The sequence below is a fragment of the Anas acuta genome, chromosome 5 (assembly GCF_963932015.1).
Source record: "Anas acuta chromosome 5, bAnaAcu1.1, whole genome shotgun sequence".
NCBI classification, from domain to species: Eukaryota; Metazoa; Chordata; class Aves; order Anseriformes; family Anatidae; genus Anas; species Anas acuta.
The window spans coordinates 15,534,575-15,606,663 of NC_088983.1; the positions used below are offsets into that span (position 1 = coordinate 15,534,575).

General features: G+C 37.8%; 1 protein-coding gene and 2 long non-coding RNA genes across 5 annotated transcripts; 2 read left to right on the forward strand and 1 right to left on the reverse strand.

Moving 5' to 3' along the window:
• Positions 1-4,720: 4,720 nt before the first annotated feature.
• Positions 4,721-12,831, forward strand: LOC137856943 (uncharacterized). The gene is made up of 4 exons (XR_011096896.1): positions 4,721-4,933; positions 9,902-9,965; positions 11,893-11,977; positions 12,245-12,831. It is a non-coding gene; the product is annotated as an uncharacterized lncRNA (long non-coding RNA).
• A 5,115-nt stretch (positions 12,832-17,946) lies between these two features.
• LOC137856944 (uncharacterized) lies at positions 17,947-22,688 on the reverse strand. 2 transcript variants are annotated; one of them, XR_011096897.1, is made up of 3 exons: positions 22,561-22,688; positions 21,821-21,912; positions 17,947-21,585 (listed from the first exon to the last, which is right to left on the reverse strand). It is a non-coding gene; the product is annotated as an uncharacterized lncRNA (long non-coding RNA). The 2 variants fall into 2 exon arrangements; XR_011096898.1 differs by lacking the exon at positions 22,561-22,688 and adding an exon at positions 22,064-22,546.
• Positions 22,689-22,825: 137 nt separating this feature from the next.
• GSC (goosecoid homeobox) lies at positions 22,826-24,431 on the forward strand. Of its 2 annotated transcripts, none has more exons than XM_068682864.1 (3): positions 22,826-23,293; positions 23,497-23,756; positions 24,126-24,431. In XM_068682864.1, the coding sequence occupies exons 1-3, from the start codon at positions 22,966-22,968 to the stop codon at positions 24,276-24,278; spliced, it is 741 nt and encodes a 246-aa protein (XP_068538965.1). In that variant the 5' UTR covers positions 22,826-22,965; the 3' UTR covers positions 24,279-24,431. The 2 variants fall into 2 exon arrangements, with proteins under 2 accessions (XP_068538965.1, XP_068538966.1); XM_068682865.1 differs by having other exon boundaries at positions 22,873-23,293; positions 23,497-23,835; positions 24,126-24,260.
• Positions 24,432-72,089: the final 47,658 nt, after the last annotated feature.

The following is a 72,089-nucleotide window of genomic DNA, read 5'->3' on the forward strand; positions in this document are numbered from 1 at the left end:
GACAGTGTCCCAGTCCTTTCCTTGGACGTGTCAGTTTATGTTAATGTGTCCCCATACCAACTATTTTATTTATGCCCTTGATCTTTTCCTCACAGCCACAAGAATTATAAATGTTTAACTAAGCGGTATTTAATTTTTCACCTTTCAAATGACAACTCATATGGGGACAGACTCAAATTTTCTGCTTAATGAAACAACTACGCAGAGATTTAGCTCTTCTAAACTGAAATGCAACAAGGCATATGAGGACAGCCTTTCTTATATTTTAGAATAAAGCATATGTAGAGGACGTAGCAAAGATCCCGACTAACTCCATATATTGTTGCTGGAAAGAGGGTGATACTCTTCACTTGTCTATAGAGAGATATTGTGCTGATTTTTGGTGTCCAGTAAGCAATATTTGCTTTTTTTCCCCCTGTAGTCATGAGGAATAAATAAAACACTCTAACATGTGGGCAGGACTTCAGTGTATGAATTCTTTCCAAGTTTTTTTTTTTTTTTTTTTTTCAAAATTTTTGATTCACCTTGAATAGTTTCTCCTTGGAATATGATACTCCTTTCCTTATAAAAGAATGGATAGGGAATCTGTTTGTAATAAACACTCTTCTAATGTAATAAATTTAGCAAGTAGCTTGATTCTAATTGAATGCATCATAGTTGCTTTGAAACAAAGCAAGTTGTTTGTGCTTTTTCTCTGATTTCAGAAGTAGCTGTGTCTACATAAAATGTCTCTAACTTGCAAGTAGTCAAGATATTAAAATGTGAAAAATGCAAATAGAATTTGCACCATAATGTGCTTTAATTTGATTTGACATTAGATTTCTGCTCTTCATCTTTTATGATAGCTATTGAAAAGATGTAATTTTATTTTGAAGACTTAAATTTTACCTTTGGTATGTTCCAATAGATGGAAATTGAGGAGGGAAAAGTTATAGTGCCGAGTTGTGGACACATGCAAATTAAGTTTTGACTTTGATTATATTTTTTTGCACTTGCTATTTGAGATGTGCACTCATTCTATTTTTCTTTTCGGTGAATATTTATCCTGATGGCTATCACTAAATAATTGCTTGGTGTCTAAAGCTCTTTTCATATGACGGGCAATTCAAAACCTTGATCAAGGTCAATTGTTAAGGTGTCGCAATCTGAAAATTTAATCATCACCAAGAGTAAAATGATACTCAGAATTATGCCTTTAAGAAAAGCCACTATTTACCAAGGAAAGTGTTTTTTATATCCAGTGATCATAGTAATTTCTAAAGTGGAGCATCTTAGAATTTTCTTTGACTTATTCACTTGAGAAAAGGGCTGTCTATTCATTCACTCAGGAAATTCTAGACAGCTAGTCAGAAAAAAAAAAAAAAAAAATCTGGTCTGATCAAGAGTAACTCAGGTTTTGCCTACAACTTGAACAAACTTGGTGCCCTAACCACAGCTTGGTCTGTTTCATAAACTTATAATACATTTCAAGTCCTTGCCCAAAACTGGCCCCCAGCTGAATACATGAATTCACAACCACATTTGGTAAGACTAGTGTGAAATTATGCAAGCTGGAATGTGGTCTTCCATGGAGTTAGTAACTCCTCACAGATCCAACTTCAGTTCATCTGGGATCACAATAGCATCTAGTGATGCAAGTATTTCCCATACAACAGACATTTTTATTTGGTTTGTCTGACAATTTTCTGAACCCAACTCTGCAATAGCTCAAGATTTCTGATAGTTATTTTCGTGCATGAAATAGGTAAATGGGAATTCTATTTGGCATCTGTAGCGATTAATTTAGATATACAAGTGCCTTTGACATAACAGCATGATTTGTGGGTTTGTTCATAGGGATGACAAGAGCCTCTTTCTAGCTGGGGAGCTGCACATCATTTGATAATGGTTGTGTTGCAACTGGAGCAGTGCTGTCACATTTTATGGTGCAGTCCCTCACAAAATGGTGTGGAAAGCACAGGAAGGTCAACATCCTCATACATGTGATGACATGATTGCTTACACAGGATCTCAAAAACAGTGCAGACTTCACTTGCTTCAGTTGTTGTCCCAATGTAAATCCAATGCTCCATCCAGTGGAAATCCAAGGTCTGGCATATCTAGAGGCTATGTATTATTTCAATAACAATAATAGCAATTTGTTAGGTTATCTAGTACAGAACAAGGTCCCCAAAACCTTCCTGAAATGATCTCAGGTGCTTAGTGAGTATATCTCAAGTTCCCCATATTTTTTTTATTTATTTCTTTTTATTTTTAAAGATGTGCTCCCTGATTGTCATGTCAAAAACTCAACAGCAGAATGTTCCTCAGTGGATATTGAGTCTTCACCCACAGCTCCTGGGCTTCCTAAGGCTTTTCATAGCTTTTTTGATTCTTTTTTTATTATTGTTTATTTTTTTTTGATTCCTTTTATAACTCAGAGAAGGCAGAACAGCAGAGCAACAAGACAGCAACTATTAGATAAATACCCAAGATGCCACTGCAAATAACAAGCAAAACTGAAGACTACATGGAAAGACACTTTACAAAAATAGCACTAATATACTTGTTCCTAGTTTTTAAGGGTCTGCTTCTGGATAAAGACATGGGGACCTCATCTACTAGGTACTCCGCATAAGACGTCTTTAGTCAGGCTAGTACCAATTTTATTAGCACCTTTCAGTCAGACACATGATTACAGCTTATGGATGTATATCCAAAACAACTTAGATATTACACTTGGTTGTGGTAGCGTGCAATGCAAAACATTTTCAAAATCTTGCATCAAAAATGATATCAAATATTTCAGGAAATTTGTAAATAGTTCCATGCTGTTACAACTGTTCAGCTATCAGGTCTTGAAGATGGTAGTCAAAGCTTGCTTATTGTTCCTATTTTTCTTTTTTTTAATTCATTTTTTTTTAAATTAAATTCAGCAGTAGCACTTAGAATGAAAACCATCATGCTTGTAAAGTAGAAAAAATGTAGAAATTAGATTGCTCTAATGGCATAGAATTAAGACAAAAGCCTCATCAACTCAGAGACCTCACAAACTTCTATCTTTGGCGTGAAAAGGAGACTTGACTCATCACAATCCCAGCTGATCTAACTTCCCTCTCAAAGTGGGACCTATTTTCACTTCTTTGTCAAGTTCTGAAGATCAACAGGTATGGAGAAGCTATAATCTTTCTGGTCAATACATTTCAGTGTTTTGTGATTTTTTTTCTTGTATCTAACTGAAGTTTCCTTTACTGCAACTTGTGTTTGTTGCTTCTTGTCCTTTTCTGTGCACATCTAGGAAGAGCATACAGTTATCATTCACTGCCCAAAGAGTGCTCTTTATATCAAAAGCATCATCACTTTAAATCTTTTCCTTTCTGTAACGTGCCATTAAATATGTGTGAGTGGGAGGGGGCAGAAGAAGGAGGGACAGGGAAATACAAGATTTTTTTAAAATATGGTTTCCTCTAAAGGTCAAAAAGGCTGTGCTGGGTGGACCTCTGAAAGCAGTGGATCTCTTTTCTTCACAGAAATATGGCATCTCTGTTTGTAAATATGGGCATTAAAAACCAGTGAATACTAAATCTCTTGACTTGCCCGAAGTCACAAAAGAAATTAATCAAATCAAGAGCCCCAATTACCTGCTTCAGTTTTCATTTTATGCTACAAAGTCACCCTTCATTTAAAAGCAATTGAGATCGGAGTATTTGAAATGTTTCTGCGACTGTTTTTTCTTATTGTCCCACTTCTGAAACATTGCTCCAAATACTTTTAGCTTGAAACCTAAAAACACATCAACAGCTATGAAAGACTTTCTTCTGAAAAAAAAAAAAAAAAAGTGTTTCATTTTCTTTAGGGTTATTTATTTATTTATTTCCCCCTTTGGTAGCCGTTCAACCATTTTTACTAGGCCGCTTCTTGCCACCTTAAATTAAATTCATAAAAATGTCAGAACTCAAGTGATCAAAATTTTCTTCTCATCCACGCTGTGCTTCTATAGGGATTTTTTCCCCAGATGATGTTATTTAAAGATGACTATTGACAATAAATTTATTGCTTGCAGCACTCCAAATGTGTGATGTCTTTTCCTTCACTTTCCTGACATGATTCTTGCAACTTTTTCCCTTTCTGGGAAAATATTGCCACCCACAAAGCACTTTTCTCCATTTAGAAGAAGTTCTGTGGTCCCTCCCATGAGAGGGTCATGTAAGGTAAAGCTTTGAGACAAAAAGTCAGATCATGTCCATAGTAAGTAGGAACGAGAATCATATTTGATTTAGTAGTCTGTTTCCTTTCCTTGGTCTTTGAATTATATTGTTTTTTAGCAACTGAAGTTTGTTGTCATGGCCCCGTAAATTGTTGTGGTATGAAAAAAGCAGCCATATGACCCTCAGCCTACCATTGTAAGTACAAAACGTAGAGGTATTAATATGAAAACAAAATGGTTTTGCATGCACTATTTTGTACTTTACGAGAATTGTTGTATTCTGAAAGCAAGACTATAACAGTGCTTCCAACACTTCTGATATTATTACAAGTCTCATGACGTTTGGTGTTTTTCCTTCGAACGCCGGCTCCTAGAGACATCTCATTACCTGTGATTCTCAGCTTTCATTGAAAAGGGATGCTTTTAGCTCTTGTGGTTACAGAGAAAAACATGCAAGTCTGAGCCCCAAAGACTTAAAAAATAGAAGGCAAAGGCCAAAAATTCTTAAAATTCCAGTTTTTAAATTAATGTTACAGTCTTTGGGTCTGACACAGGAATTCTGGGTTTTTGAGGCTGGCAGTAGATCTATTAAGTTCATGGGTTATTATTTTTTAAATAAATTTCATACCTATTTGTAACTATAAAAGACAGATTTTATAATCTTTATGCTTGCTATTCAAGATTGAAGGCTTGTAAGATTGACTTGAAAGGTGCTGAGCCTTCACGATGCAACCATGGATGAGCTGGGTAAGTAGGGTATTCATGTGACCAGTAGAGATTTCTGCCCTGGAGTATTTCTCTATCTATGAATACAACATATGAAAACATTACCAGGATATTTCATAAGCTTATTTTGAACATAGTATGTGTTTGTAGCACTTTCTGGTGTCATATGTTATGATAGGAGAATCCTTTAATTTTGGCCATGTATGCACAGCTGCATAGGAATAGCAAAGGAATGGGTGGGGAGAGAGTGATAAAGAGAGTGATAAGCATAACAGATCTATTTGCAAGATATTTTGAAATGTTTCAATTCCTTTTCTGTGAAAAGTGATTGGAATACTTTGTGCTAATTAGAGGGTTTACAAAAAAAACAAAACAAAAACAAAACAAAAAAAAAAAAAAAACAAAAAAAAACATTACAAACATGATGCTCAGTTCCTGAAGGCCTCCAAGAAGAGAACAAAACCAGTTCAATGTGCCTGAGGTGTTTTGTTATGAGGCATGAACAGCAACCAGCAAGAAATACAGAACAAACAGCTTGCAAATGATAAACACTTAGGAGTGTATTTGTCTTCAAATATAAAAATACTTTGGAAGTAACTTTGATCAGAAATTTCATAAGTTACAACAGTGTGTTACTATTTTAACATTTTATCATTTACTCATCTATCCATGTTTATAGTTTACCAATCAATATTTAACTCAGCTTACGCTCCCACCACATTTTATTTATACTTATGTATCTGAATCAGATAAAGCTTTTAGAGCTATGTGGTAAATTCTAGTCATGCAGTTTGTTTGTTTGTTTGTTTATTTATTGGTGTGTGTGTGTGATTTCCCTGAAGAACCAAGGAACTGAAACAGATGAACAGAAAAAAGTTTGAAAATAATTTCTTGCTAGAAAATGACACATTCAAATATCTCAATAGAATTGGCTCCAAATAAAATGCATTTCGTCTTTTCTAGGGTTTTTCTACCAATATAACCATAGCTTGTTTTTGAAAATGGACTTGTAGTTTAGGCAATGCCAAACCAAACAGAGCTGGCTACAGTGTTTTGATCATTTTCTCTGGCCCACACAAAAGCCTATCTACTGTATTTATTACAAGAGCTCCTCAGGGCTGGTCAGAAATGTTGTGTTCACCATGTAACTCATTTTGTTTCACAAACATCAATTAAGAAGCAGACCTTCACTCCCTGCTACCTCTTTACCTCTTCCCCTCGTGAGTTTTGCATCTTAAATAAGTGGTCAAGGGAAAAAATGTAGAAGAAAACTTTCTTATATATACATGCATATATATGTGTGTGTGTGCATGTGTGTATATGTATGTGTACATGTATTTCAGAGAAGTTATGTTACACTTCTGTGTAACTACTCTCTCTCTCTTTCTTGTACAGAAAGGCATTGTCAGATGTGGCAGAGTTCTCCCAGCACCGTTGCTCACTGGTGCTGATGAAGATGATGGGCTGCCACCACAGCTCTTTGTACACTGGTTAGGTCAAACATCTGTAGTGACAGCAGACAAAAAGCTTATAATATTTTCTGTACGGTGCAACCAGGAGGAAGCTTTTCCCCATGCTGTGATTTGACCATACAGCCTCATACTCCCTCCTTTTTCTCCCTCATGGGGTTACCTCTGGGCTCTGTGTGAAGCATCACTTGCAGTTACCACTCAGGGGAAATCACATTTCAGGATCAAATTCCTACACAACCACTTACACCCAGGTGCAAGAAAATCCCATTGCTTCTCTACTCTGCTTTCCATTTCCCCTTACTAACTTTGTTTTGTGCTCTTAATATATTAACATACTAGGGTTTGCTGTATTAAAATAAACTATTTGACTAAATTTCCAAGTAGTTAATCCCATTTTTTTTTATTGGATTTGAAATGGATTTGTCAAGGAAAGAGTATTGCTGCAATTTATGAATGCACTGCAGTGCATTTAGGAGACAACTGTCTCTGCATTTGGAACAGGAAATGTTAAATGGAAATTGAGAGAGAATTTGTAAGATTTATTTTCCACTACTGCAGCCTTCAAGAGCTTGATCTGAAAAATAGATTATTCCTTTTTCTCCTTGTGTCTAGGAGACAATGCTATAATTTTTTAATAAAGATCATATAGCCTTGGAAAGCCATTTAACAAGCTTCCTTGGGATATTACAGTGCAAGTAAAGTTCGTCTATGAAAAAATCTTAAATGTGGAAAATAATTTTAAATTTTGGACAAGCTGTGGTTCACTTATTTGATTTTTTTTTTTTTATGAAGTTACAAAATAGATGTTGTCCCCAAATACCCTGATCTGCAATGATTAAATTCAGTCTTGTGTGGAGGCCTGGCACAAATCCTTTGCATCATAACTTACTGATTTATTTTGCTTGGAAAGTAACTGTGGTCCTGAACTTGTCCCTGTTTAAGTCCAAATGACTTCCATGGTAGCTGGATTAGGCCTTATAGATTGTGTGATTAAAAAATGAAATCTGCTTTGAATAAACTATGCTGGGTCCAGGACATGGTTGGGCATGGCTGGGCAGGCATGGATGTAAAATATATTTTTATTTTCAGAGCAGCTGCAACATGCCTTGAGGTAGACCCCAGCCCCATGCCTGCTGTGGGAGGGCTGCAAGACCAGGCAAAAAACAGCCTGGCAGCTCCCAGGCAAAGCTTCTTGTTTCCATATGTTTGGGCAGGAATCCCGCATGGGGTGGCTGCTGGGGAGGGCAGGAGGGAGGAGAGGGGTGACCAAGTGAAAACCCTAAGGCACCTTGGCTTCAGGGCAGGACAGGGGGAGGTGAGAAGCATCAAGGCTGTGTGGCCCACGTGTGGGAGCCAGGCACTGTTTTGGAGATCTTCAGGGGTGATCCAAATTCTGAAATCTCACGATCCCCTCTGGCCTCCAACAGGGCTGCGCACTACGCACTGATTTACTGTCGGTCACACGTTTCTTCCTTCCCTGTCCTCTGGGTTGGATTATGTCATTGTGCCAGGGCATTAACCTCTGAGTTTTTTGCATCTAAATTTATTTTATTTTGGGTTTTTCTTCCCTTCTAATATTACAGCTTTGCCTCTAGTTTATAAATATTCCATTTAAGGAACTATTTAGCAGCAACAACATTCCTGAGTTCAATCCAAGGATTGAGCTAATTATGGCTCCCCTTCAAAAATCCGTCTTTAACTCCCCTACCCCCTCCCGCCCTGCCTTCTCTCTGCTGTGGTCAGAGACACTGAAGATAATAAAGAGCAAGAAACTCCTACCTAAATAAACAGATTAATTAATTGGATGCTCTGTCTCTCACAGATTAGCAAATCCCAGTCTTGCAATCCTTATTTATGTGAGTCATCCTGCTGAGTGGAAATACTTGTGTAAATAAAACCCTGGTTTTTGAGAATTATATTCAAAACCCATAAAATCCAGGAGGATTTTTTTCATCAGTTTCCATAAATGGTAAAAGGAAGAGTGGCAAGTAATATTTTAGTAATTCCTTAGCTAATTAAAGCATCTGGTGATAAATATATTAAATAACATTCCTTCTCTTGCAACCACATAACTGCTGCACTAATTCTTCACTTTTGCATCCAAGAAAAAGCATGTCAAAGTATCCTTGGAGAAAAAAAAAAAAAAAAGCCTCTTCTGTTTATAGGCAGCACAGTTCCACATTCTTGGTATATGGAACACCAAATGTCCTGGGATAGCCAGCATCCTGGCAGGGAGCCATGCATCTTATTATATAGTAGGAGAGCCAAATTTCCTCCTGCACAGTATGTCTATAAATAAAGTGCTTCTTCCACAAGCAATTAAATTGAAGCATTTTTCCAACCAGCATGCAAATACAGTTTTTGTTTCTTACTGCAAGTAATAGCCAATTTGTGATATTAGTTTAAGGTCAGAATTATTTTAATGATGATATTAAAATACCTTCTCCCCAGCTTGCGTGGGGATGATTAAAAAAAAAAAAAGTGAAAAGTTTTCTTGAAAGGACATTTCTTCACTTTTAAAGGATCTGGCATAAAGAAGGCATCCTTCAACTGTATAGGCTGTCTGCGATTAAAGTGTTATATGTAAGTCTCAGCAGGAATCTAGAGTTAATTGTTAAGGGTTGCTATTCTAGCCTTGAGACTGTTTGCAGTCAGCCTGTAACTTCTTTGGGGCATTTCTGCAGTTTATTTACACAGCTTCTTGCAAGACAACCTCATTTTTTTTTTCCAATGTCTCTAAGGAGATACTGGAAAATAAATTAATACTATATAATTCTTAATCTAAGATATGGGTATCAGTAAACTTATTGAGATGCTCTTACTTGTCACTTTTATTCATAACATGAGGTTGAATATTTATGGGGCTGAGTAATGAGGTCTTTGGTGTAATGAAGAGAACAGGTTAGGGCACCTTCATCTGATTGTTTTGGTAGCTTAAATTTAATGGCAACAGTAAGTCTTAGAAGGCACCTTTGCTTTTCAGCAAAGTATTGTGGTATTCTGCAGAATAGTGCCACATTACCCCTTTCATGGGTGAGGGCCAAAAGGAATCTGGAATGGTACTGTTTCATTCAGCTTGAAAAACTGACAAAATTAGAATATTCCAACATACAAAGTCCATCTTATTCATGAAAGACTTCATTTCATTACAAATGCTTAGAGACGATAGGAAGACAAGGGCTTGCTTTTCTCCCTTGCAAATCTCCAGTCACCATATAAAATAATTACATATTTGGAAATTCTTAGCTTAGAATCACAGAATGGCTGAGGTTGGAAGGGACCTCTGGAGGTCATCTTTTCCACCCTCTCCTAGCACAAGGAGGGCCAACTTAAGCAGGCTGTTCAGAACCATGGTGTTTGAATATTTACAGAAAAGGAGACTCCACAACCTCTCTGGGCAAGAAGTTCTCCTCACAAGAAAAATCCCTTTCTAATTTTCGTTTGTTATTGTTTTTTTTTGTTTATCCGTTTATTGAGAAAGAACCATTTCAAGCTACTTTTTTCTTGTCTCTCCCAGAACAAAATCCATGTGGCTTTTCTACTCAACATCCCTTCCTCTCCCTTATGAAAGCTCTTCACATGTAAGTAGTATCTCCCACATAGAACTAATTCCAGAAGGAAATGTTTGTAGTAGTTGCATCCCATATAATAAGAAGGATGAAGAAGTTATGATATTTAATCAGAGATGGAAATTAGATTTTTCACATTGCAGTTAGAGGTATTATTAGGAAGAGCTTTGAAAATATGCTGACTATAATATTGAACATTGGGAAAAAAGTAGTATTTTTCTCTCTGATTACTCTCTGATGAAAAAATGTTTTTTAAAGTATTTTGATCTAGTGTGTGTGGAATGGTTTCTCTGTAGCTTTGCCTTTGCCTCACACTTTGAATGGTAGCCAGAAAGGTGTCATACATAGATGTAAACGGGGCCATCTTTTCTTAAGACAAAGTATGTTCTTAAATAATAAATGATCCTGGCAAGTTGTTTATTACCAGCAGTTAATGATCTGTTTATTAGTTAAAGTCTGTGGCTGTTAACACTCTAACAAATCAGTTCACTCTGTTAAACATCAATTTTGAGTACATTATTGGTATTAACCATACAACGAACTAGAACTGTTGCAGACAGTTGATTTTATTGCTACAGCAGAATTATATAATAGGAGGCAAAGGTGTTCAATAGGATGCCAGTGTTCTTGAAAAGAAAAACAAATTAGATTACAGTTGTTTGTACTGGTTAACAACTGGCTTTTATTCATAGTGAATGTGTATTCTGTTTTCCCAAATGTGTCTCAAGTAGGAACAGTTTGAAGGCTGAAATTCTGTAATTTCCATGTTTTTAATACTGTAAGGATTACTTTTGTTTATGTGCATATACTTTAGAAAGAAATATTTGGTGGCCTTAGAAATTAGCCTCCTAGAATATGTAAGGGATGAATAGCTTGCTTTAAAAGATTGCTCAGAAACCCAATTCTGCTAACACCACTTGTTTGTCTGAACAACTGGCATGAGATCAACTGGTTTTCCAGACTAGTTGTAGCTACTGGGAGGAATAGGCAGAGACAGAGTTTGAAGACGCTGGTGTTGGATCTGCATTAAGCCGTGCTTCACTTACATCATGTTAAATTCCCACAAGTGTCTTCAACAAAATAAAGTTCCAAATGGAAGACCTCAGCTATTAGGTGATCTTGATGAGAATACTTGGTTTTGAGTGGAATGATGCTGAACATGGTTTTGGCTCTGCCTACTCCCAAACCATAAAATACACGTATTGCAATTTTGCATCTGATCAGGAAACTAAGTTGTAAAAGTAGGTTCACTCCTAGGGCTCAAATAGTGGTAATAAGTCTGGCAAGGCTGGATAAATAGGTGTGAGAATTACATTCCAACCCACAAATTCAAGAGTTCAGATCTGTTCTTGCAATTTTGGCCCACTTCTCATAAAAGGTAGCTCTGATACTTTCAGCATTTAGAAATAATCCTCTGATACATTAGCAGAAAGTAATCCCCAAAAGCTTTTCTCTAAAATGTTTCAGAAATACCTTTTTTTTTTTTTTCAATCTGCCTGACAGCTAAAACGTTCTTAGTTTTTCTCTAATTTGAATCAATAAAATTAATGCAAATCATTATATAGACCAAAACCTTTTTCTCTGTTCTAGAATATCTCGTTTTCATTTAATTTGAATCTTTCTTAAACGGGTTGAACTCAGCTAAAATGTTAAAACAGCCATCAGTGTTTCATAATGCTCAGCTAGTGTAAAAGTTATCTCAAAATAATATTTTAAAATAAATCATGCTGACTTTATATTGATAATCTGCAATTTGCTTGAGGTAGAACACAGTACTTGAAAATGTGTTCAACTGCCACAGCTTCAACTGTAGTGTAAAGGGTCAATACAGAACAAGGATTCAGTAACAAAAGTGACTCTTTGGACCCTGCACAGCAGGATGTCTAGCAGAGCTTTCTGTAATGGTATTAAAGTGTTTGGCTCTTTTTATGTTTGCCAGCCTATTTACTGCCCTGTTGAACAAGGAGGAATAGGAGGACCTGTGGTTTACCCCCAGTGTCAACAACAAGATAATTTGCCTAAGAGTAAGTACGGATTTCTTGAGAGTTTTAATTCCCCCAGAGGTCCTGTGGTTTTCATCTATTCCTGCAATTAACCTGTTATCACGCGGGAAGGTATTTGCAATGTAATCTGAATTAAAACCTGAACCAACACCTGTTAAAATCAAAGGTTCTGAAGATTTGTTGAAATTCTCTTGCTGTCAGTTCGGTGCCAGCATAGCTTTTTTGGGGGCTTGAGCTTCTCCCATGCACAGCTGACCTGTCACAGTGGGCTTGTCTGTCCTGCTCCAGAGCAGTCCCAGAAAACAAAGTGACAGCAAACTGAGAAGGGACGAGCTCAGCTCTCACCTTTGCTAGACAATGGCACAGACTTTCCCAGCTGCCTCTGGGAACACTGAATCATATCTTAATCTGGCAAAGCATGTGGAATTTATATACCAACAATATGAAAGTGATCTTAGCTGGAGACACATCGCTCGTTGTAGCCCTTGAGGATTACTGACTGCAGCTGAAAGTTCCTCTGGTTGGCATTCTGAATTACTTAATTCAAGGGGTGCATTATGGACACAGCATGCTTACACAAAGTCCAAATCATCCGAGGGAAAAAATCTGTGGCAATGGCTGTTTGAGCTGATTTTTAGTGCTATAAATTCGAATGCACTGACACTTGCGTCTTGCCTGAAATGTAATGATCTCTTCTGTATGTATATTTGTATATGTTCATGTATTACAGCCTTGTCTTGGAGGCATGAATGTTAAATGTGATTTTTTTTTTTTCTTTCTCCAACCTGAACAACTTTTACTGACCCTTACTCTACCCTATTTATATAGTGCTACATAGCAAAGAGTGCTTTTAATAGAAAAACCTCGGAGTTGTTTCTGGTAGTAAGTATTTTTTCTTTTCCATTTATGCATTGCTATACAATGCATAGCCAATTGCCAAAACAATAAGCTTTCCCTCTATTTTTATTTTCCTTCAAGCTGAAAGATCAAGGTTCCATTTAAATCACACTGAATGAACACTGCAAATAACACATCAGAGAAAAGCACATGTTTTACCAGTCAGGCCTGAGAATGTTTGAAATCAGCCCTCAGTTTCAAGTGACTGGCAGATAACATCCAGGCTGGAAGAGCAGCAGTAGAGTAAGCGGGGTGTTGTGTAGGCTGAGGGGGGTTAATATGACTTGAAAAAATGCCAAAATTATGTGACTTTATGCCATAATTGGACATAGTATTTAAATAATGACTAGCATCTTTAATATTGCAGAAACCCTCAGAGCACAATAGTGTGGTTTGCTGTAACTTTGGTCATTGAAAAAAACGGACTATTCTATCCCACAGTTCATGAACACTCAGCACAGAATCCTTCTGTATTCTATAAATAAGCAGAAAACCCAACTGCAGATTCAGAATTACTGGTGTTAAATTTGTAATTGCTAGAGTTTCTCTTCTGGATTTTCACAGAGAAATATCACCAGTTCAATCAAGGAATACGTTACTCAGTAGAATTGCTGTGTGTAGACTGACTCCTGGGTTACCTTGGAAGAGTGAATGTTTCAGTTTTCTTCTTTGGGACCTCAGAATACACAACACAGCAAAGTTTGTTTTACAGTCCAGAAACTTTTAAGACACAATCCAAAGGCTGTCTATATATCACTCTCTCTTTGAGTATAGAGCAAGCAAATGTCATGCTAAGCCAACATTTACATTAACCATAGTCAGTTTTGAAGTCGAGATACTCTGTGCACAGGATAGTCAATTTCTTTTAACATAGCTCTTTAAAGAGCCTGATGGTCATGTTGAAATTGTCTTTGTATTTAGAATCCAGTTGTTGGGGCCAGAGTATAGGCTGGGGAATATTTGTAGAAAAATATTTGGAGTTATGCTCTGGTTTCCCTAGATTCTGCTAATGTTTCAACACAGGCCAGACATCTTTTGCTGAATTAGGGCAGGCTGAGGTTAAGAGAACCTAAAATTAGTGGGATTTAAACTCTGATTGCTAGACTACAGCATTAGTTATCTGGTGACCAATGACTTTAGAAGTCTTTGTAAAGAAAATATTTTACAATCAAAAGAAACCAGAATACTTTGCTACCTGCTTTGGATGAATGGAGCATATATTTAATGGGGAAACTTTAGGGGTTGCAAATATTCTGAAAGTTTCCCTACCATTCTGCAAATATTCTGAAAGTTTTCCTTTTTATCATTTTTTCCAATGTATATTACAAAATATATACATTCTGGAACTTCACATCACATCCAACATAGGTTTTGCAATGCTTTAAGATACTCAGACAGATAAGATTTCAGATAGATATACAAAATAGCAATGAAAACAAACAGACATTGCTGCTACCAACTGCTGTTTCAAATCCACCTTCATGCCCTGTTCAAAACAGCAAATTTTGTAACCAACATCAAGTTTCAAGGTCTGGAGCAACAAAATGAAGGCACAGACAGAGACTGTGACAGCCGTCACTGAATTCTGAAGGGTCACCTCAGTAAGATCACTGCTACTAAAATGCCTTTCCTTATCTTCAGGTGATTTCTGATAGTCAAGTAATCCAGAAGGCCACAGCTTTACCTTAATGTGGGTCTTCCCACCTTCAATGGAACTGTGGACTTCCTTTAGGAGCACACAGTAAGATTTGGGTATAAGTTTGCAGCTCATTGTCTTCTTCATGCTGGCTGTGCAGGTGCTCCTGGCACACATGAAATGTGATGGCTGAAAGGTTCAAGGTATTCTCAGTAGGAGAAAACTTTTCCATGTGCATATATAGTGTAGACTGAGAGAGCTCTATAAATTCACATTCTATGTACACTAACTTTCTTGATTAGATCTGCCCCTGCATGCTTTGTGCCCCTTGGATTTTCTCAATGTGGTGGCTAGTGCATATATACTACCCTGAGGTTAAAGCTTATTAAAGAAGTAGCCTAAGAAATGTTGATATCAAACTGCCAGGGTTTTGAGCATATTTAATTCTCAAATGAGTTGCTGATGTATCCTCTGCAAGAAGCAGAGTGGGAAGGAGTCGGTATTCCCTCTCTGAAAATACTTTACCAATGGCAAAAATCATGTAACCATTCATCTTTACTCTCAAAAACATATGTTATATCATGTTGGGACATAAACAAAGAAGATGTCCTTGATAAAACTTCTGAAATATGAACTATTCTTGACTTTTGGCTGCTGTACCAAGTTCTCAGCTAAGTTCATGGTCCAGAATTATATCTAGCTACACACCACACCAACCTCCTAAAACAGGCAACAGGCCCAAACCATGTTCTTGCATATCTTACTGTAACTTTGGAACAAATCCATCAAGAAAACTCAGAGTTATGATAAAAGAACAGACTTTCCTTCCAAACCAAAAGGTTGAAGACCAGACTGCATGGAAGCTATGCATAAGAATTAGAAAGAAAGAAAGATGAAATCAAAGGACAAATTGTCTTGTCCTGAAGACAGCTACAAATGTGTAGATACTGGTATAACATTCCTGATCCATGGGAGTAGCTGACACAGTTGTTGCCCCTGATCATGATATTATTCCAAATTATAAAATGTCTTATCTCATTTGATCAGATTGGAAGTATAAGTGTTAGCTGCAAGTATTTAAATATATACTGCAGGAATAAACTCTAGTCCTGGACTGGGGATGGTTGAGTAGGAAGAGGAAAGCCATCAATTAATCTAGACTTCAAGATAATCCTATTTAATTTTAAATTTTTCTGTTAACTTTCAGAAAGGTATCAAAACTCTTATATGTACTACTATTACAAATTCAAACAGATTTAGAAATAGTACGAAACAAACCCAAGCTTCATAATGTCATATAAACATAGCTTTTTACTTCTGTCCTCTAGTGGTTTGAGTCTTGTATTCAATTCCACAAATGACCTTTGCTGTAAACAGACTGTTTTTCCCCATAGTGCATAAATTAGAACTCAAATAGTTGACTGACAGTCGTGTGATTTAATCTAGAGACATGGATTAAGGTTGGGAGCATTAGAATGTAAGTACAATAATTCTTCTACCTGAGTTGTTTCACTGGATGATCCTACTTTATCTGTCTAGTGTAACGAGTGGTCACTGAAAACAATTATAGAGGTATTATTTATTTCATTAATTCAAAATAATTCTAACCAAGGTAACAATTTTGTAATTCCTTTTGGAATATTTGCATTACTTGCCTTAAATCCATTATCCTTCATTATATATTTCTCTACTATAATTATCCAGTTTTTTTACTTTTGACCTCTGCAAGCATTCATTTTTAATATAATTTCCTGTGTTCTTTAAATATTGTAAACCTTCATGATATATATCTGGCACGATTCAGTCAAAAAAAAAAAAAAGAAGAAAGAAAGAAACAAAGCAGTCATGGAAGTCTATTTAGTTTTAGTTACATGGTGTTTGGCAATGATAATACAACATTTAGTTGGAAGATCAATCTCTCTTTAAGTTGTGGTTCAAAATCCATGACAATTAACAAGCAGACTTCCGTAGATGTGAGATTGGGCTCCAGTTTTAGTCCTACTAGAGTAAAAACTGTTAGATTATGCTAGAGTGATACTCATAAACTCTGAAGCTCCTAAAAAAGTAGAAGTTTCAAAAAGACATCATGTATACATTAAAGAAAACAATGCAATAGCTGTCTTTTGCATGGTTCACTTATTTATTTTTAAAGCTGACTTTGTTTCTCTAACTCCCTATAAAAGCCTTTTGAGTCGCTTTGCATTACAAATAAATGACTACTTTGGGTGTAATCTCCCAGGGCCTTTTTGGAGAGAGGAGACATTAAGTATGTACAGTTTATACTACAAAGAAGAGCTTTAGCCAATCTAATAATGCTTGTGCAGAATGATAAGTGCTGACCACACACAATTTCTGTTGACTTGATTTGTAGCTGTGTGTGCTCAGGATCTCTTGTGGTTTAAAATCCAGTGTGCTACATGATGATCCAAAAACTTAGTTCAGTCACTGGAAAAAGGCAAATCAACAACAGAGGTCTTAGTTTGGTTCATGTTTGTCAATCAGAAAATAAGTCTTTTGGCTTATTTTTTTTGTGTATTTTTTTTCAAACGCTATATTTATACTAGTATAAACCCTAGCATAGAAAGAGATTAAATAACATAATGATGCTTAAAATGATCACAGTTTAGGCACATTATATGTAGGGATTAGATACATGAATAAATATCTACCTATGCATGGCTATATGTGACTGTATGTACAACACAGGTAAAATTAGAATTATCCTTGCAGAGAAAACCGAGGTACTAAATACTAAAATGTTAGAGTGAAGCCACCTTTTCTTTGAAGCTTGTAACTGTACTGTTAGAGTACAGTTCAATTTTCAGTAGAAATCTTGGCTGTTGGCTGTACTATGATAGAGAGCCTCTTCCTAATTGTGGGTCAGTGATGTCTCTGCAGGAGACTTGTGCTGTGTTAGCCTCTACAGCACATGCCTAGGCATGAAACTTTCATAACGTTGTTGTCCACATCATCCCACTTTACTGATCTTATACACATTTTATCACAATATCAATGAGTAAAGTATTTGACCCAAACTGCATCTAATGGAAAGCAAAATTGAAAGGAAAAAAAAAAAAAAAAAAAAGCAAAATTACGAAATATCAGGACTTCTGCTCATTGACTCCTGTGGGTGCAGTCAAGGACCAGAAATATTTTACCACTGTCCCCTTGAAAAAATACTTTGAGTCTTCTTTGCAATGATCTGCACAGATTATATGTAGCATATTTCCTTTGTTTAGAGGGGGAAAAACTATATATTTTTTCCTGTTATATCAGTGGTGTTACACATCTTCATTTGCTAAGTTTGTTGTATGCTGGAAAAAAAAAAAGGAAAAAAAATAGAAAAAAGTCTTTTGCCTTTGTGCACATTCATGGACACCTTTTAAGAGATTCTACTTTCTTCACTAGATTACCTCACATCAGATTGAATCCATCTCAGTTTTTAAACTGCTATAGCATCCGCATTGACTACAACAGATTGTTGACTCATTACAATTCTGAAAAAAATCACCTCTGTACACTAACAAAAGGGGCAGTGTATCTTGAGAACTCTGTGTATGACAAACTGACATATACAATAAATACGAATTTTACTACAGAAACAGATTGAAATTATATAGTTCATTTGAACCTTTTTCCAACTTCAGCTTAGTCCCAGCTAAAGCACACAGGAAATAAACATGTTGAGCTGTCTAGCACCAGGCAACTATCCAGGTCCTGTGCTGTCTAGCACTGGGCTAGGCTTATCCATCCAATCAACATTAGGAAGTTTATTTATGTGAGGCAGATATATTAGTAATAAATGGATTTATTCAGTAGCTTGCTGGATTTATACATGTACAAAATCATTTAAGTTTAGGGAGACTTAAAACTGAGTGACCCACTATTTGTATGCACTGCAGGCTGAAGCCCTTATAGAAGGTCTACCCTGCTCCTCACCAAGGAAAAAAAAAAAAAAAAAAAAAGTCAGTGGGATGTTTGCTGAAGGAATACCTGCAAAAGACTTGGGAACTGGTGAAATGCAAGCGGGCATGCAGTTTGCTAAATGGCGAATCCAAGGATTATGGTGTATTAGTATCCATTGTAGGCAATGTTCCATACCTAAGGTTCCGTTTTGATTTTTACAGACCCAGATAGTTTGTAAAAGAGAAAAAAAATCATAGAAATACATTCAAAAGGGATGCTTGGGTTTCCTTTCTCACACCTATTTGTACTACAGGCAGATTTTTTTCTAAGGCATGCATTTGAATTGCATGTCAGGTCTGTGCTGCATCGAAGGCTGTTTTCACTGATTCGGCTGTTGTTTTTTGGAAAACAAGACAGAGAATTCACTTTAATGCTATAGTTCAACCAATTCAATCAGATAGTGAGTGGCACATTCTCACCTCATTTGCAGTTTTTAATTCCAATTGGACATTGCTTTTGAAATGTCCCTTCGCTTTTCCCCCCTTATGCTGCCACTTGAAAGTTGAAATGTAGCAAGAATGTAATGTTAGGTGCCAGTTTTCTGAATTACAGGGTGACTGCTTTAGCTGATCCCAAAAAGCAAGTGTCTCTTTATACCGCATAAAAGCCTGAAATGTTTACATATCAAAAGGCTATAGGCCAATTTCTGTCAAAATTATACATGAAGTTAAGCAGTACAAGCAATTTATTTAAACACTAGTCATTGTAGAAAAATTCAAAACCATATGCTCTTTTAGCAGTTTTTCACAAATGCATTTGACCCATGACTTGGCAAGACATGCATGCTTCATAATTTACTCTAAATTTCAAATCCCCTTGACGTTTAAATAAAAGATCTTCATTAATAAAGTTTATATGAATGAAAACTTTAGAAGCTGATATTGTTAGAGGGAAGCTTTAGAAAAAAACGCGTTTCTGCCTCGTTTTCAAATGACTGACTTTCCTAATCAGTTCAAGATAAGTTTATTCTGGGAACAAATTACCGTAATTTCGCATTGTATGATTTTTTTTTTTCTTTTCGGTGAAGTAATGATGCAATCAATTTGAAACAAACTCGGGGAACGCCGAAGGGCGATGGCATCTGCACGTGAGAGAGGTGCTGCGAAGTGCTCTTTCCGAGAGGTTTTTCGGGGAGGACGATGCTCCAAACCCTCCACTCGGTCTCAGCATCCCCCCGTGCAGCAGCGGCTGAGGCTCACCGGTCTCTTTCTCCGGGAGGCCCCGGTCTGTGCCGCCGCGGCTGCGCGGGGCCCCGCGGGGGATGCGCGGCTGCGGAGCCCCCGTGCCCGCGGCAGCCGCGCCGGGCAGGCGGTGCGCTTCGCATCCCCAGCATTTAGTCCTTAATGCCTTAAAATAAAAAAAGCCGGTCGATTTCTGAACGAGCGCATTTTCATAGACTTGTGCATGGTGATTGCTTTGTATGAAATCGTGTTGAGGTAATAATATTGAAAATCAGTGCAGTGTTTACTTTATTTCATACCTAACAGCTTGTTCTGCGCGGTGCTATCCTCCTCTTTAGATCTCCCTTTCAGCCCATGCTGTGACTGTCCTCCGGTAACAAACAATTGCTTAGCAACACTATGCAGCACAATTTGCTTGCGTTTCATTTGTTATTACAATTTCATCCCGACATTGTGTGACAACTGATTGTTTGTTTAACGCAATTTTACGTTTGCAAAGTTAGCGAGGAGCGGATGTGAAATGAGAAACTCCTAGAGCAGGTTTTGCGAAGTGGGTAGCAAAACCGGGGTTTGCACGGCAAGACTTCCCAGATTAAAACAAAACAAAACGAGAACTTTCCCAACGGGGGTGACAAGGTCTTTGAAAAAAAAAAAAAAATGTAAATTGGGAAGAAAGGTGAGCATTGCAGCGTGGCAGACCATCGTTCAGTAGAGCCTCATAGATCGAAAAACTGCTCGGGAAGCTCAGAAGCTGAGTTCTCGCGCAGCACAGGCGGTGTGTGCCCTGCCAACCCCCGGCTGCCCCTCGGGGGGGAGGTGGAGAGGTCCCGCGATGCCCGACCCGGCCCCGCGGAGCTGCTTCCACCAGGGCGAAGCAGGACGGGAGCGACGGGGACGCCCCGATGGGAGGGGGGCGCAGCACCCAGGGAACCCCACCGCGGGCCTGGGGTCACCGGGAGGGGCAACAATTCGGGGCGCCGGGGGGGGTCCCCGACAGCGCGGTGTTCCCGCCGCCTGGGGCTCGGCCCGGCCCGGCCCGGCCCAGTGGGGTGGCTCCGAGGAGGCCCCCAGGGCACCCGCGGAGGAGGCAGAGTCCAGGGAAGCCGCCGGTGCCCCTGCGGCTCTCCTCGGGCTGGGGTCACGGCTCGCCCGAAGCCCCCGTCTCCGCCGGGAGCTGCAGGGGCCGCCGAGGAGATGCTACCGAGCGCTGCAGCAGGGCCGCTGGGGACGTGGACGAGCATCCCGATGGAAGAATTAAGCCCCGCGTTGCTCTGTGTGCGGCGTGACCGAGACAGACCCCGAATATTACTTACCCCCAACCCCCCCCCCCAAAAAAAAAACACAACCACCAACAACCCAAAACAAGATCACAAAAAAAAAAAAAAAAAAAAAAAAAACAACCTTGAATTCACACCAAACTAACAAAAAGGAAAAAAATAATAATAATAAAAAAAGAAAACTCCACGTCAAATAGTTTCACTTTACATCAAATTTGCAAAATCCGCACGAAGGTCATCTCCTAAATACCGAAGGCGGAAAGAAATTGATCAGGAAATAAATGAAGCAAAGCAAACGACGCTAATAATTTGTCTCATCGCGGTGTATTAATAAAGTGAGAATTAAGTCCTGGGGTTCTTTTTCCTCCACGTTCATACGAGTCTTTTACTAGAAATAGGTTTTTGGTTGAGATCGTTCTCAGATGCAGTTATAAATCCCAGAATTTCGAGGAAAGGAAGGATAAAAGTGCGAGTAAGCGCTAACGAAGATATTTTTTTTTTTTGTTGAGGCAAAATAATGTGTTCCTCGTAAACGGACCTTAATGGGTTATTTTCATTTCATGCGTACAATTTCCTACCTTCTTTGATGGAGGGCTGATGGGGTAAATAGTCTAATCTTATTCAGTTCACCTCCTGTGGATTCCCAGTGACAGTCGTGACAGACGAAGTATTCTGCAAATCACAAGAGCCAGCTACCAAGAGAGCCAAACGTCTTAACAGGAAGAGTTTTAGGGACTTTTTAAACTGCTCCATTTTAAATTCTCGGAGCATGCAAAATATAAAGTTCGCCGTAACACCGCAACTCTATAAGCTTCGTTTTCTAAGCTGGGAAAGAATTTATTTTTCCTTAGAAAAAGAAAAGAAAGAAGCACCGGAATGGAGATCAAAAGCGAATCGGAACACCTACCAGACCCGGGGATTTGAGATGGCAGTGGTCATTAACATTTCCACCTTCTGGCTTGTTTAAAAATAGAAAGTGATAGCTGTCTGGATCTGAACCTGCAGAATAGAACACAATAAAATTGTTTACAACATTCACGTGTCTCAGTTCCGCCAGGTGATCTATGAAAAGAGGGAAAAAAAATAGTTCGTTTACTCAGCAGAAGACGTTGTTACATCAGTGCATAAAGCTTAAATCAGAGCAACGTACACTCCTCAATGCCGCTTCAGTTCTCCGAGCCGGGGAACGCAGGACTCAAACCCAGCTAACAGAAACACTTGGGGGGAGGGGGGATTGCATGCTTATACCGAAGTTTATTATTTTTTTTTAAACTTGCTTCTTAACCAATTCGAAGCATAAATAACGAATCTGAGCTTCAGACGGAGGAAATCGCACCCACTAATGTGAACTAACACGAGCAAAGTAGGTGCATAATAGACGAGGCTAGGAGCTGCTAACCACTTCTGCACAATGGCATTAATAAGATTAACCTGGGCAATTAGCCGGTGCAGCAGAGATCAAGCCTAAATCTGGGGCCTTTCAAAAAAGCCCACTAATGGAAAGGATTACGTTAATTTCATTAATTCTCAATACACAGACCCAGGCTCCTTTCACTCCTTTGTGTAACCCCCCACCTCTTCCCCACCGAAAGGAAGGGGGGGGGGGTGCAAAATCAAATCTGGTTTTGTTTGTCATCTGCATATTACCAGGAACTAAATCCAGGATGACGTCGCCTGGGTATAAAAAAGGGAAGAGGTTCAGATGGATTATACTCCGTGCAGCCCTCTGGGTTGAGATCAGTAAACAGGCGAGAGTTGAGGGGGGAAAGTTCCAGGGGTGGATCCAGCGCACACACACACGCGCGTTCACACGCACAGCGGCGCGCAGACACACACGCACACTCTGCCCGCCAGCTGCCCTCGGAAAAAGCTCCGCTCTTTTCTCTCCGAGCCCCCTCTTTTTTTTTTTTTTTTTTTTTTTTCTTCTTTCCAAAATTCCTCCGAAAAGTTTCGATTCCCCGTCTCCTCCGGCCTCCCCCGCCCTCCACCGCAACCACCCTCCCTCCCCCCCGCGGCCGGTCCCCGCTGCCCTGCCCCGGCACGGTTTGGGGCATGCCTGTGAGCATGTTCAGCATCGACAACATCCTGGCGGCCAGACCTCGCTGCAAGGACTCGGTGCTGCTGCCCCCGAGCGCCGCGCCCGTCGTCTTCCCCAGCCTCCACGGGGACTCGCTCTACGGCAGCGCCTCCGACTACGGCGGATTTTACTCCCGGGCGGTGGCACCGGCCTCGGCGCTGCCGGCGGTCGGCGGGTCCCGGCTCGGCTACAACAACTACTACTACGGGCAGCTGCATGTGCCCGCGTCCCCCGTGGGCCCCTCGTGTTGTGGGGCCGTGCCGGCCCTGGGAGCTCAGCAGTGCTCCTGCGTCCCCCCCGCAGGTAAGGGGCACGGCGGGGATGTGGACGGGTTTGGGACGGGATCGGGACGGGATGGGATGGGACGGGACCGGACAGGACCGGACGGGCTTTCTTTGTTCCCGGAGCCGCGGGGTTAGGAGGGGGTGGCGGGGAGCGGGGATTTCTCCGGGGGGAGCAGCAGTCTCATGCGAAAGCCTGTCGTCGTCTCGTCTGTCTGTCCGTAGGTTACGAGGGCACTGGCTCAGTGCTGATGTCCCCTGTTCCCCATCAGATGTTGCCCTACATGAACGTGGGCACTTTGTCCCGGACGGAGCTGCAGTTACTCAACCAGCTGCACTGCAGGCGAAAAAGACGGCACCGGACTATCTTCACTGACGAGCAGCTAGAAGCGCTGGAAAACCTCTTCCAGGAAACCAAATACCCAGACGTGGGCACCAGGGAACAGCTGGCCAGGAGGGTGCATTTAAGAGAGGAAAAAGTGGAGGTATTTCGGGCCGCCCTCTCCCTTTGCCTTTAAACGCGCGGGGCGGAGGCGCCTCTCTACGGCTCCTCCAGAGCAACAGGTTTGCCGGGGGGAAAGGGGTTGAGATAGGTTGGGGGGCATTTTATTTTATTTTTTCCCATTTCCCCAGGGTGTCCTTGTGGGGGCGGCCGGCGGCAGCCGTTCTCCCATGGAACCCCGGCGGGAGAGCGCCCGTCGGAGCACGGCCGCCGCCTGCGAGGGGCTGCGGGTGGGACAGGGCAGGGCCCGAGGGGGGAAGAAGGGGGGAGGCGGGGGCTGCGTGTCCCCTAACCATCTGCCTGTCCCCTAACTGTCCCCCTAACGTAACCACCCGGCTTCCTCGCCCGACAGGTTTGGTTCAAAAACCGCCGGGCGAAATGGAGGAGGCAAAAGAGGTCGTCTTCGGAGGAGTCGGAAAACGCGCAAAAATGGAATAAAGTGTCCAAAACGTCTCCGGAGAAGAGGCAAGAAGACGGCAAAAGCGACTTGGACTCCGACAGCTGATGCCTCGCGGGGGGCCGCTTCCCGTGGACTGTAGGATACGCTCCGGAGGATGCTACTATCTTGCACAGGCTCTGCCTTGTCGGAGGGGGAAACTATCTGTATATAATGTACAATACCCCGAGTTGATTGCGTGTAAATAAAATGTGGTGCGGAGGTGTTGCACAGGTAGACGGCGGCGCGTCTGCGGGCCGGCGGCGAGCGCGGCGGACAGGGGCGAGGGGCGGCTGCTGCAGGCGGGTTTGCGCCGTGGAAGCCGGCGCAATGGGGCCCAACGGGGCCCAACGGGACCCCGGGGAGCCGGGGGGAGCCGGGGCGGGGGGCCGGGGCTGGGGCCGGCCGCCTGTCCCCTGCCAGGGCCCGAGAGAGCGGTCGCCCCCGGCGAGGAGGCTGGCAGGTGCCGCCTGGAGGGCTCCGGCGGAGCGCTGAGGCTTGGCCCGGCTTGGCACGGCTCGGCCCTGCTTGGCCCAGCTCGGTTCGGCCCGGCCCGGTCCGCCCCGGTTTCTCGCAGGGACCCTTGGGGGCCGAGGCTGCGGGCCGTGGGCCGCGGGTGGCTGCAAACTTTGCTCCTTCTCTCGTCTTTCTTCGCTCCATCCGCCTGTAATCATATCGATCTGGGGATTTGTTGGGCCCGCGGCAGCACGCCTGCCTCTCTTCTAGTTTTATTTTCTGCTTTTCTCCCCCTAACAGCCCTGGTGGGTAATCCCCCGCCCCCGTTGCTGCTCCCTCACCTCCTTTGTGCTCCCAGCTCGCAAACCTGCGTCAAGCTGGAAGCGATGCTCTTCAAAATTATTTGCAGGCAAAGCAAACCAGCCTCCCACTTGTTACTCTGTTGTATTTCCTTGCACTTTTCTCTCCCTCTTTCCTGCTTTCTGGACCTATGCCCTGCTGAGTTTCTGAAGAGTTTGTCTCCGATGTCCATCCCGAAAAGCTATCACACGAGCACACGGTGGTGTTCAGATCTGCTGTCAATAAATTTCAGCAGGGACGGTATGAGCATTTGCATGTTGCTCTCAGGGATGTTCAATCAGAAGTTACAAATCGAAGTTTTGTCCCCTTTGAGACAGCACCTTTGATATTAGGAAAGCAGGTCTCGTTTTACTCTTCCTCTTGGGAGGCCCTTGTAGTAGAGACACCTATTGTCCTTGTAAAATTCATGCCTGTGTGTTTTATGCATTTTTTCCTATGATTCTCAAACTCTGAGCGCTCGTTCCCCCAGAGCTGAGCTACCTCTCCAAGACAGCCGTTTCCCTAGGTTGTTTTGTTGAGAAAGGCCTTTCCCTCTCCTTGTCAATGAAGACTATAAATTGAAAACAATTCAATGTGAAGCCAATGCAGACAACTTCCAGCTAGAAATCTGCATGTTATGTCTTTCCTTCAGAAGTTAAGATTACTTAGCAATAAGTGAGATGATTTTCTTTAATTACAGCCAACGCCTCACCTGTATCCATTCTGCTTGTCCAGGTTAGCCAAGATATTGGTTTATACAAATGCTCTCATCACTGCTTCTGGTGGCACCAGAAATGTTCTATACAGATGTGTTGCTTGTCCTCATGCATTTTCCCCCTTGCATGATATATATATATATTTTAATTTTCTCTCTCTCTTTTTTTTTTTTTTTTTATGGGTACTGTATCACAGTACGTAGAGTAGGTGCTAGTGCAATGGGGAGGATCTCAGTGGCTATCTGCTCAGGTAACATTTCCTAGCATACTTGTGTTTCCCCACAAATGTAGTAACTCTGAGCAAGCTCTCAGTGTACCGAGATGTAGGTATATTTGTGTGGAAGAAATTAACTCTGGTTTTGTACAAGTCAGTCCTTTAGGGGGCTTACAGTTTCATAGCTACTAGTCTCTTGAAGAAAAGAAGAACTTTAACCTCTTTTGTTGCTTAGCACAGCAGAGAAGGAAGGTGAAGAGCAAACTTCTCAATGGATTCTTCTGCTTTGATACATATCAAAGTCTGGTTCTACAGAACTGTTGCATTTTGGAGATGCTACCCTATTGCATATATGCATCAGATGCATATCTGATCTCCATAAACTGTATTGAACTGCAGTCAATCAGCACTGAAAATTAGTCCAATTTACTAAAAACAGTTTTCAAAACAAGTGTTTTGTTATGTTATATGCAAGAAGTCTCACTTGAGAGGGTTTTTAATCCACCATTTCCTATGTATTTAGTCATTGTTAGATTTTTAAAGTGGCGAATTGGCCAACAAAAAGCCAAGTCTAAGGAGAGCATTCACCAGGATTTTGCAAATGCTTAAATATTTCCTTTATTTCCCATGTATAAATAGCCTCACTGCCACACTGAGAGCTTGGCAGAGTTTTGTTTTGCTTTTTTTCTGTGCAAATACAGGAGGATGGTAATTTTGGAAGTCACTGTTAAGGACTTCAGCCTACTTAGTTCAATGTGAGAGTTAAACTGGATCTGGACTTGTAAGGGATGGTATTTAAATACATTTCTGATAACTAGTACGAGTTATTTAAAATTGTAGTTCATATCTTCAGAGATGTTTAGATTTTTCCAGGGGACCAAGGTGCTCAAGAGCTGTGGGAGTTCCAGGTCACAGAACTTGCCCATTTGTGGACTTATTTTCAACTTTTTGTTCTGTGGAAGCAAATTATGTTACATTAGAACAAAAATCTTAAGTACCAAAACTAGTTTTCTATGCATGAGGCTGTGATGAAATCATCAGTGATTGCTTTAAAATCATACTGTACCTTAATCTGAGTTAATATCTGAGTTTCATATGAAATCTTGATTACCAAAACCTGATGTTGTGGTCTCTGGTGTCTGTTCTTAATATTACATGTAGACGTAAATCTACTAGAGTTGATAATATTCCCTTAAAATGTAATTGAAAAGCATTTTTAATCTTGATCTAAAAGCTTTAAATTACTTAGTAAAAATGGTATTTGTACCATTAACCATTAGGAGTAATGGCTACTCTTTTGAAAGAGTATTCTCTCACTCTTTTTCTCAACAGTGTGTGGCAAAACCTAAAGGTTTTGTTCTCCCTCTCTTGCACTTCTTACACTACCAAATCAGATCCTATCTAGCCTGGAAAAAAAGTAGTGAGAAGATGGCATCAAAAGGACCAAGAAAGTAGAAAATAAATGATTCACAGGGTGAAGAAGATTGTAGTAAAATCTCTCTTTAAATTGTTGTGTTTCAATGACATAATCAAGCTCTAGATGTTTCCCTCGATTTTTATTTTGGATGAACTCCTACAAGCCAAAATTAAAATCCCTCAAAACAATTTTCATTATTTTCTCTGTTAGTGTAATAGGGTAAGGCAAGGCAGGAGACCTGAATACTTGCTATGTTCTAACAGGTTCAGTTCTAACAAAGAAGCTTTGAAAGAGCTAGTTAAGGCGCTGTATATTCATACTTGTATAAGGAGTCTGAAAGATTTTTTTTTTTTTCATTTGGTCTGTGTCTCCTCCAGTGTAATTTACAATCTTGCATCTTGGTGTAAACCCGTTCTCAGAAGATTTAATATGACTGAGGAACTTGCTTGGCTATTTTTGAAGCATGCTGTTTGGTTCATGGTATTGACATACTATCTAGGTTTTAGAACACAAGTTCAGTTTCTTGCTGAAACTGATTTTCTTCCACTGATTTTCTATGAAGCTTTGGACTTTTTGTTTCTAAATTTGGTTGTAAAATGAATAATATTCATTTCAGATCTCACAGGAGAGAAAGAGTGGGGGGAGGTTTACAAGAAGAAAATTCCAGATAATGTTATGCATTATAAAAATAATTGAATAATTATACAATAGGACCACACTCTAAATAAATCTTCCTAACACTAAGCTGTTTAAGTTTATGAAATTTTCCAGAATGGGAAAGTCATAACATGGGACATCTAAAGCTAGGGATAGCAGACTGAAGTAAGGGTACAACACAGAAACATTCTGCCGTGTAAAGTCAGCTTGAGCAATCTGATGGATATCTTCATCTGTGCCTTCTGTATTTAGATGGCCAAAATTTGTTTCTGTTTAATATGCTATTTACCATAGCTATTCCAAGTAGTCTTGTAGTAAGTAAGTAAGTGTAAGTGTAGTAACTAAGACTGGAAAGCAGAGGTCAAATTATTTTGGCTGACATAAAGTGATTTATTTCAGCTGAAAATCTGTACTCCCCCCGATCCCCGCTTCAATTTTACTAATACTTAACTGTTTCTGAGCTTTACCATAATGGGATCCTGGGAGTATAAACCATGCAAGCTCTTTCCTACATGACTTGTGAAGCAAACATTTGGATTAGTGGAAGTCATAATAAATAAATAAATAATTGCAACACTAAGGTGAGTTCATATATTTTTGTGCTCCGTCTGCATTTATTGGTTCTCTGGGGTTATACACCATGGAGCATAAATGAACAAAAACCCAAAGAGTTTTTGTTTTGTGTTCTACTCCCTTAAGGTTTCATTCCATTTACACTTTATGTTTTCCTACTTTGGAGACTTAACTAAATCTAGACAGAGAAGTTCAGTCAAATTACTTTGTTTCTCTGGGGCTGCCACTTACCTTGATTTGATATACAGAGTCTGTTATACAAAGGTAACAGTTGTAGCTGCAATACCTTAGATTGCAATTAATACAAAGTTTAAATGACCTATCTCTAAAATATCTGACAACTTTAACCATAGAAACCTGTGTTGTTTTGGTACAAACCAGAATATTGTAACTACACAGAGAGGGAGGAGTGGCAGTTTCAAAACAACTTTAAAAAAATCAGACTTCTTTTACTTTTTGTTTTCAGGATAGAAAACAAAAAAATGTTTCTCTGTCTACAGAGAAACATATCCCTTAAGGACATAAAGCTAAACTTAATGCATAACTGAATGGAATAATATAGAGCCTAAGCAGGAGAAAGGCCATGACACTTATAGCTTGAAAGTACCTGTGCAGTTGAATGTTGAAAGTTACATCATCCTTGTCTTCTAAAATACTGCTGTTTGCATTTCTTTCCTTCTCCTCATCCAGACAAACATGCTAGCTTGCCTTGGAGATTTGGAGCCACACCTGTTTAGTATACCTCAAAACATATTTGATACATGTGCCAACTTAGAAGTTCTAATTGTCCCTTTACATTATATCCAGACAAAGGGCCTTCCCCATATTTCTGAACTAAGCATTGAATCTTCACTAGAGTCTGCATGTGTTTATTTACATCAGCACAAAGACTATAATAAATCTTTATGAGTTTCAGTCTTCGAGGGGTTTTATTCAGTGGTTGCTATCCAGTAACTGCAGAGTGCTTTGTTAACATTGTGCATGGTGTTTTGATCTTGGCTGCACCCTGGCAAGGGGGACAACTGAGGTATATGGAGCACCTCCTCTCTTTACTTCTCCATGTAGAACTGTCTCTTTTAACAGAGCAGCTTCCAGCAGGGCTTTGGCTTCCCTTCCTGAGCAATGTATGTGGACCCGTGGACAAGGTAGGTTTAGTACATTCTTTTCTTAGGAGAAAACAAAACAAAACAACAAGAAAACAAAACAAAACAAAACAAAACACAAAACAAAACAGAATTAAGAGCAAGCCTCTGATTCTGATGGTATCATTTCAGTGATCTGGTTTGCAACATAGCATCACAAACCATTGGCTTTGTACTGCAAACTACAATGTTGGGATGAGTTGCTGAGAATGAAGCTGGCATCACTCACGACTCCAAGGTGTTATGAAAGTAGAATCTGAATATAACTATTTATTTCCTTTATTTAGGGCTTTTGGCACACTGTCAAATAATTTAGCTGTGACTTTTCTGAGTAGTCCCAAGGTAAGGAGCTACTTCATTAGCATTACTCCATTTTACTGTTGGAGAAGCTTAAGTACCCCTTCCTCAAGGAGACATGCAGGAAGTTTTTGGCACAGTGTGGGGAAGTAGAAGTGATGTCATATTTTTGGTGGTGAATTTTATGCCATCAGCATGATTTCCTTTCATCCTAATGGTAATTTGGCTTTTCTGGTAGAAGTAAAGCCTTCATGGTTATGTTTTATGTGATTATATATAAAACTTCTCCTGCTTCATGAAGAATTTGCACATTTTTGTCATGTGAGTGAACCCAAACTGAAGGCTAAATTAATGGAAGATAAATGAAGGAAAGTACAGTATATTTTGTGTGTATGAAATATGTATTTTGAAAAGTTACAAAATGAAATTCCTGACTTGTTTTGCTTGCACACCCAAAAATGTGTCAAGAGTGTTGCATGTGCAAGGAATGCAGTGCCAGTACAGAGTGAGTAACATTCTGTTAAGAACAGAGAATGGAAAAGAGTTATTTTAATGCCAAATTTCACCCTATAGTGGATAATTATAGCCAAGTTGTAAACCCCTTAAAAGTTACAAGGCACCAGCATAATGAAACACATAACCGAAATTTACTGTATATGTGTAGATTGTGAGCTTACTCTTGAATATTTAGTCTTCAACTTCTTAAATTTGTAGTTTCCACAGAGGGCTTATAAGTGCTAGAATTTTGATCAACTGTCTCAGATAAACTACTGCTATTGTTATCACTATAAATCTCCCTAACCTAAAAGCTTTAAGGAGGCTGATATTTTCTGTGAAAACTATAATGATTCAGAAGGGCATGAACCCAGTACCTTTTATGTGGAGCTTTCTGTCACTATACGGAAAGTCTCAGGCAATATTTACATCAGTTATTAGGTCTTATTTGTTTAATAAAATAATTTAATTGTTTTTTGTACTCCGTTCATTGTGCATGTTTTTAGAACATAAAGGATTTTTAATTTTGGTTGACCCTAATGCTAAGAAGACACATCTTCATGACAAAGCTTGTTCACTGTTGTCTCCTTTAGCCCAATGGAAAGGATAAAATGGATGCCTGACCCAAAGCTTTTGTGAATTAATGGAAAATATTCTTCTCAGGTTGGTAATATTTCCCATTTAGGTTAATGGGTGGGATTATTTTGCAATATATTCCATGAAGATAGGGCACTAATCCATACTCAACAGGTGTAAAATGATTATAGGACCATAGGTAATTTTAGGGGAATTTTATCTCCTTAAAATTTTCTGTGTTCTGCACTGACTTAACTAAAGTGGTTCTACCCACCTTGTCCAGGTGAGTAGATTTTAATAGTAGAAATGGGGTTGTATTGCTAAAGTCACTGCAGCTAATGCTATTTTTAATGGAATAAGGTTTAAGGATGTATCTGTATTCATGACAAAAGTTTTAGTTATTTTCATTTCGGGACAAAAGCCATGTTACCAAACTGAAATATACTAGTGCAACAGTATTTAAATGAGTAAATTAGTTCTGCTTTTCAGAGGCAACAATATTGTTGCAAGTGTATTCTTGATGGAGAAGTATTTTCCATGCAATGAGGCTTGACTAATATCAACATTAAGCTCTCATGCCTTGCGTAAGGCTTATCTTCACCAGCACAAAGGCAAGGTAAAAGTTTATTGGTACCCATAATGCTTGGCCTTAGAGGAACAGCTGATTTACCAGATGTTTAAGAAAATCCAGAACAATGTTGCTGAATTGGAAAGCAGCTGTGTTTTTCTCTGCTCACGTATTCATTGGTACAGCTGCTTCAGATATCCGGGCATTTAAATTATTCTGACATCAGAAAAAAAACATCGAAACAGGGACTGATTATGGCCATATTGCTTATGATGGTTTAATGCTATGGCTGACTGATCACTGGGAAAACTATTCAGTCACCAGACATGTTGCAGTTAAGGAGCAAGTAGATTTCATGTTGAGGACTAAGAGCTAGGACATTAGGTGCACTAGAATCATTCTTATTAATATCCCTCTCTTTGAAGTAGCTGTCTTAGGAACAGGATCAGTTTCCATTGCAGCTTCACAGTCTTTTCTCTTGAGAGCTGAAAATTTTAGACTTGTCTGGATGGATGTCAGATGACCTCAGAATTAAAACAGAAAAAGGAAAAGTTTCTATATTAGATCTGATGTTAAAAATAATCTTCTTGAAAGTGTATTAATCTTGCCAAATTCTGCATATTTTCACTTTTCTCAGTCACAAATCTAAGTTTGGTTAAAGACCACTGGACATTTAAATAGTGACTAGCTACTAGCTTAGAACAGGTCTACTGATCCCATTCAGTTTATTTGAATTTTTAAATCACTTCTGGATCAGCACAAAGTAGAAACAGCTGTCCCAGAAAAATATCTAAGGTCATTTCTGGAGAAAAAAGGACTTGGTGTGGCCTGGAAGCAGTATTCTTCCAAACTACATTGCCAAGCCACTAATGGCTCTAGATCAAGAAGGAAGAAAAGCAGGTAAGAGACATCTCCCTAGCTTTCCAAGTCAACAGTAGATTTAAACTGTGTGGCTATGAGTGGCTATGACTATTGTTAAGAGGATTTGGACCACAGATAAAACCAATAGAGTTATTGGGAGTTTTGGCTGAAGATTAAAACCATTTAAGGTTTGATTGAAAGTATGTTTGTACAACTGATGTTTTAAGAATTTTTAAACAGTATGAGATACATTTCAAGTTTATTTTTGGAACAAAAAATTGAAATGTAGTTTTGTTTGTATACCATCATGTGTTTTTGTTTTGTTTTATTTATTTTTACTTCCCTTTACTGGAAGTCCTTCCGCTGTTGTTTCAGCATAAGTTGTGAAGATAGGAATTTACACTTGTAAATAACTGAAGCATTCTTGCTCATTTTAGAAACCCTAAGATTTTCTGATAGCTCATAGTTACAGATATGTGACATTCAGATTGTAAGATTCCACATAAACCCTTAATTTTTCAGGCAGCTCAGGAGACCTATGGGATGATATTTACTATAAGGTTCAAAACATCCAAAATCTATCTTTGGTATTGAAGAGTCTTTTGTACAGAAAAATCAACGGAAGATCACACAAAAGCTAATGATACAAAACTGTTGCACATAGCACTTGTAAGGTCTGAGGTTTTTATTTACCCATTTCATAAAGTTTGAACCCATAACTAGCAGATATAAAGTGGAACTCAGTAACAATACCAAAGTGTTTAGAAAACTTGTTAGGACCAGAAGGGGCATTCCAGGCTAGAGCCTTCTTGTGATCTTCTAGCCAGATACTTTTCAATGAAGAAAAAAATTATTTACAGCACAAACTGAGAATTAGTGTTACAATTCAATAGACAGAACACCAATATGAAGGTAGTAGAAGAGATACTGCTACCATTAGAAACTAATGGATGCCTATAATCTCAACTAGGCCACATGTTTCCATCTGGAAAATAGAAGTCATTCTATCATATGCACAGATAGGAGGTACTAGGTATTACTTCTCCATCAAGTTATCTTCTGGGTGAGTATTTTCCTCTATTCACTGCAGATAGTTACATCTATGTTTTAGGTTGGAAAATAAAAATATTTAGATGGATTTGTAATATCAGATTAAAGAGATTCTTGAGAATGAAAAGGCTGCAAAATCTGACTTAACTAGAAAACAGCAGTAGAGTCACGAGCAGCAGGTAGATTTGTAAACTGGAACTCACTTCCCCTCCAAAATCTTATTTAAAAGCCACTCTGAAAGACAGATAAGATGACTTTAGAACTCATTATAGAGGCATCTGAACAAGTGCGAGATTCCTAAGACAGAATATCTTGAGTTGGCCCTCTGCCACATTTTCTGCAGTTCTAGGGGAAGGGACAGTGCACAGGCTATAGAAGAGATTGCAAGAGTAAGAGGGGAACAGAAGCATATAAATCTGTGTTCTTTGTCACAGAGTTTGAAGCAGTTTCTTTTCTGAACTGTTTCCAATGAACTGTTAAAAAGAGAGGTTTAATCAGTTGGAGCGGAGGCAGAAGGGTGGGGAGTAAATACATTGATATGCCCTAACCTGCCAGTGCAGGCAATAGTTAATGAGTTTGGCAACTTCTTGATCTGTATCTACAAGTGATATTTTTACTTTATTATTACTATTATTACTATTACTATTACTATTATTACATCTATATATTATTAATATAATATTTATATTATGAATACAATATTTTATAATAAATTATTATTATTATTATTATTATTATTATTATTATTATTATTATTATTATTATTATTATTATTATTATTATTATTATTATTATTATTATTATTGCATATGCCTGTTTTTGCATTTTCAGGCAGAATACCTTTTCTTTCAGTATTGTCAGTATCCCATTGAGAAGTCTTACAGGGCACAGTTATCAAATGTGCTTGTAATTACTAATAACAAGTTAAATATTATCATTAAACATTGTAATTTCATTAATGTGTTGGAATCTTTTCTGGCTTGTCACTTGCTCCCTATCAAAATGAATTACAAGGCAGTAACACTCCACTGTGGTAAGGTGGATAACCACTTCATGGCAGGTGTCGAGCTGAGCTGAAAATTATTGCGGCTTCAGAGCAACCATTTGGAACATTGGGTTTTAATCTGTTAGTAGGTGAAACAGCATGGAGGCTTTGCCCCAAAATCAAGTGTACTCTATTCATGTAAAAGAATTCTTACTATGGGGATAGTTCATTATTGATCAACATTTCCGTGTCCCTCCATCTTTTTCCTTTTCCCAGAGAAAGCAACAACTAAGAGTAAAATGGTTGTAAAGAGACTAACACTTTGGGACTGACCACAGGGCAACCCTAAGAAACAGAGAGTGGGATCTTGAAGATCTGCATGTGACCTTCAAGCTGACTATGCTCTGGAACAGCCATGTTCTTGATCCAAGGCATGGGACACAGCAGCTGGGATTTGGCCAAATGTCACAGCTTGCTGACCTTGCTTGTGCCATTACTTTGTCCTTGTACTAATAGCAGGAGATCAACCCCATTACACTTGGGGACTTCCCCATGCCAGAGAAATCCCTAAGGAAGTAATTAAACTGCAACAAGCTTCATAGTAACTTGCATTTTAGCCTGTGATCTAACTTTGTAACTCACAATCCAAACATAGGTAGAATGCTGCTTATTTTCTCCATAATAGTATGGAGATTTACTTGCTTTATTTTTCCCTCTCCCTAAGTTATCTTCTGAGAAGATAAACTATATACATTATAGATAAGAATAATAAATATCTTTGTGTGTGTGTGTAAGCATATGCAAATATGTATATATATTAAGTGAATTGGTAAAAAATATTTAGTAATTATTATTTAATTTTGTTAAGCAAATTAAGTTTCTTTACATAACAAATACAATGAAGACATTTATTTTGGAAATGCTGCTACTTTTTAGGAATGAAATCATCTACTGAACTGTATTTCCACTCGATGGTGACTGATGTATCTTGTAAGGGCTTGTAGCATCACTTGAGTGTGCTTTTCCTTACAATGTGTTGCCTACATGATTAATATCAGTTGAAAGAATAATATATTCTGTAACTTAGTGTGTCTTTTGATGGCAAGAAGGATGGTTTCTGTTTGACAAAAAATACTCTCATGCATTTATAGAATACAGTTTATAGAAAAATTGATTTAAACACAACTTCTGTGTATTGAATGATTCTCTTTTGTTATGAGTGGTTGTATACTTGAGGTATTAGAATTTAATAGGGGAAGAGGTGAAGCAGAGGCGTGCAGGAGAAAAAAATACTCCCCACACACACCTAAAAAACTTTTCCCAAGGCATGTAATATGTAAGATAGATGTAAGATAGATGGTCCATAACACCTTCCATCAAGACAGGAAAACTGGAAATATCCTGAACATTTAGTGCTTTCATTACCAGTACCACATAAACACAGGTGGATATCAGGGCCATGTCATGTTTCAGATCATTTCTGGTTGCAGGTCTTGAGGTTTTTGTACATTTCCAGTAATGTCACTGTTTTGCTGAGTGTCTTTTAGCTGCCTGGAGAGCTTTACATTGCTGCATTTTCTGTTTGTTTTGCAGTTATACCCACTTGCTCTAAATCAGCTTTAGGAATTTTGTTTTGTGTGTGAGTCTGGGAAAAGAAAGGGGGAGCTTCAACTAAAAAAAAAAGTAATTAGTGGTTTAGTATGCATACATTTGGTAAGATTAGCTACTGCCTGTGCTTTTCTTATAGCCAGACAGTTGAAAGTGAAAAGACAGAATTAATAATGACTGACTTTGCCTCCTCTGAGAATAGAGATGTATATGTTCTCAGATGATTATTCTTACACTAATTTATATTTGTGTCTTTCTATAGCTCCATTTTGTTGTTGCATGTGCATGTGTTGCAAATCTAGTATTGGTTTCAGATGAATACATGTGTTCTTTTAGTGGGACATTCTGGTTACGTCTCCAATAGCTGCGCCTAAAAAGAAGCTAAAAGGATGTTGGTTGTGGTTACAGAACTCAGATCGTGTTCTGAGACATTCTTCCAAATTATGGAATGATCCAAATCCACATCTCTCTTTTCTCAGATAGTTCAGCTCCAGAAATGGGTATGATTTGGCCCAAAAGGGCATGTTTGGTGCTGTGCTTTGCTCATTTAATTTATTCTGTCCCAAACCACTTCAGTGAGGTTCAGTTTACTCATGCGAGATATTTTATCCCTGTGGTGGAGAAATTCACCCACTTCTGATGTGGAACAGTTATAAGAAGGCCAACTTCTAACATGTATTTGTATAAATACACATGCTGGTGTAGTGATCCCTTTGTAAACATCTGTACTTAAGAACCTCATGGGGTTTGGAAGCTCCTTGGAGTATATGGGGGAGGACTTTTTAATAGAACTGTAACCTGCAAGGCAAACAGTCCAAGCACAGATACTTGTTGATACTTCAAGGGATATAGAGTTGTTTGCCTTAACCCAATGTTTAGGTGAGAGTAACAATTGAACAATATGTTGTTCCAATAATATGTTAGTAATACAACAATATATAATTTACTGGAGCAAGTGCAGACCTTTTTCCTTTCCTTTCCTTTCCTTTCCTTTCCTTTCCTTTCCTTTCCTTTCCTTTCCTTTCCTTTCCTTTCCTTTCCTTTCCTTTCCTTTCCTTTCCTTTCCTTTCCTTTCCTTTCCTTTCCTTTCCTTTCCTTTCCTTTCCTTTCCTTTCCTTTCCTTTCCTTTCCTTTCCTTTCCTCTCCTTTCCTCTCCTCTCCTCTCCTCTCCTCTCCTCTCCTCTCCTCTCCTCTCCTCTCCTCTCCTCTCCTCTCCTCTCCTCTCCTCTCCTCTCCTCTCCTCTCCTCTCCTCTCCTCTCCTCTCCTCTCCTCTCCTCTCCTCTCCTCTCCTCTCCTCTCCTCTCCTCTCCTCTCCTCTCCTCTCCTCTCCTCTCCTCTCCTCTCCTCTCCTCTCCTCTCCTCTCCTCTCCTCTCCTCTCCTCTCCTCTCCTCTCCTCTCCTCTCCTCTCCTCTCCTCTCCTCTCCTCTCCTCTCCTCTCCTCTCCTCTCCTCTCCTCTCCTCTCCTCTCCTCTCCTCTCCTCTCCTCTCCTCTCCTCTCCTCTCCTCTCCTCTCCTCTCCTCTCCTCTCCTCTCCTCTCCTCTCCTCTCCTCTCCTCTCCTCTCCTCTCCTCTCCTCTCCTCTCCTCTCCTCTCCTCTCCTCTCCTCTCCTCTCCTCTCCTTGTCTAAATTTTAAGATCCAGGTACCTTAGGTTTATCATCTTAATTAGATACCAATTTTCTTGTTTCGAAGTGCTGAGCATCTCTGAAGGTCAGTGGGGGTGTTAAACCCCTCCATTTCTCTAGGCTGCTTCAAGTTATAGAATTACTCTAAACCTGTTGGTGGCCTTTTGAGTCAGATTGTACTCAAGCTTTAGCAGGGCCAGCGGATGTTGATGGTACACCAAAGCCACTTCTTCATCAGACACTTTTTGTGATAAAGGTACTACTTTCATAAATGGTGCATTCAGTTGATGTGCAATTTGTATATTCAAAATTTGCAACAGTGCAATATTTTGAAAGCCTTCCAAGAGACTAAAGTCCATTTGGTAAGACAGTGTTAAAACTTGAGGAGTGTGACAACAGTTGCATATCAACATGTATGTCAGCCTACAGCTGACCTAGTAGAGATCCTCTGCAGGGTTATTGTCACATTTGGCAGGTCCTGAAGATTTCTTAGTTAAATCTTGATCTGCCAGCTTTGTGTAGCTTCTGAGAGCTTTGAGAGCAATGAGAGCAAAATGGAAGGGATTTCTGGTGTGCACAGTACTTCTATATTTTCTGTGTTATTCCAAACCTGAGAGACAAGAGGGGAACATCACTTAAGACATTTGGAGTTGAAACTGACAGTACTCACTTTCTTATATTTTCTTATTCCTGTTCATGTCCTTACTCTTCAGGGTGTTTTATTGTCGTTGTTTTTGCCAGCCTTAGCAAACACACACGTTTGTAACAAAGTAATATGGTTGATACTTTCCTTTTGTTTTAATTTTCATTTTTCTGTAAATGGCAAAATGTCCATGACAGTTTATATCTTAGAAAGACAAGTCCCTACATTTAAGATGTTGAGAAATTCTGGGTCTTGATCCATTATGGAGGCTCTGAGATTGTTTTCTTAATACTTCAGTAGCACCCAGCATATACAGGTCAGAACATATAATGTCAAGTTCCTGGAATATCTAGGTAGAATGAAAATAGGAGAAGCAGAAGATAGAATTTTGGCATGGAGCATGGAGGTATGCTTTGTTTCCTTTTTTCTTTAAAAAAAATAAATCTTAAATTGGTTAGTGAAGCTTTAAATTGAGATGTTAGCCACACACCAGCCTCTTTTAGTGGTGAAGATATTGTCCATATATACCAGTGTTAAAATGTGTGTGTGCAGTGGGCAAGGTGAACTTTCTGAGAGTGTATTTCAATTTAAAATGAACAAAAAAAAACAACAACCAAACAAACAAACAAAAACACAAACAAGACAAAAGATGTTTTAAGGGAGATGGGTGATGGGAATTTATGTGATGTAAACAATAACGTTTTCCACTTGTAGATTACAGGCACAAGGCATGTGTCTGTATCACTCATGTGTGCAGTTTTTGCCTATGTACCCAATAGGCTCCCATATTAATAGTTGCTCATCAGTAATCTGGGGTTCTTTGGTGATTTCATCTTGTCTCTGATAAGAACCTGAACAGGGGAATTCTACAGATGAAACAAAGTAAAACAAATAATCAGTGTTGAAAGGAAATTGAAAACATGGATATATATATATATATTTAAACCTACATGCACTTGTAGGAGATGAGCTAGAACATTGGTCTTGCACACACAATTTTAAATAGCAAAAATGTATCTTGTATTCTGGGGGACAACCACTGGGTTTGCTTTGTGTGGGATGGAGGTCAGTGTAAGTACAAAATGAGTGCCGTGCCTTGGAATGTATTACAGTTTTGAGGGATAGGTCCTGTATGCTCATTTTTGGTTTTGGCATCTAATGTCTTCCTCCCATTCAAATATGTGGGAGGAATCAAATGTCAAAATCTTCACTATATATGATATATAATTTCTCTCTTGTATTTCAGTGGGAGGAACATCAGACCCCAAAATGATTATGTGCTTACTGGTAAAGAATACATCATTGCATATTTTAATGTCAGTTGTGGGAATTGCAGATGGGGTAAAATATTGTTGTCACCTTTCCCCCTTCTGAGTTTCTGGCTATGTTTTTCCAAGTCCTCCTGCAGGATGCCAGCAACCCAGCCTGTGTCCCAGGCTTTGGTCCTAGCTAAAGCAAGATTCTAGAGAAAAATGTGTCTTGCGACTTCAGAATTCCAGTCCAGGTGTAAGCTCCAAGAGTGAAACGTAGTATTTATCTGTAAGTAGAACTTTATATACTCAAAACAATTTGTAAGTTGTCATGAAAATTCTCTGGTATAGGCATGTTATATCAACATGCTTATTTTACAACAGAAAAAAAAAAAGGAGTCACGGGGTGGCTAAAAGGGTACTTGCACTTCATAATGACTCAGTGGCAAAATTTATGGGAACTCAGGATTGCCATGGCTCTGTGATTCTTAGGAACAACTGAAGTTCAAGGATCAGTAACCTTTCTGTGTAAATTATATTCTTAAATAAGAAGTCAGTTCAAATGTTGGTGTAATTTACAGAGTGAATCCTCAAGTTGCAGGAATAAAATAGAGAGAGTGTGTGGGAGACACTGAGTTAGATATGAGAGAAATATTTCACACCCCAGCAACACTGACTGCGGACAGCTAGAAGGTCACTTTCTGAGGATCCTCTGGCTAACTTCTGCAAAGAGCTTGGAGGGTGTTGTTAAAGCCTTATCCAGAAAATGATGTTAGAGAGATTGGGGGCCATGACATGGTTTGGACAGGCTCCTGTGACTGTTAGCATTGTATCTGGTTCTGGAGAATGCACAGAATAACAGAATGGAGACAAAAAACAAACAAACAAACAAAAAAAGCAGTCCTTTTTTATTTTTTGGTTCCTGGGCTTTGTTTTACATCTTACAGGCTTAGCTGAGTTCCATGCTGAGCTGTTTTGTGATTTTTGTTTGTATGACTGGTTTTAGACTTAAGCCTCATTCATTCATGGCCCCATCGAGACAAGGCCAGTCGCTGATGCTGCTCCCAGTTCATAGTGGGTGAACCAAGCCAGGCAGAATATGTGCAGAAATCTCTGTCTGTCAGTAGCATGCAGCAGGACAGAAATCTCTTCTGTGCCTTCTTATGCATTGTTCGAAATGGTGATTCTGAACATGTTTTATGGATGGGGCCTGATCCAAAGCCCATTAGAAAGGAATGAAAGTCCTGCAACAACTTCAGTGGGGCTTGGATTGGGCCTTATGTGTCTGTTCTTACTCCTAGCACAGTCTCTGGGAGTTTTGCCAGAGATTCATTGGGAATAATTTGACTTCACTGGGATCAGGACTGGGTCCAAGATGAGCAGACACAAGGGGAATGAACAGTCATCTTGACCGTTTCTAATTCTCTCCTAAGACTTCACAGCAATGTAAAATGGTGTAAAGCAGCATAAATAATTACATAGCCTAGGAATAGTGATGAGAATTCTAAGCACATGCAGTTATATTGAATGTTATCAAGGTTCCCTAGTAGTTAATTTGATTAAATAGGGTCCCCTGAATGCTTTTTCTCTAAAAGTGATTTACAAAGTGTTTTAATATGAAGAGTTTCCAAAGTCTCTTGTATGTCAAAGAAGAGCTATTAATCTTTATATTAGCATTTTGAAAAACAACATGTGTTCCTTGATTAGCTGATATTCGTTTGCATATTTCTTTTCTACAGAGGATTATCACTTTGACCTTTTCTGGTATATTGTAGCTCCTTTACCTATAGGATAGGAATATTTTCATATTTATAAACTGGAGTTAATCTGGCTTTTCACTGGTATAAATAGGGGGTGAAGCCTGCAAAGAATATTGAAAAACCTCAGAAGTGAATTTTAATAATCTTTATCTCATGAAGCACATTATTGATCTCGCCAGCACACCATATGTATGACCATCTTGGACAAGGTGCAGCTGGGCCAAGCTTACCCATTTTATCCTGTACAGATCATTTCACTGACTTCAGCAGGACTGATCATGTGAGTTGAAGGATTTCTGCCTGCTGCCTTTGCTAGAAAAGAATACTTACTAGTTCAAAGAGTGAATGAGATGGGATTGGCTTGATGGGCAGATTATAGGGTTTGCATGCAATGGAGATATGCTTCTTTCATGGTTTTAAATAACTGTAAAACATACTTTTAAATGCTGTCTAAACAGAAAATTATTAGACACCTTGTACATTATGTGCTGCAGACTGTTAGAATTCCTTGTGCATCACAGTGATTATTATTATATATTTTTTTTACTATAGTTTAGCAATGTATTTATTAATGATGCTTTATCTGTCTGCATATGCAATAAAAAGTACAGCAAGTTAACACTGTTGCAAATTGATGACACTTTCAGCTGCTTGGGACTGAGACTGTTGCTTGAAGTTGTAAGCAAAAGTGGTACTGTTAAGCAGAGGCAAAAAGAAGTAAAGTAAAGATTAATAATAAGAAAAAAGGATATATTAGATGAGATCACAGCAGGAATTGTCAGACAATGTCACAGAAATTAATAGCAGAGTCCAGAGTTCTAGCACATACCCTTGCTCTAAAGTAAGTAAAGTACTAGGCATAGTCCCCACGGTTATAACAGTTGGCTTGTTGCTTTGAGATTTTCAGTATTATTAATTTGGCCCTATACTACCAGCTAAATTACATGTTGCTGTGAATTGCCTCATAGTATTTTAGTATTTCTGCTAGGAAAAAAAAAACAAACACAAACACACACACACACAAAACATTGCAGACACATTATCTCTTTTCTTAAGCTGCATTATGGGCCTCCTCTGTTACTAGAGATTCCAACCATGATGACAGCCTCAGTACAACAGTTTTATCTTTGCCCACAGCTAAACACAAGATCCTTGTCAGCACCTAGCAAGCTGTCTTGAGACCATCAAAGTTGGAGCTGGAAATGGCCGGTGTCTCTGCAAGTTAGCATGCAGAGTATGACCAGGAGGGGCCTGGCTGAAGAGCCACAAGAGTGTTAGCCCCCCTTTGAGTATAAGGGAGCCCTGCCAGTTACTTAATATTTTTTAACATGTTTCTATATTGTGTTTCAGATTTCTGTTGTGTGCTTCTATTTCCCATTTTTGCCTTTGGTTGGCACAGTCCTGCTCCTTAGTGTGTGAATATTTTTTGATGTGCCTTCCTGTTCAAACACGGCTTGTCACCAGTCTGCTCTGTCCTAACTTCTGGCTTCTTGTCATCTCAACTCTTGTACTGTCTTATGACCTTATGTTTCATTGTGTAAGCCACAATGTGCTTCTGTCTTTCTTAACCTCCCTGCTTTCCTCTGTTCATCTTCAAATATTAGATATGTTAAATCTGCATATAAATTTATACTTGCTCATAAATAGGGAAGATAAATGACTATTACAATGTGGAACTTCAAAATAAATAACATATGTGCCTTTCCCACCCCTTGTAGGGAAATTTAGGTGGTTTGTGTTAGCATGCTAGCTTATACTTGGTTAAAATAAGCACTTTACCTAACCCATCGACCTTAGTCCCAATCCCTGTTCCCCAGAGGATTTGGGTTTGGCTCAACAAACGCCATATAAAGGGGTAATCTGCTCCTCTCTGCCAGCAGAACACTGCCTTAGCCTGATATTCATCTACTTAACGGGCTTTTTAAAGTGCAGAAATGTGTGTTGGGTTGGGTCTGCTAATGGTGCATAGAGTTTTTTCCTGTAGTTAGCCCTGAGATATTTTTAACAAAGCTTGAGGTCTGTTATTTTTACAGAGCATTGGTGCAGACAGCTTGGTAATGTTGGGTGAATTCCCACATTCCCAAACCTAGGCTGGAATTTTCTACACCCAGCCACCTTTGGACTAGTCACAAGGCAGTAATGCAGCATGTCACAACTAGTGTTGTAGACTCTCAAAAACTTTTGGGATGCTGCCACAGATCCCACAGCCTATTGGCTGACCCATCACTGGCTGTGAAGAGCAGAGATAGCCAGCTTTTGTATAGGGGCCACTATATTCACAAGGAGATATTTTTGGTAGACCAGATACAGCCACTTCACTTTAGAGACCTTCCAATCTCAATATGCACACTCTTTCCCTTTCCCGTCCTTCTCCAAACAGCAACATTCAGCCATACTTGCAATGTGGTTGGCCTGGTTGAGGCTGAATACAACTGCGTCATGGGCCATCTTGGTGTTCCTGATCCACAGCAACTGTTCTTGTGGGGTGCTCATGGATGTTGTATGCTGGAGACTTCTCTCACAGATAGCTTTACCCAAGTGTGACAAAAAGCCTGATAACATATGGGATTTTCATTGACAGGAGGAATTTAATGCTATGTCCTGTCTGTCACTTGATTAGCTGTTATTTCTTTTAACAGAATACATAATACAAGGACTTATTTTTGTTGTGTAAGGCATTTCAGTTGTGCTTAAATCCATACGGAAGAGGAGAAAAAAATATACATCTACAAATAGAAATGAAGTATTTTTGTTTTCCTAAAATTGTTTCTATTTGAGTTTTGATGTGTTAAATCTGTTATATTGCAGTGAAAGTTGCACTGAGACTTAGTGGTTATTTACTAGGTGATTATTTAGAATTACTTTCTTTTTAGTCTATTGTAACATCTTACGTTTTGGGGACTTGACTAGTATACCACATCACATTTGATTCTAGCTGTATTTCAGTAATTTCTATGTGAGAAGGAGCCAAAAAAAACTATAAAAGCAACCGTTGCTGTCATTAAAAATATTACAAATATTTAGTTGTTGTGTCCCCAGTAATAACTCTGATAATTGGTTGTTAATTTTAATTACTCACTAGATGAATATCTTGATAGGAGAAGCAGGTATACATGTTCAGTCAACCAAAATAAACATATTTTCAGTAATAACTGGCCATTCGGGTAATGTGCTAGAAGTAGTAATACTGTACAGTGATGATTAATTTATAATCCTCATCATTTCAGTGGGAACAGGATATAGTTAATGTGATGTCATTGTTTAAACAACCCCTTTTAATGACTTGTTTATATACAGATGTTCAGTATTACAAGGTGGTGAGTCCACAATTTTTTAATACTGGGCAAGCTGCATACTCCACTTATGAGTCTGTTTTTCAGGTGGAAGATGCAGAGTGCCTTCAAATCCTGCTTGTTTCATTAGGATCTCTAGGCCTTGAGAAGTAGCAAGCTATTTTGTCTTCTCCAAATTGTGAAGTACTGTAATCACATGGTGGGTGGCTGTCAAGTTTTGACAGATGTAAAATATATTCAAAAAGGTTTTGTAGCTATGTGGGGGCACAGCGTAGATGAGAGAAGAAACACAGAGAGGAATATAGATTGTATCTTGAGTCTGCCATCTCTAAATCCTGGTTTCATTGCAGTCATCCAACATGGGGTGCCGTAGTCAAGGCTCAGGAGACATTAAAAGAGCATCACTGAAAGGAGAAAATTTGTGGGGGTTTTGAGCTAGTAACAAAAGTCTTTCAGAGTTGCATATTGGAATTTCCTAATAATTTGATAAAACGAGGGTGCTTTCATTTCTCTTGGTGTTTGTCTTGTTTTATTTGTGGAATGTTGTCTTTCACTTTCACAGCACAGAAGGAGGAAAAAAAAATACTTTTTAAAAAGTCAGTATTGAATAGTAGGTGGTATGTAAGGACTATTCTCCTGTATGTCTCTTCCTCGGCCCTCTACTGGATGGAATTAAACTCAGCTAGATATTGCATGTCAGCATATAGACAAGGATGTTTCTTGTGTTCAAGTGGTGAGAAGCAAGATGAGGGCACTACTTGAATATACATAAATGTTCATATATTTATGCAACACAAGAAAATGGGAAAATACAGTAGAACTATTTTAGCTCTTTAAAAGAGAGATCGGAGGTGAGGTTTTTTTTTTTTTTTTTTTTTGGTCCAGTTTGTAACTGTGTGTAACAGGCCAAAAAGTATAAATACAGTGAATTTAATATTATAGACAGGCAGATTAGTCAGGCTGCAGAATGTTTGTGATGTGCTGAGAGATAGCAGAAGTGTTTCCTCATGAGCTGGTTTCAGTTTTCTTAACCATTTTCTTTGCATCAGCTTGACCAGTTGTTCTTTGCAGTCAACAGAGTTGTTCTTCTCTCCATACTCTTATTATCTGTTCTCATCAAACTTTTTCAAACCTTTTTTTTTGCCTTAACTGGGATGTTCTATACCTCTCACATTCCTCCATTCAAAAGAGCAATAATCATGTGAGCTGATCACAAAGATCAGAGTTTATTTCCTATTCCAAATTAAAAAGATAAATAATTGTAACCCACATAAAAATCTAACCCTAACAATAACTTTCTTATCTTTGATTGATTGTATCGTACATCTTTGTCATCAGAGGTCTAGTCAAGTAGACAGAGACTGCGAAAGAAAGATGTTAAGATATTCTTGAGAATGAAAGTTATTAATTGAGGGTGTTTTACAAAGTATGGCTTCTACACCATGAAGCATATGCTAACAATTCCTTCAACATACTGATTGGATTTCAGTTCAAAATATGTTTTGAGTCCCTCAGCAATTGAGATCTTATACCAGTTAAGAAAGACACAAAGTCCACAGGATAATCTAAACTTAATACTTTGTGTATCTTGAATATTTTGAAGAGGGAAATTCAAAGTTATCTCAGGTAGAATATGGAACTATGAATTAGAGAGTTCATTCTGTATAAATACATGTATATAGAAGTTAAAAGGCTTTCCATACACCCATCCTGCCTCAAGAACATACCTAATCCAGATGGAAATGTATGATTTTGGAGTATCATACTTGCCCACATTCTCTACTGGCAGAAATTCAAAGCAAACTTTTTACAGAAAAATTAGAGTGCATGGATTCTCACTCTAAAGTTTTGGTTATACATTGCCTTTTAAATATCAAGATGTTGCAGATTTGAAAGGTTAATCAGAATATGCTTTTGGGATGCAGAAAGTGCAGTCATGCTCTTTTAGAATAAAAGAGGTTTCACTGCAGAACAGAACCAACTACAATAATCAGGAACATATTTAGCCTTGTCTGGAGTCTACTCCATGGTAAAATTTATTTAGGTGAATATTCTTACAGAACACAAACAGTGGAGGTTACTGCTGATAGGTATTTGGGCATTCCACTGTTGTACATTAATGCGCATCTCTTCGACCACACATATCTAATATGCCAAGCAGCCACAAGATCTTCTCAGTTCACGTTGACTCCAACCATTGTACACTTTTATTTTCAACAATTCAATACACGCAAATAGATTTTTATTTATTTATTTATTTTTAGCTCAGTGTGCAGAGATTTAACTGCCATTTCTTATTGATGCTAATGCAAGTCAGGTGGCTAATACCCTGTACAGCTCACTGAAGATTCGCCCCAAGATGCTTTGTAAATTGCTTTTCATTGAAAGCACATTCAAAATTCACTTTTCTGTATATGGTTATTGCTACAGCAGTCTTAGTATAGATATTAAGGTTGTCACTGAAGAGAAATCATAAAGTCAAACAGGGCTTTTAAAGAAAATCTCATGCAATAAAATTTTAAACTCTAGTTGATCTCTTGAACTGCAGCATTTCTCCACTGAAGGTCATGACTGGTGTGCATTACAATTCGCTGCTCTGCACCAAGACTATTTGTCCTTCCAGTTTGGCAAAGCTCACTCAACTTTATCTGCATTTGCAACCATGAATATTGCAAAGTCAGATTTTGAATGCTTAATTAAAAGGAAGTTTGTTTTCCAGCTGTTTGGTATGTTAAACCACGTATTATTTTCTTTTCTTCCTTATTCTAACTGTGCTGTTCTCCTGATGCTCCCTACCTTAGCTCAGTTACTGTTTCTGAAAACCGTGCTGTGCTACATTTAGCCCTACAGCTTTCTTGGGGCTATGTTGATGATTCCTAGATGTAAAATGATCCTTAATTAAAGCCGGTAGAGTAGAGGCCTGTTACCACTGCCTGAAGATGAACAACCAGGATGACCATATATTTCACTGCAGTCCTTACTGTTCTTCTCAGAGAGAAGCTGCAGAGTACAGTAACAACTTCGACTGCATACCTGGCTCTTGTAATGGTCAAAGTCTGATACTGGTGACAAAATTACCCTTGTAACAATAAAACAAAGGTTGTTTTAGGTTGTCTCTTTTCAGTAGGCATTAGAACATGCATTTCTGTGGTATCTTTGTAACTTGAGAAAATTTCTGAGTTTGGAAAGAAGATGCTTTTTTCTGAGCACCCTGAGCAAAACTTGCCTGTCCAACTAATATAATATTTTATTTTACTTAGCTACGTAAAAAATTAAGATGGTTTCAAGAGACTTATTCTGAAGAGAGAGCTTAACAGGATGAATTTATTTTTCATTTAAAACAAAAAAAGAACTTTTTTGGCCCTCATTTGAATGAAGAAGAAATACATTTTGTGTATACCTCTTGCAAAATTGAGATAATCATTTTGTACCACAATAGGAACTTCAGAAGAATAGAGCAGATTACCAGCTGTATCATTAACCCTTTTGTATTTTTCTTGGACTATTTCTGTGACCGTCTCATTTTTGTAAAGAAAAATAAGTTTTGTTTTGGAAAACCAAGTTGTATAGAATATAAGCCTACATATTCATATTTTAATAAAGGTATTCTTCTCATGGTTGAAGCTTGTTAAAACCCACCATTGAAGTCTGGATTTACTAGATTGATGCTGGAATGGAAACCAGGAATAAATCTTAGCCATGATGTAACCAAAGATCACTGATCTCAGGGGAAAAAATAAAATAAAATAAAATAAAATAAAATAAAATAAAATAAAATAAAATAAAATAAAATAAAATAAAATAAAATAAAATAAAATAATCAAACAAACATAAACAAAACAAAACAAACAAACAAACAAAAAAACATTTCTTTTCTAGATTTGGTCTATGTTAAGATGAATGTCTATATATATTTTCTGTATAATAACGAGACCTTTCCTGATAATTTGAGAGACTTGTAAATGTACTTGGCCACTATCTGAGTTAGACACTGTGGTAAGAGGTAAAATAAAATTTCTTTTTTCTTTTCAGATCTACAGGAGTTAACTGATATACATGCTATTTTTTCAGTGTGATCATTTGAATATGGTTTTCCTCTTTCTAACTGAGCTTCATTAAGGTTGATAACTAATCAGTATTTATAGGACTAATTCCATGTTACTTTCAAGATATGACTTCCCAAGTTTGTTTCATCTGGCAGTTCTCTCTTGAATAACTGTTCCAGTGCACAGAGGACGGCATCAGATGAGGTAAAGCTGTTTACAGCTTGCATGGCTGTTGAATGGAGATAAAAATGATCTTTCAGCAAAGAATAGTGTATGCCTTGAATACTGCAGTCTTATTTTTCACATGTGCTGAGTACCTACAACCTGTAACTTTGGGGAAATCTGGGGGAGTCAACATCTCTGAAAATTTTGACTTCAAACCTCCTAAACTATATGCTATCTAGTGTTTGTGCATAGCCCCTTGCATATTGTGGTGAAGTGCACATTGTTCATAATAACTATTTATAATGAAGCATTCCGGAATGGGGAAGGTGCCATACATTTCCTTATGGCGTGGGAGAACAGGCTTTGAATAACTATAATATAACCCTATGACTAAAACTCATGTCGTGAACTTTCTCCATTCCAAAATGTTCAAAATCTTGCTGGCTCACAAGTGCTTGAATTCCACGGTGGATTGCCATAAACACTTCAGAGGAGAAGGGGACAGGAAGAAAGATCCTGAAGGTTACAAGTGTCCATAAAGTCCTGTCCCATGCATATGCTAAAGGTGATCTTTTAATTAGTTCATAATACTGCTGGGAGGATGTTGCTGAGCTGTAATTACTATGAGAAACAGGTCTTAGAATTTCCTGACTGCTGCAGGTTTTAATTCTCAATGATAATATGACATTAGTATATATATTTTTATTATTTTTTTTCACTGAATCTTGAGTATGCAGGCAACTGCTCTTCCTTTATACTGGTGGAAATAGTCAACTATATATAATTAGTAACATTCAACCCACTCTCCAAAATACCAGAGCTTGCCTGCATCTCAGATTGTCAAGGTTTATTGCAGGCAGTCCAAGACCAGAGAGTTCAATTAGAAAATTAACTTACATGTTATTTTACCATATTAGAGAGTTGATTTCCTTCCAATTTGAAACAGATGATACATTGTTATAAAGGGTTGGGGTTGCACTTAATATTCTCCTATAAAAGAGGTAAAGACATACAAGACTTTTCCGCTACATTGGGTTAGGGCTTTAAAAATAATATGCTTTTTACAAGCCTAACTGCAGTTTTTATTCGTCTGAGTCACGTGTGTTTGGTGGAAACCATGTACTTTCAGTGCTTCTCAAAGCATAAAATCTGCAATAAATTTTTTTAAAAAGTATTTATACTATGTTTAGCTTTGCAGAGAAAAAATCTTGTAAGTTTAATCTAATGCCATTAAATGTTGTGGTTTTCAGGTAATTTGTAATCCAGAAACCTTTGGTATTGGGGGCTAAATAGTAACAGAAAATTAAAGCAATAAGGAACACTGAAAAATTACTAAGATTATGTTTCATGAGGCTAAATATTGACCATTAAAATGTTTGTATTTTCAACGAAGTGGTGTGACTGTTGGCTCACCAAATATCTAAACTGAACCTATACCTTTCTCAGTGTTTGACCAATAAATTAAATGGACCTTCCACCTAGGTGGCCTTGCTGCTATAGGTGGCACCAGGTAGGAATGGCTGAAGGGAAAAGAACTCTTGGACAAGAACAACATCAGATGGAAATTCAGTGTGAGCTGTTTCAGATATTATAGCATCCAGAACTCCCCTCCCAACCTTTTTTTTTTTCCTTTTTCCAGAAAAGAATTAGGACAGATAAGCACCTAAATGTCTTCCAGATTGCAGAGGGTTTGCCCATCTGGCTTCCTTTTTCAGAAGTAAATCAGTATTTTTAGTGGGACTCATGCAAGCAGACTGTTATGGATTTGAGATACACCTTTTTGCTGTTGTTTCTCAGCTTTTAATGCTCTTCTACAGTGCAGCACTTCAGCCAGTACAGACAGTTCTAGGACTCATTAAGGATAAGTACAGGGATTGTTGAAGGTTTACTGTAGTGAAACAATGACTCTTATCAGGAAAAAGAGTATGTTTTGTGGCTGTGGTGAGAAAAGATAAAGAAATCTCTTTCTCTAGGTCTTAATGCATATAAGGTCACTTGTGCTAATAAAGTGGTTTAGTGGATGTGCTATTTGAGGGAGTGTGCCAGTAGTGTAACATTTTGGGGATCAAATAAAAAGATATTTCAAATAAGAGGCAGATCAATAGACTCCCGAGTCTTTGTGGAACCCCTCCAGAAGAGTTTTTATTATTATTATTATTATTATTATTATTATTATTATTACTATTATTATTATTATTATTATTATTATTATCCCCCAAGGGTGAATTCATTAACAGAGTAACCCATGTTATGGAGTGTACAGCACCTGGTGGAATACTATGAAAAGACCTTCATATCTAAACCATTCTCCTTATTATCTCCCATAACAGCAATAGCTGTTTGAAAATTTCATTTCACTTGGGGAGTTCAGATTACTAACTTTCCAGCACTTCTAACCTGTCCTATCCCAAAACAGTCTTGGTTTTTATAAGCTAATAAATGGATTGAGCACTTTTAAGAAGGGATTCTAAGAAGCCAAAGGCGCTGGAAAAGGAGATCAGGGAAAATTATCAATCTGTTGAATCTATGATGTTGCCAAATTCAATGCAGAAAATAAACCTTGATGCCCAGAATCTACCTTTTCAACAATAAGTCAAAATCAACAAGCAGTCAAAAATAACAACTTATTATTATAAAGAAAATTGCATACAGGACTGTTAAATAAGAATGGTGTTTCCGTAAGTACTCATGCAGCCTTCCCTTCCCTTCCCTTCCCTTCCCTTCCCTTCCCTTCCCTTCCCTTCCCTTCCCTTCCCTTCCCTTCCCTTCCCTTCCCTTCCCTTCCCTTCCCTTCCCTTCCCTTCCCTTCCCTTCCCTTCCCTTCCCTTCCCTTCCCTTCCCTTCCCTTCCCTTCCCTTCCCTTCCCTTCCCTTCCCTTCCCTTCCCTTCCCTTCCCTTCCCTTCCCTTCCCTTCCCTTCCCTTCCCTTCCCTTCCCTTCCCTTCCCTTCCCTTCCCTGAAGATACTAAGGTTTATTTCACTGTCTGATGGGTTGAAATGTCTCTGGAGAACTTCAGTGTCTTGTACAACTAGCATGCAGTTTTCACTTGGAGGCATTGCTATTTTATCAATTTAAGAAGCCTTACATTTTAGACAAAATTAAGGTAGAGAATGGTTGTAGAGAAGACTTTTTTGTATTTTGTTGGTCAGCAGGTATTATTGGGCTGACTGGTGCATAAAGGTTTGGTTTGCTTTTTTTGTACTCTGACCTAACTTATATCAGCCTGCAGAATAGTCAGTGCCTTGGCCAGACACTGAACTTTGCTATTCCATCATGTAACTGGAGAAGTAGCGCCACTAAAACTTATACTGATGTCATACTCACTTGAAATCAGAATTCACACCAGTACAGATCAAAACTTTATTTGAATTTTTAATTTTAATTTTAATTTTATTTTTTTTTTATTTTGTGTGTGTGTGTGTAACTTGGAGTAGATCACTGAGGAGCTGAAATGATTTGTGTTACAAAGCGTACAGCATTTTTACTGCCACTTTGCATTCTCATTCATCTGAAAGTAGTATGGCTTCCACCAGCATTTAACACATTTGCTCTGTTATTTTCTGTGTTGTAGCAGAGCAAAGTAGTTTAGCTCTTTGCTTAATGCTTCTTTATCTCTAGTTATGAGAGAGGAGTAGGTACGTATATATATATTTATTTATTTATTTATTTATTTATTTTTTAAATAGGAGATTTTTGAAATAGGTGGTAACACCTTTGTCCCAGTATAGAGTACACTGTTGCAAAAAGTAAATATTACACTGTGTAAGTAAGAGAAAGCTGATGAGAGTGCTAGTAAGAGAGGACAAAATATCTATTCAAATAAATTCTAATCTGACATGCCTTGCTATAACATAGATTAAAGACATTATAATATTGTTTTTTTTTGTTTGTTTGTTTGTTTTTTCCTTTCTCTGATTCTAACACTCTAGAAATGGGAATCCATATTTTAATAAATGTTCTATGTATAGGACCATCCCCATGTCAAGTAAATTACCGATATGTTTTTAGTAAATGTGGGAGTTAGCTGGTTAAGTGAGCTACTGAAAAGAAAAACTTTAGTACAGATTTGTTGCATTTTCTTTGTACGCTGACAAGTAAAGTGAATATTTCTTCAGAGCATACTTCCTAGTATTTCATGAACCAAATGTTGAACAGATGTACTTTAAGTGTGGAAAAATTAAATGAAAGGCACATTTAGGATTTATAGGGCTGAAAACCAAAAAAACAGTGGAAATTAGAACTTTGATGAACAGAAATTATGCTGTTAATGCAGATTTTTTACTGTAACTAAAAATAATAATAATAATAATAATAATAAAAATTGGCTTCCAGGTCCCTGAACTGCAATCTGAAATCATATAAATTATGGTTAAAGAATGATGCAACATTTGTTCTGAAAAAGGTAATTTAGCTCTAAAATATGTTTTTATATTCACTTTAAATTAGCAATGACTAGTGTAGCTCCATAAAATTGTACTTCTTCCCAGAATCATGAAAATCCACAGAAATCTGAGAGCTAAGAAATGTAGACTTCTTTTTTTCACGTTTCAGGATTATGAAATCAAGTCTACAGATGACGTGAAAGCTGAAGATTTTTAATTCATAAAAAAATCCCTTGTTACTGTGCTGTTGTGAGGAGCAAGCCCAGTGCTGCTGAAAAGTAGTCACTTCACAGAGGTATGGGAGCATTGGTTCTAACAGTGTACCATTCATTTTGGTAAGACAGACACATATTTCTAAAATGAGCTGTGCCCTTTATTCAAAAAAAAAAAAAAAAATCTGGAAAGCAGTCTCTTTAGACAATCACAGTTACAACTCTGCTGCAGAAAGTGTTTGAGCCTGGGACTTTGGGAATTAAACACATGCTTAAGTACTTTTCCTTTATAAGGATATATTTAGATGTGAATTGAGGCTTGCATTAACTAGTAAATATGGGAATTTTCAAATAGTTATCAGCCATCTGTATTAAGCAATCCAAAGAATGAGTGGAGTTTTGGATATCTATATCAACAGATACTGTGTCCTATCTCACAGAAAGAGGTTCTGAAATGATTTTTTTTTTTTTAATAAAACAACTATTCAATCCAACAATGTACACTATGCTAAGATGAAACATTACTAAACGTTACTTTTTTTTTTTTTTAATTAAAAAAAAAAACTTGTTCACTTCAGACAACTACACCAAGAGGGAAAGAGATTTTAGTGGTGAGAACTGGAGCAGGCTTTAGTAATGACTCACAAGTCGTCCTGTTATCTTTTGTTTATTAGACTGATCACTTCTAAGCAAGTACACAAATAAGTGGTTTGATGTTTTCAAAGTGTTGAGGAACTTTGTGCAGCTGCTAATATTTTGATAGATTTACTGATATGATTAAGGTAGTTCATATTGCCCATAAAAGTTTACAGATCGAAGCCTTTGTTTTCTACAGTTTAAGTTTGTTAGATCTTCAATAGGGTGGATAAAAGTTGAATTTTCTTCAGGTCTTAACAGACAACTAGCCTGAATTAATACATCTGTTTGTCTGAAGTATTTGTTATGCAGTTTACTTGTTCAGTGGATGGCTCTATCAGAAATAGATGCTATGACAAAATGAACACAAGAGAAAATAACCTGTGTGTAGTAATGCTTAGGTTGTAACTGTGGTGGTGCTACTGGCAGAAATTGCACCATACTACTCAGTTGTTGCATTGCTCCCCATTTGATCACTGCACAACTGGAAAAGACAGATCTTTCTCTGTTCATTCCTTAGCATTTGGCATCTTTATTCAGTACAAGTAACAGTATACTTACTTGTCCCTAGCTCCTGGATTTAACTGAAACATCATTTCAGTTCTGTTTACTTTCATGGGCTGAATTTTACTATTAAGGATATTTGCAACGGCTGACATTAGGAAAGATCTATGAGTTACACTTTGATTGATGTTCAGTTTAAGAGTATCTATATTCTTGTGAACTTCCTCATACTTCTTGTAAGGGAGAATGTTGCATCAGTAAAATGATAAGCTGTGTTGACCTGTCATGACCATATCTGTAGTGTGCTGAACAATGATATTAATAGGTTGCCAGACTGGATAGATACACTAGATGAAAAGGATCTGGTGCAGCCTGTAGTCAGAATGGCAAACAGGCAATCAGCTCATCCATCTCTGCAGTATTGACTCCCAGAATAGGATGTATTTGAAGTTAGAAAACAGTACAGGAAGGGAGGGAAAACAGTATTGGAGGAAGAATATTTTGAAAGCTATTATGCCCCTTTTCTTTACTGGAACAGACAAGAAAAGGTGGGAAAAACACCCCTGGAGGCATTGCCCCAAAAGACAGCTTGCTACTACCATGGAGCTCAGAGGACTGTTGTGAAGTTATCTGTAGAAGTGCTGGCTATAACTTACATTGTTGTGCTTCTACAGAGATATTAAAATCACTGTGGTGGCAGAAGTAGAAAAGGTGTGAGAATTGAGTCCGTTCTATATTTTTCTCATTTAAACAGTTAGAAGTTTATCTATTTGTCTATTTGTCTAGCTGTGTCTGCCCAGGCAATACTCATAGTGTATGTGGTAAGACTATTTCCTAACAGTGACAATGTTTTGAAGACGTCATGTCATCTCTACCATCATAACAGATATTCATTTGCTTTCCCCAATAGATTAGCTAGTAAATCTAAAAGCCATTTTGTGTTAGCAAAAGGAATATTGACTGAAAATTGAAGATACAATGTGTTCCACCGGGGAGAAATTTTTAATGTTCTTCCAAAAATAACCTAAGTCTTGTTCACTGTGTTCCCATCATTAATTTACCTATCTGTTTTTAAATTTCAGTTTTGGTTGTTGATGTTTTCCCATTCATATTTAAAAACATCCATTTCAGAGAAGTGTGGTGTCAGGTTGATTAATTTTTCTTAAAACTCATAATTTAACATACTATACCTAGGAACTAATCTGACAGTGATCAGAGGGGGGTATTTATTCAGTGATCAGAGGGAAGTATTTCTTAAAATTATAGAAAAAATGTTAATTTGAAGATATTCAGATACCAGTGGTCCTCACAGTTAACCTGTATAGCCATATAATTCATTTCATTGACAGAGCCCCTTTCTATGTATCACATAAATAAAATTTTATTGTATGAATTGTCCCATGTTGTTCCTGCTTTCTTGTGCAGTGTATAAGATAATTCTTAGAAGCTCATGCACCAGGATCTTGTTTCTTTTCTAGGCTTCCTGTCAGTAGTGTTTTCTTGTTTGTTTGTTTGTTTCTATTCCATCTATTCCATATCTTTTGGAATATCTTTTTGGTCATTTATTTGGAAGTGAAAGAAATACATAATGCTTACAATAGAGATTATGACATTCTGATACGTGAAGTCCTCTTTAAAGTGCCATTACAGCACAGCCATATATCAGTGTGTTTCTAGAGGAAATAGGGCAATGAAATGGATTGCAGGGTTTAGATATTTTTTCCAGTAAAAAGAATAATCATGCTAATAAATGGAAAATCATATGTTGAAAAACAGAATTAGCTACTCCCCCTTGTCATTTTGAAATGTGTGCCAAATTCTTTCCTTCCACCTGCAGGGTAAAACTCATCAAAAGTGATCTTACTTTCCTTTTCTTTTGTTCTGTGCCAGCTGACTATTGACATTAGTACCGTGTCTGCTGGGTGGATCTCACCGCTACCTTTTTATTGCCTTTATGTATATGAAATCCTATTTGGCATTATGGGAATGGATGTATTGGAGAAGACAATAAAAAGGAAAAGATCTGCCAGATAGATCAGAGAGTTGAAATTAGTTTTCAAATTTCAGTTTAATTCCTTTTTGTATGTAGGCTGATAACTTAGTCTGGATATTTCTTCAATGTGTACTTCTTAATATTTTGTATACCGAATACTGAACAGATGTACTCCTAGTCTGGATAAATTAAATGAGGCACGCATTTAGGATATGAAGCTGGAAATTCAGAAAACAGTAGACAATCAAGATTTGAGCTGAAGCTTTACATTAACAATAGATTTTCTTCTATAACAGAATGTGGTATTAAAATTGTAAGATTAATATACTGTAAATATTGAGAGTGTAGTTTTCTAGCAATTTGGAAAAACAAAACCCTTGCAGGCTTATGCATTTGTTCAGACTGAAAGTGTAATTCTCTATTCAGCAAATATGAGGTACCACCAACACCCCTTAGAGCTGGCTTGGCTGGCTTGGCCAAGAATCAGAACTGTACAACCGTTGGAACAAAATCTCCCATTATTGGCTATTTTCAGGCTTTTATTCTCCATTGGCACTCCTGGAATGTCTTCCACTCTCACTTTAACTGCCTCATGAGCCTTACAACTCCAGCAGAAATATTATGGAGTAGGGAGTAAGAGTTGAGTGTTTCTCCTAGGTTTCACTTGGAGGAAAAGCCCTGTAAATGAAGCTGCATCTCCAAGATTTGAGACCCCTCATAGGATTATAGGAATGTGATTTTTTCTGTAAGCAATATGGCATTGTAAGGACTAGGTTTCTAAATCTCCCAGAATCTTCTGTCGCATGAAGTTTTGGTTGAAAGAAACAATAAATGTGCAGTACTCTCATAGAAAGCTGGGAACAGAATTGAAAAGATAGTTTTTTGAGTGCCCAAGTATAGCAGTGCTATCTCTCACTGGGGCAGTTTTATTTGGTAGTGGGCTTTTACATTTCCTGTGTCCTAATAAATGCATCTGCATGGGTCGCATGATGAGATGAACGTATGTAACTGGATAATGAACAAGAGTAATGACCACAGTACTAAGATGTTGCAGACTCTTTCAGTAACACTCACAGGATCTTGACGTTGGAAGTCATCTCAAGAGGTTCGTTGATGGCATAAAGTATGCAGACATTGACTTGAAACAGAGAAGTGCAATTCATGATCTAGCTGAAACATGATTTGAAGACGGAAGGTGTGTTAAATTGAAAGAAAGTCTCCTGTAAAGAAAGTGGTCTGAGCAGAACTCTTTTCAACATGAGACTTTGTGACCTTTCTCCTGGAACACAGCTCTTGGCACTGGAAGCATTTTGCTGCATGTGTTATCAGGCTGCCAAGCTGCTCTGCCATGTAGTATGTCATTCCAGGGCTGGAAAGCTAAAAGGCAGATTAGTACGTTGTGGGACCAGTAGCTGAATGAGATTTGAGGACAGGGGACAAGGTCTTAGAAGAAGATAACACTGATAAAATAATAGTTCAGGTCATTGAATGTTATCTTAGTACAGTAAATGGAATTGCTTCCTGATCCTAAACAAATAACACAATATTTTGATGGGCTATCTGACTATTTAATGTGCACAGAAATGTGATTTTGGCATGATTAGAAAAAGAAAAAAAAAAAACAACACACATTTGAGAAAGCCATCTAATCCTGCTTCCTCCTTTTAACTCTGGAGAACTAGAGAAACGGTAGCATTTGAGATTGTGATTTCCTCTTTCGTCTAATTATTATGGGAGCTGGAATGATTAACAAAACAGAAAACAAGCACTTAATGGACACATAAAAGCTGTTAAGTAGACACAAAAAACACTTATGCTCTGTATTTACTCTGCTGTTAGTGGTGTAATTTCAGAGACACTACCTCAGCGTTACTATTTCACATGAGTTTTAAAGATTCAAACAAGAGCAGACAGGTTTCATTAACATAGGAGGTCCCTGAAGAAATAAATATTTATTAAACTTTCAGTGATGTAAAAAAGTGTTTTTTTTTTTTTTTTTTTTTTTTTTTTTTTTTTAACCACACTTGAAGTGTTGGTGTACTGCCTGCCAAATATATACCTGGTGAGCTATTTAGGAACTTCCTGTTCCACATGCTAATTAACAGTCTATGAATTTTAACTTAAATCAGGGTCACATAGCTGAAACGTACTTCAGAGAAGGCCTGCATTTGTCATTCAAAGGCATTGCCAAGGTTTTAAGGACTTGCTATAAAGTGGATTTCACAGCTTGAAAAACTAGTTCTCCAATAACAACTGGGTCAAAACAGGGAGGAACCCTTATGCACTGAGTCACATGAGGTGCATTAGAGTTACTTACATTTGAAATCAGAGTTAATCCAAAACTGGAACGTTTAATATAAACCTCTTTTGAATCCCTCTGGGTACTGTGGCCCACAGATATCCTGTTTCTCTGGCTTTAGTTTGGAATCATTTTCATTACACAGGTAGCAAAACTCCTGGGCAGAAGGGCTCCTCTTCCATCAGTGGATCTGGCCAGATTGTAGGTAAAACAGGAACTAAGATGACTGTAGCATCTCCCTCCTATATTCAGTGCATCATGGACAGTGTCTTGGCCACAGCACAGCCTCTCCTTCCTATCACTCATGCAGTTTCATCTTGCAAAAAATAAATTAACAAATTAAAATAAACAAACAAACCCCCCAACTTCTTGATATGCAGATATATTATTTATATTGTCATTATTATTTTTTTTTAAGCTGTTTGTTTTCTTGTCTGGTGGTATCTGATTTCCAAATTCTTCTTTACTTTTTTTTTTTCTTTATTTTTTTTCCCCATTCCTCTCAAGCAGAATTAGCTCTGGAGAAGTTCTTCATTACTGTACAGCTTTCTAACCAAAGTTTCACTGTGTAAAATTCTTTGTTATAATTAGTCTATACAGATTTCAGTGTCTTTGCATCTTAACCATTTAAAAATATTTTACTTCATATGAATGTATTTGGTTTGGAAGATGAGACTATTGTTAGTACACATTGCTCTGTCCATTTATTGATTCCACATTCTTTAGCTGCAGTCTTGATTACCTTCAGCTCTGGCTACAGAAAAGAAACAAGCAATTTTACTCTGGCGAATTATAGACTCACCTGTCAGGAAAGAAGGCAAGTGAGCCATATCTACATGATGTAGCTTTTATCCTAGTAGCCCAGGTGTGTATTTAGCAGTATGTGAATATCTGGTGAGCCAAATGACCCCAAATCAGAAGCAGGATGAATCAGGAGCAGGATGAATAATGACGACACAGGTATTCAAACTCAAGTCAAGTTTGGCTTAACTCCAGTCAGAACAAAGAAAGATGTGGAGGAAGTGAAGCTGGGATACTGTTGGAAGATGTGATATTCAATTCTTTTCTTGCTACCTTAGGCAGGACGAGGAGGGACATGAGAAAGGATGAAGAAGTTAAAGGAGGTATGGTAGCAGCTGTGAGCTGCCAGCCTTTGTTCCAATATTCTTGCCACATTGCACCTATGTTTCCTTTATTGGCTATAGCTGCAGTAACAGAAGTGATTTTTCAAGGTCCTATTGTAGTAAATTAGTATCACTGTAGTTGTCTGTCTCCCCAGCAGTCTGTTGCCTATGGAAATGATGTAATTCACCTATGGATAGGGAAGTTCTTAACAAGAGAAACCCTTGGATGTATAGAGTGGAGAATATTCAGTAACTATATAGAAGTTTTATTACCTCACTCTTTGCTACCTGGAATCACACCTGGATCATGAAGTCAATTTCTGGTAACTACGATTCAAGAAAAAACAATAAATGTTCAAAAAGAACCTACAAACCTGATTGGAAGAGTTGGGAAATATGCATTTTACTTTGAAAATGAGTTCATCCTACTTCATTCATTAAACAATAAAATACATTTCTAGAGTATAGAGTTAGACTTACTCTTAGTATACACGTGAAACTAAATGGGGCTCTAAATTGGTTAGTAGTAATTAAATACTGGAGCAGCCTACCAAGTTCCTCACTATTGGAAATGTGAAATGGAAATGTGGATGCTTTTCATAAGATCAAGTTGTAACTCAAACAGAGAAGTTGAAGTCGAAGGCACAAGGAAAATTTGCTTCTCTGTTGTATACAAGAGATTGTCTTATTATCACTGTAGCCTCTTCTGGTCTTCAAGTGAATTAATCACATTCTACATGTTTGTCTACTCCCTGAAATACAGCCGACCTCCTATGTATTAATCATCTTTATTCAGAATTCTCCAGGTGGTGAGTGTGTTGCAAAACCAGATAGTTCTATGAGCAGAATTCTTGCCGCAATCCTGTGTGTGGATCCTCTGGCATGTAAGAAAATACTTCCTCTCATTATGCACCTTTCTTTTTTGTGGAGGCTTTAATAAATTGGCTCTGTCTGTGCTTGGCACCTGTCTTCATAAAATTTGCACAAGTGGAACATGTGGAAAGAGTACAATCACACAAACCCTGTTTGCTTACGGAAAGAGGCTGAATTATTCCCCTAATCACCACTAACTGGGGTGTCTATCAGGGACTGTGGAACTAATGATCTTATGTCCTTCTCAAGCTTGTGTAACAACTGGATTTGCAAGGAAGCTACTGTATTTCTTTGAGACTTTTTCATTTTCAAATTTGGGAATGGTAGAGCAAATTCACATTTGGAATTCAGATTGAAGAATCAGGTCACAGAATCACAGAATGGTTGGAAGGGACCTCTGGAGACCATCTGATCCAACACCCTGCTCAAGCAGGGCCACCCAGAGCAGGCTGTCAAGGACCACATCGAGGCTGCTTTCAAAGATCTCCAAGGATGGAGAACCCACAGCCTCTGGGCAGCTTGTGACAATGCACCATCATGTTGCATGGTAATTAAGTGCTTCCTGGTATTCAGACAGAATGTCTCCTGTTCTGAAAATAGCATAGCTCCATCTTCATTGTGTCTTCCTCTCAGGTATTTATATATGTTGATAAGATTTTCCTCTGGGCCTCCTCTTCTCCAAAACAAACAGTCCCAATTCTCTCAGCCTCTCCTCATGGGAGAGATGTTCCAGTCCCTGGATGGCCTTGGTGTTCTTCTATTGGACTTCTTCCAGTATGTCTTTGGAATGGACAGTTGCCAACAGAGCAAAGACCTACTGAATATTCAACAGAAGTGACTTTTTCCTTTAGTGGTTTGTCAAACGGTGTGTTGTAATTGTGGATTTTAGGAACTAAAAAAAAAAAATCATCTTTTATTTTTAGACTCAAATATTTACTTAACATAAGAAAAATATCCCACTGACATTCGTAAGGTCAATGCTTTCAGAAGTCTTTGATGATGCTTCTAGTTGTTCACCGCCAGTACTGATATATCAAGCCCGCTGAAGAGTCCATGGCAGGGAAATGACAGGGGAGGAAAATGGGTCAATACAACACATCACACTCAATGTTGTTTAAGTTGTTGGTTTATTATTATTATTATTATTATTATTATTATTATTATTATTATTATTATTATTATTATTATTATTATTATTATTATTATTATTATTATTATGTACAGATATTTGTGATCTTTAATTTGTAGAATTTGTATGCAGTGCAAGTCATTTGTTTTCTCTAGCATAACATTCAAGGACAGCCTTATTATGCAATACCAATGGTCTATCTAGGCCAGGGTCTTGTCCTTGATACTAAGGGGAAGCTATTAACACTGGGATTTTTATAGTAATCCGTCCCTAGTAGACATTCCTTGCATCTGGCATTTAGTGTTTTATAAACTTCAAGAAATGGAAGTTGCATCTGGGCCATCTCTTTAGGGTCATGGCTGGTCCTGTCTTCCCTGAAGTTGTCAAGTCCATTTAAAATCCTTTTATACTTTGTCTTCCTAATGTTCTGTGTTAACAAGAGCTGATTATGGTGTCAAGAAATATTTTGTTTTGTTCATTTTAAATCAGATGTTTGATAATTACAGAGATGCCCACTGATTCCCAGATGCTGAGAAATTTAATCATTTTGTCTTTGTATTCTCTATACCACTCATGATTTTAAAGTTGCCTACCATATCTTCTCTGAATTGTTTTCTTTCCAAGCTGAAGACTCATATACTAGCTGATCCTTCACCAAATGGAGGCAGTTTAATATATGTGTTCATCTCTGTAAGTTTTGTACGCTTCCTGATTTTGCTGTGTCTTTGAGAGACAGGTCTCATAGTGTCCTGAGGCTGTGCTATGGATTGGTCATGATGATATTTTCTCATTATTTTATTTTATTTTATTTTATTTTATTTTATTTTATTTTATTTTATTTTATTTTATTTTATTTTATTTTATTTTATTTTATTTTATTTTATTTTCCACCCCCTTCTCCCCCTCCCCCTTTTTCTCATGTTGACTGTCACTGAGCAGGGAGATAATGAAATTTTTATAACAACTTTGTGTCTATCATTACGGGTTTTTAAGTGGTCGTTCTCCTCTCCCTTGCCCATGTTACATATACTAACATTAAGTTACATTTGCTCCTCAGTTTCTCAGATATTCAGTTTCTTAAGATTTTTTTTTTTTCCAGTCAAGTCCATGCCCTGAGACCCTCTACAACACCAAGTCAACAGCTGTAAAAAGGTCAGGAACAGTGGAATTAATTTGCTAAGCTAAACACCAACCAAAAGGTTGTACATGTATCTATGTATGGGTGTGTAGGTGCTCATGCACTCTTTAAAGGATGAGACTGAAGTTCAGAATTGTTTCCAGAGGAGTTCCTTTTTAGGTCAGAGCCAGCTTGCTCTTACAGATAAGCATTTAGCATATTTCAGAAAAATCCAGGCATCTTGCAGGAGTATACTAGACTACAAGAAACATACTGAATAGTCAGGAAAAAGAAAACATAGGGAACTGCAAAGCTGAGAAGATGTAAAAAAGCATCTCCCTCTTGTCCAGTCTGAGACAGTATGTGAAACGTCTTTCTTTAGACCTACATTTGTGGGTACTTACTAGTTTCATCCCAGTCTTCCAGTGCTATCCCGTGTATTGAACTTCCTTCTGGTGAAGGCAGAGCTGATAAACTCTATATACCCACATTGTTCAAATCAGATGAGAAGCGGCTTGTGACCAGTGTAGAACTCACAGTTTTATATTTGAGCAAAATTCTGCTATGTCATTTTGTGAAGAGATGGACTGCAAAGTATTACCCTTCAGTTTAAAACTTTCATCTCCGGGAAGAAAAAAATATTTGCTGTGCTGCCACCTAGCGTTTGAAACGTGCTGCTTAAATTTTGTGTGCATAAAGTGATTTATTTTTATTTATTATTTTTTTCTTTCTGCTTTTCAAAGTTTCCTTTGTCGTGAAAAACACTGGACATATAAAAAAGCCTTTCTGTTAGTTTGAAAAATGTAAGTGAAAGTTGATCTCATTATCCACTACAGGGATAATAGGAGAAATACAATTGGAAGATGATCATGGAGGAAGATGATCAAAGACTCTTCTGCAAATGACCGTATAGCTAATGGGGGACAATCTGTACAATCCCAAAGGAGACCTCTTGTTCTGAAGTGATGGTTTTGGTCTGTGGTTTTCTTTTTACAGTTTTTCAGTCTACTGTCTACATCCACTTAGTGAGTGAAAATACATTCTGGATATCTAAAGAAGCAAGTACAGATGTGTTCCATGACTCTTTCATCCTTTCTTTCCTTTTTTTTTTTTTTTAATTATTTTTTATTTTTATTTTTAATTTTAATAGCAGATACCATACAAAACAGAGCTCAAACTATTTCCTGAGGTTAAAGAGAGTTGCAGAGAAGAAAATATAGAAGGGACATATAGCATATAACATACAGCAGAGTGCAGTGTTAATACAGTTTCCATTGTGGTCTATTCAGTTTCCAGGCTCTTACTTTGTTAGGGCTCAGGATAGGCTAACGGCATCAGAAAACAAAAAGACAGCCTGATCTGTTCTCTGTCTCTTGTGTCAAATCTGCTGGGATGCCTATAAAGGGTGTATGCAGGCACCTGTGAGACCCTGAACTATCTTTTTAAAATTTAACAGTACACTAGGTCTAACTGCAGTTTACACTCCCTGGTCCCCTTCAGAATCATAAAATCTCAAATTGTACAAGACTGTTTCTGCCTCCCTCCTAAGAGGTCAGTAGTTGTTGCAGGAAAGAAAGGTGGGATCCTTATGGGTTTTATAGTCCCTTTGCACTTGCTGAGGTTGGCCCAGGTTTGGACCATGCCCTTGAGTACTGCTAAACTTTCAATGAAAATTGAGTGGAGCTGGTGGGAGAACTGGTGGCTACTGCCTTTTTTTTTTTTTTTTTGGAAATGAGAGAATGAGCCAGTCAAATGCTACTGCGTTGTTGGAAGGGAGAAGAGACCTGGAAGGGTACTAAAAAAATTTAAATAAAGTTGAAGTGTTTTATTTCTAGTGAAATCTTCAGCAATATTCTTGCTATGTCCAAAGGTTCAGTAAAGATTTGAATACATTGTCTACTCTGCTGGCAGCACACTCCTTCATTCTTTACCTGTACTTTTTTGGTATGTATTCCATATTCATGTATTTCTGTCTGGAATTCTGATCCCATTATATTTTTATTTTTTTTAACATTAGTTGGAGATACATGAGAAGACCCAAGCACAGAAAGCATAAGCAATAAGTTGGTACCTATCAAATATTTTATTTGTATTTTTCTGTTTTCAGACAAAATTCATTCAGAGAGCAAACATGTCTTTGATACTTAAAAATAAAGTGTAACTTTTTATCTCCCTGTTTTGTTGGTGGTGATGGTGGTGGTTTTCTGGTCAGAAGAGTGGCTTTATATATGTGATATAATCCTACTTGTAATGCATCTTATAGTTAGATGTTCTTATCCTATTACACTTTAAAAAATCAATAAAAGTTATGTTAAATTAGGAAAGTGAAAGGCAAAACCATAAGCAAGACTTTTTCTCTACAGTCTCTCTGAGCGGTTTGTGCGTTCTGCTAATGATATGGACAGGAAAAAATAACACTTAAGCAGATAATGAATTATATGACTTTAACAGTTTATTAATTGTCAATATTTTAACATTTAACTTTAAAGAGTTAAACTCCACCCTTATCCTCAGGACCCGACTTCTGCTTTATGTGAACTTTTCAAATCTAAAGGAAAGGAAACATCTGGTGTATCATCTGGCCAAAAAGGCCATACACATTTCACTGCAATAAGTCATGACAATACAATTGATGTTTTTATTGCATATATGAATAATGTATATTGCTTTGTCTATATATTTGTCATTATAATTTTCCTGCTATAATTAACCCACAAATCATGTTGCAGAAATATTTATGGATGACTGAATTAGTCAAATGTCCTGCTAATAGTTTGTCATCTGAATAAGAGAGTTGAATAAGGTTATGTTTGGAATGTATTGTACCTTAATAATTGTTCATATATCTCAGATGATAAATATGGATTTATCCCTTAATATTTTTTTGCATATCATCAGTATTGCTTCTTAGGCAACTTTTACATCTTCTTCAACATTAAAACTACCTCATCCAGTGTTACCTGTCCGGAATGTGTTCTTCATAGGACAAAGGCAGATTTTCCCTTCATACATTCTCATGGATGAAAAATGGGAAATTGCTCTTGTTTCTCTTTCTAGCTTCATGGATATCTACAACAAGGCCCAACAAACTAAGTCCTCTGAGTAAAAGCTGTTCTGTGTATGCTTAATTAAATGTAGTTCCAGCTTTGAGGCACTTACAAGTGCAAAATACTGCTGTGTATGTATTTCTGTTGATGTAGCTTTTTTTCTTTATGGAGACTGGAAGTTGGTTTGAATACAATGAAGCACAACTTACCAGAGTGTGGAATTTATGCACATTATGGAATAGGCCATAGTAAGCACTTCTGTTCAAATACTACTACTACTAATAATAATAATAAAGACAAACCTACTGAAAATATTTATGAGAATACAAAAATGTCATGAGGTCCAGCCCTTTGGGCACCTGCCCTCTATCTGAACTGGCTGGGCACTTACATAAATACACAGGTCTTTGTTAAAGCAGTCTGCTCTAGATGGCTAGTAAAACACATTCTTTGTGGCCAGAAGGCCCACAAAGATAATTTTATAATTGCTGAAAATGTAGGTGCTAGAACACTGAAGTGACAGCAAAACCTTGAAGCCATTATTACTGACACAGACAGATGCAGCCAAGTCTTTCATATCCAAAAGTCATAATTAATCATTAAAGTAGCACTATTTAATTATATTTAATAACTTTTATTTATTTAGGATTTCCCTTCAAAGTGAAATGATACAATTTTTTTTGCATTTTTGCACTATTCGACAGTCATCTCAGAAACAGCTACATTCAAACTCTATTTATAAGTCTTGCAGTGGTTTGTCATCTCAAGACAGCTAAAGTAAACATGACAAATGTCATTTTGTAGTGCTTAATACCGTTAATCCTTAAAGCATGGGACCAGGAAACCCTTATTCGTACTGGTATTTGAAACCTGTAAGCAATCTCAAGTTTCTAATGCTGATTTTCTTTTTATTCCACAAAGAAAACAGTATCAAGGCCTTTTTCCTGGAATATTACTTGAGGCTATTCAGAAAAAAAAACACACAACAGGAAATTTGGCTCTTTAGCCCTAATAATGGTCTCTTTATTGAATGGAGACTTGCTTTTTTTGTTAAACAGATTTTCTTATGAAAGGGTTAGAAGTGAATAAACGACAAGTTCAAGCTCATCTGATTTCTTTTGATTTATGTTGACCTTGAAAGAGAGAGAGGTCATGCTGTTGGCAGGCAATAAGAACTAATCTGTTACTAAGTGAGTAATTAAAAGTGAGGTCTTATATATTTTTGTAATGAGTTGACAGCAATTCCATCCCCCTGTCATACGGTTGCTCTAATCAACATGGTCATTGCATTTAGTGCCAAATGAGAAGTTTACAAGAAGTTAGATGACAAACTCTGAAAAGTGCAATACTTTCAAATGTGCAGATGAATAGACTGACTATATCGTAAACGAGGAAAAAACTCCAATAAAAATTAATGTCAAGCTAATGTGTGCAATTAGGAATATTAATTTTTTTTACTAATGAATTGGAGTGGATGCTTATTAGCATGTTCAAATGAAAGATGTAGCGTTGTGTTTAATAAAAAAAAAACAAACAAACAAACAACAAAACACTGAGTTTTGGCAGCTGAGACACTGTAGGTTTCTACTATTAAACTGGAATGACTTAAGACTATTCTGACATCAGACATGGCAGTATTGACTTCTATGTCACCAAATAACCTATAGAACAGTCCATTTTTCAAGACATATTAGGGAGTCTGGTTTTTTAGTTCAGGGTAATTTTCGAAGTTGATTCAAGGTCTGGGTACTCCTGCAAAGTACTGAATGCCTTGGCCCCAGTCCAGCAAAGCATAGTGGCTATGTCTTCACTGTCTTTTAAGAGTGTCCTGGAGGCTGGGTTTGAGGCCAAATTCACTGTTCATCCATACTGTTTACTGATAGGAACTCACTGAAGTCAGGCTTGGAGACAACTGGAAAAAGAACAGGTTTGTTCACTGTGTTTCCCACCTGGTCCTGAATTTATATTGCACCACTGATGTTGGGCAGGAAGGGTGTCCCAGAGACTGGACAGGACAAAGTCATGGATGAAATCTACAGTAGAAAGATTCTACTGTTTCCTGTTTAGAAATTAGGTAGGTTTTATAAGCAGCTGAAATTGCTGTAAGAACAAAACAGACTGGTGGAGCTGGGCGTTAGGATTACCTTGGGTCTTTGACTCTTGGGTCTTTTTCACTCTGTCAGAATCAGCTATCTGAGGATGGCTGCTACTTACTTACCTATTTTTTATAATTTATTTTTTCATTTTTAAGCTTATAGAACTTCCATGCAAAAAGTGCACTGAGATTTCAGACACATGCCTGTATACTTTATCAAATTTGGGCAATGCTGACAAGTGTGAGTCTCCAGAATTATAGGATTTTTGTAAAAAATAATAGTTGATGGTTATCTGCATGTGCTACAGGCAGATCCTGAAAGTACCCAGCAATGGGACTGAAAATTCATTCATTTTGTTATTGTTGTTGTTTTTACAGCTATACTTTTTGGTCTAATTAAGGTATTAACTTATTCTGCAAATTTTACCTCACCAAAAAGAGGGAAGAATACTCTCTCCCAGAGAAATGATAAAAAATATTTCACCTCTGGATCATATGGATCTGTTCTAAGTTTATCAGATACCTATCCTCTCTTTTTTGAGAAATTTCTTAAAGAGAAAACTAGTGAAGACATAAATGCTAATAGTGATTAGTTATTTAGCATCACTGTTAAATCTGGAGTTGCATCTACCTGTTTCAAAGACATAGAAACAGCAATCATGTAGACAGATTTGCAGTTGAGTGGGACTAAAATATGATTGTGGGTCTCATTTGGTCATTTAGCTTTGATGTACATGTCCCATGCCTCCATTAACAAGGTTCCATCCTATATGTCTATGTAATATATTTTCAGGCCCTGTGTCAATGCTTGCACAGCTGGTGGGTTGTTTTCATGTTGCCTGTGACCACGTGAGATTGGAATATTCAAACTTAAAGTCTGATGTTGCTGAAGGTGAGATTAGTTGAGTATCATCATTCATTGATCAGCAAAAGCTGAGGTCACTTCTTTACCTAATTTCCCTACATTACTAGACAGATTCTATCATAAAACACTGAAGCTGCAAGTGCCTATAAAGCACTTTTCCCATTATCCACTCATTGTTCATTTTGGCTGTAAATTCTGCTGTGTGTGATAAAATCTACAGAAATATGTGGAATCAGTGTGATTGGCATTACAGTCAGGCAAAAGATATTTCCTGCAAGTGACAACAGCACAATTCCATATCTCAGCCAGCTTTTGCTTGGGTTCGAAACTATTGTGAAACAGGTTGAAATGGTTTGCGAATGGGTGATTCTGCCTAACAGATGGTTATATGTAAAGGCAGCCAAGAGACCATGCATGAGCATTGTGTGTTTGTGGGGGCATGAATTGTAGCCAGAAATGTCTATAAAGAATCTGCTCTAAGCTTTCTTGTCCAAGATTAAGCAGATATGTCATTTCTAATCTAGTTTTGGGATAAACTTCTGAAGTAATAAAAAAAAAAAAAAAAAAAAAAAGGTTTCTGCAGCTGTTTCTGCACCAGAAAAATAAAAATAAATAAATAAATAAATAAATAAATAAATAAATAAATAAATAAAAGATGTCCAAAACAAGAATTCAACGATTTTCTGAACTCAGCAAAATTCAGGGAGCTTGAAATGATTGTATTTTCAGAACTGCATTTTTGTATTTCCTAGTTAGACCCCTGGACCCAAGCCAGTTTTCTGCTGAGTAGGTTGGCAGGGTACAGGAGTTGGATACACAACAGTCTGCTGCCTTCCATGGCCTCCCCCATGTATAGTGTTCCTGCTGCATAAAGCCATTAGTGACCAGATTACAGAAAACATAGGGTTTTGTTTCATAGCTTTTATTTGTTGTTCCATTTCCTGTTTCATTCCTAGTTAACCTCTGCTCTTTCTAGTTCAGACATAGTATCAAAGTGAATTTGGAAATGAACTTCATATGGATGAGAACGAATTGTAAACTATACATGCTATATCCAATATCTTTTTTTTTTTTTTAAGAAAAAAACCCTTTTTTTAAAAAAAAAAAGAATCTTATTATTTTTTAATAAACAGAATGTTTTCATTAATCGACAAAGTTTTAATAACAGTACATTTCCCTTCACTCTACTTTTTTTTTTTCTATTTTTTTTTTTCCCAATCAAAACAATCCTCAGAATTAATTAGGATCTACATGTTTAGTTGCAAAGTCTTTTGGGGTCCAGATGCCTTTTAATTGCTTATTTAGAAATTCTATGGATTGGGAAACTCATGTTTTGATCCTCACTTAACGTGCTTTCCTATTATAAATATATCTCAATATTTGGATACCTGCAGTATCAGAAAGTCACCTAGAGTTAGATAGAACGGAGCCTTTTGAGAACTGCAGTGTTGGAGAGAAATAGGCAGGAGAACACTGAATATTAGCAGAAGGAAGTGCAGCTACCACTCACAAGTAAAATTTTCTTTACATGTTCCTTTTTTGCAAAGCTGAATTAAATGTGATTGTAAATTAGCATTATGGTTTTATGAATCTGTCTGTTCACGATTTTCAGAGGTACCATACTGGCTCAGACGTTTGCTCCAAGGGGATAGATCTGAGAGCTGTGAGTTCCAGATGTTTCAGAGAACAAGGGGAACACCCCACAGTAGGTAGAAATAGTACTGTCTGCCACATCACTGGATTTTATTTTACCTACTATCATTTAAGAGATTGTTTAAGGCCTAAAGTTTGATATGCTCTTCATATATTTTTTAGCGTCTTCCAAGGGAATTGTTTCTGACATAAATACCTAGATACTTTTTCATATAATTTCTCAATCTGGTTATCCTTCTGTATGACAAAAATCCCAATGTCATTTTTTTTTTCCCTAATACTTGTTTAATTTACTGAAGTATTTATTTTTGTTACAAGACATGACACAAATTCCACAGGTATCTGCTACTTTACTACGATTTTTTTTTGTTCACCTCCTTTTGAAAAAAAAGTAATTATAGTCTTCTCTAACTCTTTTCACAGATTTTCCAGGTCTGTGCTTATTGCTGATATTCTTTGCCTTCTTTTAAATTTCGCAGTCTGTCTCTTTATTCTTTTCCTTCTCACCTGTTTGTTTTGCAGGATCCCTTGAGACGAATGTTCAGAGTATATCAGATGTGACCTTGATCCTATATTGTGTGCTCTGTTCCATCCCTCATGCAAAAAAGCATCTGTGTTCTTGTCTGCAATTTAGCTGAATTGTATACAGTGTGTCAAAGTGCTTTTCTCAAAAAGTCACTTTAAATTCAAAACACTCTAAAAAAATCACATATAAAGAATCTTTATTTTTCTTTTAGAGCATATTATTACATGTGGATATTAAAACTGAAATCTGTTATTTTACATTACCAGAAAGCTGAGTAATTTCAAGGTAAAAGATGAATATTTTGATTTTTTTTTTTTAATTTTATTTTTTTCAGAAAACTTATGTAGCCAATGAAGAGAGGGGAGGATGCGTGTGACATTTTTATGGTAGCTTGTACTGTTCATAGGATGCCTAGTAATATGTTTTGCAGTTGAAGCTTAAAACAAAAAAACAAACAAACAAACAAACAAACACAACATAGTTTCTTACCAAGTAGAGAGGACTGGAAATAGAGTGAACTCATGCAACTTTGGAAGTGATAGTTCTAGTGATGAACAAATGCTTACTGATACTTGTTTTTATGTGTCTCCTGACTTGAGAAGTCCAGTAACTCTGAGAGTATTACCTGGACTGCTAGTCTTTCTCATATGTGTCTGTAATATTTCACACTGAGTTATGTATTTATTGA

Excerpts from the sequence above, each read along its gene's own strand:
- GSC (XM_068682864.1), top strand. The coding sequence starts at position 22,966 with ATGCCTGTGAGCATGTTCAGCATCGACAACATCCTGGCGGCCAGACCT. Across the intron at positions 23,294-23,496 it reads CTCCTGCGTCCCCCCCGCAG|GTTACGAGGGCACTGGCTCA; the intron begins GTAAGGGGCACG and ends GTCTGTCCGTAG. Across the intron at positions 23,757-24,125 it reads TAAGAGAGGAAAAAGTGGAG|GTTTGGTTCAAAAACCGCCG; the intron begins GTATTTCGGGCC and ends CTCGCCCGACAG.